This window comes from Camarhynchus parvulus, chromosome 1 (assembly GCF_901933205.1).
Source record: "Camarhynchus parvulus chromosome 1, STF_HiC, whole genome shotgun sequence".
In the NCBI taxonomy this organism is placed as follows: Eukaryota; Metazoa; Chordata; class Aves; order Passeriformes; family Thraupidae; genus Camarhynchus; species Camarhynchus parvulus.
In genome coordinates, this window is record NC_044571.1 from 62,125,817 (window position 1) to 62,197,169 (window position 71,353).

The 71,353-nt window shown below is 40.3% G+C and overlaps 3 protein-coding genes across 3 annotated transcripts; 1 reads left to right on the forward strand and 2 right to left on the reverse strand.

Moving 5' to 3' along the window:
• Positions 1-3,114: 3,114 nt before the first annotated feature.
• SUCLA2 (succinate-CoA ligase ADP-forming beta subunit) lies at positions 3,115-23,277 on the reverse strand. Its single transcript, XM_030952941.1, has 11 exons — positions 23,142-23,277; positions 21,625-21,808; positions 13,226-13,325; positions 12,867-13,029; positions 10,074-10,202; positions 9,515-9,653; positions 8,003-8,164; positions 7,779-7,921; positions 5,361-5,481; positions 4,974-5,062; positions 3,115-3,928 (listed from the first exon to the last, which is right to left on the reverse strand). The coding sequence occupies exons 1-11, from the start codon at positions 23,226-23,228 to the stop codon at positions 3,854-3,856; spliced, it is 1,392 nt and encodes a 463-aa protein (XP_030808801.1). The 5' UTR covers positions 23,229-23,277; the 3' UTR covers positions 3,115-3,853.
• A 7,343-nt stretch (positions 23,278-30,620) lies between these two features.
• On the forward strand, positions 30,621-33,555 carry NUDT15 (nudix hydrolase 15). Its single transcript, XM_030951906.1, has 3 exons — positions 30,621-30,883; positions 30,987-31,177; positions 31,701-33,555. The coding sequence occupies exons 1-3, from the start codon at positions 30,729-30,731 to the stop codon at positions 31,844-31,846; spliced, it is 492 nt and encodes a 163-aa protein (XP_030807766.1). The 5' UTR covers positions 30,621-30,728; the 3' UTR covers positions 31,847-33,555.
• A 1,589-nt stretch (positions 33,556-35,144) lies between these two features.
• Positions 35,145-42,807, reverse strand: MED4 (mediator complex subunit 4). Its single transcript, XM_030949502.1, has 7 exons — positions 42,676-42,807; positions 40,469-40,535; positions 39,948-40,118; positions 39,520-39,577; positions 38,478-38,564; positions 37,516-37,647; positions 35,145-36,372 (listed from the first exon to the last, which is right to left on the reverse strand). Exons 1-7 carry the CDS (start codon positions 42,798-42,800, stop codon positions 36,200-36,202), a joined length of 813 nt encoding a protein of 270 aa, XP_030805362.1. The 5' UTR covers positions 42,801-42,807; the 3' UTR covers positions 35,145-36,199.
• Between the last annotated feature and the right edge of the window lie 28,546 nt (positions 42,808-71,353).

Here is a 71,353-nt window from a genome sequence, read left to right on the forward strand (position 1 = left end):
GCCAGGCAGCTTGCTGGGAAGAACAGTTGCTGTCTCCTCCTCCTCCTCCTCCCCCTTGGCCCCAGCTTCTCTTCACTAGTGAGGTCAAGCTGCACCTTTTTCTCTTCCCTATCTGCCCTCACAAGATAAAAACTGCATGACACATCTTTCTCCAAACAGCAGCCAGTACAGATGATTTGTTACACTGCAGCTTCCCTCAGCTGGGGTACAGCAGTTGAAGACACCACCTGCAGTGAAAGCCTCTGCTAAGCAAAGAGTTTCATCAGGCAGAATGAACTCAGGATTTAGAAGCAAGCCTTGGTAGACTGAGGCACAGGTTCCTCACTACAAAATAGCAGTAATTCACTACCTTCTGTCTGCGGCCTCACACAGCTCAAACTTGAGCTGCTCCTTCATGCATATCCTACACTGACTTTCTCTTTTGCTTCTTTCAGCTTGACATTTGAATTTAGGTATTTACTTTTCAATAGTGTAGTCCTAGCTTGCAATTATGCCTCCATTAAATCCAGGGCTGCTCTTTACTCTGCAAATGGTAAGGAGCCAGCTAGCTACTTGAAGTTTAGCAGTTCCACTTTCATGAAATCAGATTTTTCCTCCTTGCTGCAGGGAGGCTTTTTCAAGGTGTTAATATACAGGTCTTCCCCCACATCAAATACATTAGACCCATTAGTAGTTTGAAACACAGCTTTATTCCCAACACCTCCAGAGCTTCATTTTTTATACTTTTCTTCCCAGCTGTTCCACATTGGAATCTAGCATAAGAATTGTTTTAACCAAATTCAACTACATCCCCCAACAGTCTCTATACTACCACTACTTAAAATCCTATTTTCTGTTTTTCCATGAAAGTCAATTATTTCACCAAAGTATCGCAGTAGAAAGTGGATTAATACATTAAATAGAAATTGGTGGAGTAGACAACACATTAAAAAAAATTATACTTAAGTTTTTAGGAGGTAATTTAATACTTAATATTTCAGAGTCTGAAATAAGCTTGACCCTTAACTTTCACCAGAGCTGTCTTCAAGCACATTGGCCACAAAAGTGTCCTGAGTCTAACACTTGGGGTTGCTGTGGAACATGAGACCAGCTAATTTCTGAATTTCAAGACTGGTAGTGGCTACATTACTCTTACAAAAAGACTTTTTTTTTCATGGTATTTCAAAAACAGTTACAAAAGTCTGCACTGGTAACAACTGTACCAAAAACAGCAAATCATCTAATATAAACTACTGTCATTAAAATTCCTGCTCCTCTGAAGCTCTCCTCTGTAAGAAGTTGTTTACAGATTTTTCATGTTTTGATTACGTTGTTAGGAATTTTGCTTCTGGCTGTACAGACTAATTTCAGCAAGTCTCCATTCCTACACACCTTTTGATTATTGCATTGCAATACAGTGTGGGTAAGGAGGTTGTCTATAAGGCTTTAAATAGATTCTGACACATCTCAGCTTTGGGCCTTTAAATTATCAACTACACACCAAATGAACTAACATTCCTTGGTTGCAACACGCTTTGATTTAGGCAAAACAGTCCGCAGAGCGTTTAAAACATACACATAATTAAAAGGTCCCATAGCACTCTTATACCTTAATTAAAGCAATCTCCATACATTTACTTCAAGATACTTACTACAAATCAGTCAATCCCTAATTCTGTTTATTCACCATGTGAAATAAAAAAGAATGCTTCCAGACCCATCACTGGAAAGCGCCATGCCTGACACCTATACATATACACCATCTATGCTGTCCTAGTCACAGTCCTTCCATATTACTGGTCACACATTTCCCATGTCTCCCATCCTGTAACACCACCTGCAGCCCCTTACCACCAATTCCAAAGGGAAACTCCACTTTTCCCAGTTAGGAAGTATTTGGATTAATTCAAGTATCCCACACCTATTCCACATTCACTGTTACAGGAATACTATGGGCTTTAGAAATAGCCTAATTGCAAAATACTGCTTTGACAAGTCTGCTACCTGTAAATACATTACTGAGAATGTCAGTATTTTACTTTCCTCTCGAAGATGGACATGACTTGGCCTTTCCTCCCTCTCCCCTACTCTAGTACACTTAACAATTCAAACAGGGTATAAGCAAATTCTGGAAGAGCAGGATCTAGTTTTGCCTCCATTCCACTACAGATTCGTGTGAAAAGATAATTTCCATTTAAAATCAGCAGCTCACAAAGATTTCAAAGGAAACAGAAAAAAATGCTAGAAGCAAACACACATGCTAAAAATTAATTATATTCTCTAAATTATTCAATGCTTACCAGATGTATTAAAACTACAGTTTGAATTGTAGTCATCTCTGCAATTCAATTCAAGGCTACTGAATAAAAGCAATTCCAAGCATATCCACAAGCCAAATTCAGCATGCTGGATCAACAACACACAGTATTCAGTGAGAGAACAGCTAGGATCAAAAATAATCCAGTTTAAATTTGGAGAGAGTTTAACTTCTGCTGATTTTCTTTACTACTGCCAAAAAGACTACTGAAATACACCATGCTAGTATAAAGTTTTTTCATTTAATACCCCACTTCTTCATAACAACACGACTGATTTTCCCACATTTCATATAATCCTTTTAAGTCCTTAGCTCGTAACTGTATGATTTCCCATTCTGAATTGCCACCACAGACATAGCTTCATTATTTCCAGATAAAACTACACTATCATTAGCCAAGAAAATAACATTTCAAACAAAGAAGCCTACAAAATACAAACAAAAAGTGAGTGCTCATTTGGAAACTAAACAGTAAATGGACCATCATCCAAGTTCAGTGTAATGTGAAAATGACAAAAATTAACAGTTATTCATTAGTAGATGCAGTATTTTCCCATGAAGCAACAAAATCCTGCATATTTATTTGTGCAGAGATGAGTTACATTTTAGCAAGATATTACACACATGATATCTGTCCAAGCTTTTCAACATAAATTCATGTGGTTTTAATCACACAACGCACTTCAAGGAGGAAAACAATTTAAAAATGTGGCACTACAATTTTACTCCTAGAAAGGTTTTAGTTTGTCTTAAATGACAGCTTAATCCCCGGCTATATGCAATTAATCAAAATGGCAACATATAAAAGAAAGACAGTAAAAGTTTTGGGAGATATTTTATTAATGTACAATTTCATTAGCAATGTACAATAGACATTTTAATTCTCTATTTATCCTGTCTCCTTGAAGCTTGGTAAATGCTTGTTTGTATATAAAACTACACAATGCTTTTTTGTGGGGACCAGAAACTCTGAAAATATAAGTGCTACAGTATATTTTGTAGTGATTTAACACGTTGTCCAGAAGAGTTACCAGCCACTTCAATGAAGGACTTCTAAAAATATTTCTGATCAAGTTCAAATGCATCTGTTCATAAATAATGATTGGTTTGCTCATGTCCATTATACTGCTAAGTACAAATGTCTCCAACATAAAATACCGTTTCAATACATTTTTCCACATGGACAACTAGATAATCCAGTCATATTTACTTTTAAACAAGGCTAATACAAATTTACAATTAAAGTAACTTCAAAATTTATTCAGAATAATTATTTTTTCAACCAGAAGCTTTACTTTGGACAACGCAGAAGTATATCGCAGGTGACATTCTGCAGCAGAAGCTGGAGGCTTGAGAATAACAGCTAAGAAAGACTAAATATCAGCAATACACACTTTTACAAGAATTCTGACCATTCTGAATGTTAACATTAAAGATCAGATGCTTCAGTTTGTGCGCCTGTCAATCATAACCTCCACACAAAAGAAAAATTAAAAATTTCCCACAGAACACAGTATTTCAGAGAACGTGTTAGACACTGGCATGACATTTCCCAGATCAAATTGGCAACTGAAATTTAACATCCACATGAGCTTGTTTTGCTAAGCTTACTATTTCAGACAGCTTCACCACCTGAAAAACAGAAAATAAAAACTTAATTTCAAAACAATCCTAACTTGACTGAGCTGGATCAATGTTTTTAAACAAAATAATACCAGGGAATCATCAGTATCAGAAGGGGTTAGGGGTGGGATTACTATTTAGCTCAGTACTTCTTAATCATTTTTAATTTAATGATAATCAAGTCTTCTAGAAAACATCTCATGGAGTTAAAAAAGTCTGCTTCTCATTTATAACAAAGTATTTTGATAAAATGCTAAGTTTTAAATTTTATGTGCCACCTTGTTATTTTGCAAGGTGCTGAGGTGGCAACTCACAAGAAATTCTATATATCTAGAAGCTATTTCTCCTCTGAGTTTTTGTTGCAAGCACTTCTGGACCTTATTTTGATACCTTAAGGAACCTCATCTTCTCCTGAATAACGACTCTAAATTTCTCTGAATTATTTCCTGCTTAGAATGAAATGTTATAACAGAGCAGGTGGTTCTTTGGGAAAAAAAAATCTGTAAGTTTTCCCATGATACAAAATCCACCAGGTATCTTCTAATTTTTTTGCTATACATTTCTAGTACAACTTTCTTTTCCACAAAGCAAAGCAACACACACATAAATCAGAACATCTGAACATCTGAATATCTAATTATCTTATGAGGCCACATCATGATCAACTATCCTTTTAATCATGCACACTGAAATACAATGGTTCATAAAAGGAACTGTTACACATTACACTGCATTTTTCAGCCACATCAATTCAAGTATTTTCTCCCAATTAATAAAGCTAAGCTCTTAGCCATTCCCCCACCAAGGGGAGTGGCTGACCTGATCATTCATCTGGTTTTGGTTTGAGGGGTTAAATAGCTTCTGACTGCATCATTGTTCCCCTGACAAATTATGCACTTACTAACTTGTAAAATATTTGCTTCAGGCATTGGGAGCAACCGGCACTGGGATTTATCCTAAGCTACCTGAAGTTGATTGAATGGAGTTTTGACTTTCCAGTACTCTGTAACAGATGCTATGTTCTGAAAAGAATATTCATAACCAGCTATCTTACCATTTTTGCAGCTTCATCCAAGTCATCACACGCAAGGATTTTGAGGCCACTAGCTGTTATTAAAGCTTTGGCATCATCAACTCGTGTACCTTCAGAAACAGATAAAATGCCACTCTTATTGAACAGGAGATTACTACTACCTATGAGTCTCATATTTCTAGGAAGCCTGTTCCAGAAGTTAGTGAATAAATCTAGAAAACAACATTAGCAGTTAAAAAGCAGGAAGTCTCTTTTTATTAACTTTCCAATCCTCACCATCTAAATTCAAGGTTTGCTTTATTTCTCCATTGACTTCAACTCACAGGCAGTTTGCTACACAGTATATAAGCTCAATGACATCTGTCAACTACAGAGAAATATATTTAAATACATACGAAGCACACTCACCTTGCAACCGTACCACAATAGGAACTTTGAGCTCCAAATCCTTTACTGCTGTAACGATGCCTTGTGCTATAACATCACATCTCATAATGCCACCAAAAATATTTACCAGAATAGCCAGTACCTACAGAATCAATGACAATATTCACATTAAAAATGGCCAGAGACACATCAGATGAAAACAGCACACAGCCTTCAGTCTAAGGATAATTCAAGCTCTTTCATTGTATTAATGGACTCTACAAAAGACAGAACATTTCTGTTCTACAGAACATCAGCACCCAAAGCACAGTTCTGTAGAGTCACATAGAACATTTACTTCAGAAAACTGTATTTGTCAACTATTTATCTTTCCATTGTTAACAATACGCAATCAGAGGTACCCCCACACCAGTAACTCCACATACTGAAAACAGGAAATTTTAAAAACTCATACACAAGACCCTCTTTACACAGTTTACCTAAAAGCCAGCATGCTTAGAGATAAGCTATTTGAAATACATTTTATTCAGGAGGATTAAGCCAACAATTAAGAGAACTCAAGTAGTAGAAAGGAAGGGTAAAAAGAACCATGGTCAGAGATGAAAGATGAAACAAAGCAGGAATCAAAATGGGTAGACAGCCTTAGATGACAAAACAAACTCAACAAGACAGAACACTCCTGTGCAACTGGCTCATAAGCAGTAACTTCGTTCCCATGATCTTGCACTTAGACTAGCTCATCTGTGTAGCACTGTTCTTCCTCCTAGTAATGGGCAACTCAGACTGGCACCTCAGAAGGCTGTTCCAAACAAACCCTGAACTGAACTCTGAATGCTGTCTGTGACACCAGTGGGCTGCACTGTTCTTTGAGTTTCAGCCACAGGAATCCCAACTATAGTCATTGTTTTTTGATAAAATAGTGAGGAACTCAAAGAAAGCAGAACGGAAAAGCTGTCTTAAGAAGTCTCTTTGGACACCCTCTGTCCACACATCAGCAGAGAATTTGCATTGCAAAAACTCTTCCCAAATCAGCAACCCTCAGATTCTTCCTTGTTTCTTCTCTTCTCTCCTCCCTATAATTCAGGTGCTCTGTGACTGTGTCCCCCATTGTTCCCTCAATTTGCTGGAAAAATGTGAAGAAAGGCTTATGAGGATGGGCTGATGGAGCTGGGGTGTTTAGTCTGGAGAAAAGGAGGCTCAGGGGGGACCTTATCACTCTTTACAACTGCCTGAAAGGATGTAGCAAGGTGAGGTTCTCACTCCTCCAAAGTAACAAGTAGTAAGATAAGAGGAAATAGCTTCAAGTTGCACCAGGGGATTTTTAGATTGGATATTGGGAAAAATTTCTTCCCCACAAGGGTTGTTAATCATTGGTACAGGCTGCCAAGGAAGTGGCTGAGTCACCAACCCTGAAGGTATTTAAGACTTGTAGATGTGGTGCTTAGAGACATGGTTTAAGTGCAGGACTGGGCAGTGTGAGATTTATGGTTGGACTCAATTTTAAATGTCTTTTCCAATCTAAATGATTAAATGATTCTGTAGCACTCTTGGAGCATGTTACAGACCCTGCATTTGATAATAAGTCTTTCCAATAAGAAAGAGACTAACCTCCTCTGAAATATCACTCACTATTTGCTTCTGGCCCTTTCCAAAGATGAGGAAGTACATAAAATTGTGGTGCAAAAGTAGCATATCATTAGCAGGTCTTGCAAGTCATTCCCAACTTTTATAGTTACCCCTTTTAAAATAGTTTTCTTTATTTTTAAAAAGCCCCAGATTGCCAAATTCTCCCTGGGATAAGCATCTCTATGCAGACCATCAATCCAGCCTTCATATTATTTTTGTGGAAAAGCTCTTCCTCCAGTTTCAACCAATGTATTATTTTAATAATATTCAAGCACTTCTGATAAATTTCTAATAGGATAAACATTAAAGCGCTTCCAAGCCTCTTACAAAGTTATCTTATCTTACATTACATATAATCAGCACCTTAGAAATTTGTTTTTGCACAGCACAGCAAATATTCATCTCTAAACTCTATGCAAAACACAGACCCAGCTGCAAAACTGGTCAAAAAGAAAAACAAAACTGGAAATCCAACTGAATACCGCTTTCTGTTTAAGCAGCAGACAGTGAGAGTTTCTGACTCCAAGATTTCTGGAAAGATTCAAATACAGCTGTAACTTCAACGAGAAGACACAAAAATGTCTACCCAGTACCCAGCCAAAACCCCTATCATTTAAAAAGGTAAAACAAATCCATAGATTATTAGGCTTCCTTCATCTGCACCAAGCTGAAGCTAAGATTTCCATCTTCTCTCTTTCTAGTTCTGTGCTTATAAAAACATATTTTCCGGAGAATATGCACTAAGCATTGTCTTCCAAATCACAGCCTGTTTTACCACTGTATAGGACCTTGATATGCCAACTCTTCCCTCACCTTTTTATCAGAGGTAATAAGCTTAAAGGCTTCTGTCACTTGCTGCGCTGTAGCACCACCACCAACATCAAGGAAGTTTGCTGGAGTTCCGCCGTGAAGTTTAATTATATCCATTGTGGCCATAGCTAAACCAGCACCATTGACTACATGAGAATAGAGATAACATTTAGGAATTCAGTTTATAAATCCATTAGGTCATCTAAAATTCATTAAATAGTACATACCTAAGCAGCCTATGTTTCCATCCAACCCTATATAGTTGAGATCTGCTTTTGCAGCATCCTTGTCTCTTTGGTCTTCCTGTGTCCAATCCTGCATATCAAAGATCTTCTTCTGACGATAGGCTGAATTGCTGTCAAAGTTTATCTTTGCATCCATACACATCACTGAAAGGGAAAAAACCCACCATTACTTACCATCATTTAATACTATAGTAACAATTCAAATGCTACATGAATGTGTTAAAGTAAGTTAAGTCAAATACAGCAGCTAGGTCATGCAGCCCAAACACAAAGTTTTGCTAAAAAGACACATGTATCACTGTCAATAAATATAAGATTCTCTCCAGTTTCCCCATATAATCAGTTATGCACAAAAAGGGAAGATAACTATTTCTTGAGACACTCTAAACCCAAAAAAAGCTTACAACAAGTTGTTTGATAAATCTGAGCAAACTATGTTTTCTCTGATCACACTGCAGCCTGGAAAAGAATGGGGGCAGTGCACCACAAGTAATTAGCATAAAAATAATCCTTAAAGAAGGTCTCTGATTTGAGGTTTTTTTAATCCATCTTAGTTTTAGCTTTTAGAATAAACATATATAATGTGTGCATGACAGTAAGCATACAAAACACAATGAGAGAGTGCCTGAGTTGGAAGAGAAAATGTTAGGGAAAAACAGAAGTAAATTTACTTAAGATTTAGCAAGCAGAAAACGTACAGTATTCTTTACATCAGAACTAACATCTTATCAGTTCATTTGTATCCCTCAGTGAAAATGATATAAAAATAACAAGGCACGAGAAACAGATGGAAAAGACTGCTCTAGATCAATCACTGAAGCATTATTTAAAAAAAAAAACCACACAAAAAACCACCCCAGTGACAGTAATAACACACTTTGATGAAAGAGCTACATTCATATTTAAATTTCAAACTGTTGTATCTGAGGTCAAGCACAAATACTCTTTACAGGCTTATTTTTTGTAGAATGGAATTGGCTGTGATTTAACATGAAATAACTATTCTGCAACTGGATATGTTAAAAACCTCATAAACATCAAGATATTACTTAAACCCCTACAGTCTTCCCATACATCACACTCCATCAGTTATTCTAATGCCTAAGTCATAAAGGCAGGAGATTTCTCATAGTTGCTACTATTCTGGTTAACATCATAGTACCAATTTTGGATACATGCAGTGGCTCAAATTTCGATTTATGAATTTTGAAAAGACCTGATTTCCAGAAATGCCTTACCCTGGGTAGATGTGCTCCTTATTTAAAAATTAAAAAAGGAAGTTACTTACACTTAAGCTCATACGTAGCAATTAAGAGCAGATTCCTACTATATTTAGAGTCTCAAATTTATCTGCTTTATTAAATCTTTTTTCAACATACCATGTTAATACTAACTCCTCTTGCTGTATACAGCTGAAGTTTTATCAGTGTGAAGCAACTTAGATTTACAAAAATGTCAAGGTGTTACATGAAGAGTATGAATAAGAAACATTACCAACTCCTGATGCATCTTCCACCATAGGATTTATTTCTATCATGGTAGCATCGTATTTCAGAAAGAGATTATATAATTTGATCATATTTTCAGCTGCTTCATCCACCAGATTAGGAGGAAATCCCATTTTCTGGGCAAGCTGAAAGTAAAAGAATGGTTATTGTTAACTCATGTTAGGTTGTCTCACTTTAGCTATTATTTCAATGTCATTGGAATCTGTAGATGTAGAACCCGCCCTGTCCACTGGGGGGAAAAAACCAAACTCACTCTTTGGTTTGAACAGATTGTTTTCCATATAAAACACTACAGTTATCCTAAAAAAGAGCTAATGAAAACTTATCATGCTATGCCTTTGCACAGCTGTATAAAAGCTAAATAAAGTACGGCCATGCAGTTGAATTTACACTGATTCACCTGAAAACACTTAAGTTTCTAGTTCAAATCTGTTTCAAACAAGGATTTAAGACAACTCAGCAGGCTGAATGCACACACCCTTTATAAAAATTAGAAGCAACTTTCCCATCCTCACTAACGTGTACTTTCCCACATTAACAATTACCCTAACAGCTTGTTCCTTTTTTATGCCTTCTACTATATCGATGGGTTCCTTAATTATCGCCTCAGGATTCTCTGCAGCAACATCTTCAATATTAACACCACCCTGAGAACTGCCTATCAGCACAGGACCCTAGAACAAAAAGGGAAAAAAAAAGCATAAGTAATTTGATGCCACACAATCAAAACTTAGTTCTTCCCATAAGATACTTCACAGCAATAAAACCTTTTTTGTTGAAAAATTCAGTGTATCTACTCAATACCTCCATATAAACCTTTTAATAATACTTTTCAAATGTTAAAGTGCATGTCAGGTCCACTTTCTTTTAATAAGGAAAAATTTCCTCTGTAAAGCAGCAGCAAAACAATTAACACTGACATCCTATTTTTGAATTTTCATAGAAAGATTCAACTTCATAATCACATTCATTTTATCTTTTAGGCATCACCAGAGAAGTGTAACTACCTTCTCACCTCCACCTTCTCCACTCACTCCTACACAAATACAGACTGAATGCCAGGCGCTCATTTTTTCATTCTGCCATGCTCCAACCCAAAGGACAAATGGAGGGCTGCAGAACCTAGCGATAAATTACTGCAAACCATACCTGTTCACTAGGAACACAGTGTTCAGTAACTAAAGCCTTCACTGAAAGTAAGCCATAGCAAAACAAAACAGCACTCAATTATTCATTAATAAAAGAAATTAAGAAACCAAAATTGACAGCATTTGTTGAGTTTATTTTTAAAAAAGCCAAATCTCAACAAAAACATGAGGGACTCACTACATGGAACCTAAAAATCTCTCCTCCAGTTCACAGTAAAGACATACCTTGGTCCCTTCAACCAACCTGGCCTTATCACCACCCATGCATGGATTATGGCCATGGGTGTACTAAGGCAACATCTCCTATCAGCAGAACTCAAAGATTAAACAGCCTTATAACTGTTGACAATTAATTATAGAAAATGTGACCCTGGTTCAGAGAACATGCTTAATAACCACACCACTTCTCTCCCATTACCATCCTTCCAAATGGAAATACATAGCTTGCAAATGATTCTGCATCTAATAGTAAGATTCAACTCAATGAACATTTTTGGATATTCTTATCTTGAACTGTCAGTAAGCTACAAACTGATCATAAAATAACTCATCGTTCTATAGAATTGACCAAAGTGAACAGTTTTGCTTAAAACACAAACCCCTGCTTGCAAATAATATCCAAGTCATAAAGTTCCAGTTTCAGCTGGCTATTTTAATCATTTTTCCCCTCCTTAAAGGAAGAGGTTTACAACAACATCAGGGATAAACAGTGTGCTATTCAACCTTCACACTTCTTCTTTTGAAAGGCATTTCCTCATCCTAAGTATCCTATACAAGTTACAGTAATTACAAAAACATGACTTATAAAGTTAGCAGTAAAAACCAAGCACATCCCTATCAAAAGGCAACAACCCACACAGTATGATCAATATATGCTAGTAAGACTTCTCAAGAAGTCTTCTCAAGAAGACTCTCAAGTAAGACTTCTCAAGACTATACAAGACCAAGAACATGCCATGAAAATATGTTTCCCTTCTTTATCTAATTTGCTACAGTCAGTTACAGTAGATTTTATTTCCATAAGCATCCTTGCTTATTGCTTACACAATTTTAGGAGTCTGAAATCTGTTCATTCACAGCATTTTAATGCCACCTTGTGGTGCATATGGTAACACTTGAATCTCCCTTGCTCTATTCCAGCACACATCTCAATGGAGGTGCCCAAGTCACATAATTCAACACAACTGATACTTTCCCATCAAAAAGAACACTATGAAGGAAAAAAAAAGGAACAAATACTTAATTCCTAATATGGCTATGAAAAAAAAAATTAGAGTAAGACTAGTTTTCTCATTCCTCCACAGAAAATTATTTCATTCATACTTAAGTATTCCCCAGTTACCAAAACCAGTGCCTCTGCAAAGCACCTGAACAGACAAAACTCAGTTTTTCTAAGCTTCAGCAAATAAAGTTCCAAGATCTATTCCAAATCCTGGCTTCATTAAAGTTACTTACCAATTCATGTTCTATGCTCCAAATAGAACACGTCTGTCAGAAAACACTGACACATTTCAGCAACCACATTTGAATTGTAGCCTAAAAAACTACATACCCACACATACAGCCCATACACACAGAAAAGACTGGCTTTCATTTTCCTGAAAAATATGAAGACAGACCTCGAGGCCCAAATCTTCTTACCCATTTCCTGAAAAGCATTAGTATAAGAAAGCTACTAGCACTCTCAAAATCAAGGGACACACCAGTGCACCTCTGGGAACCTTCATACACTGGAGAAAAACAATGTTGGATTTATGCAGGACCATTTGCTCTTCCACAACACTGTCACTTATCTTGTTTCTGACACTTAAAAACAGGGTGTAAATGCACATGCACACATATAGCTGTGTTTTTAAACTAAACTGCATAATTTGGTAGGCAAATGCAAATTAAAACCAAAATGAAAATTACCCCCTTATTCTACCCATCTCCCCTTCGGCCATGTGACTCTGAACTTCAGCTGGGGCTACCAACACTCATTTATTATTCTGTAAATTCAAATTGTAGCATTACATCTTTATAGCATTTAAAAACAAAGTCAAGCATATAATCAGATACACTGGAAAACAAAATTTAGCTTGTATACTTCTGATTTTCAAAAGCAAGTGAACAGTAAACAATTCTGTGGATTTTTTTTTAATTCAGTTGTAACAAGTTAATTAGCTTACTTCTATTTCTAATATTACTCACTTGAAAAGACCTTTCCATTGTTATTGCAAAATAGTATTCTCTCCTGGGATATCTGCGTTCACAGATAAATACTTGATTGCATATCCTGCCCTTCTCTCCTGTCTGCTTGGTAAACAACTTCTTTCCAATCATTTGGGAGGAGACAGCTTTTGCTTCTTCTGGACTAGAATAAAAGAAGCTCAGATTGTGACAAAGAAACTGCTGTAAAAACAGAAGTAGCATTAAAAAAGTCTTATCTATTTTTTGTTACTTTAAGGTTAATAATTAAAACCCTCGTTTTAAAGAAAGCAATAGGTTCAATCCATAATGTGAAACCTTGAAGTTTTTCCACTTGGTTGGATAATTTAGAAAGAACTTACGAAAAAACTATTTTCACTCCTCCTTTGAGGCCACCTTCAAATGTTCCTTTTCCTCTACCACCAGCTAAGACCTGCGCTTTTACCACAATATCCTTTGAACCTAGAACAAAAGAAAACACAAAAAATGTCATCTATGACTATAAAACAAATTGCTTCAAGTAAAATAACAAAGGCTGCTTTAATTTTATCCCCCTTTCTCCATGCCCACCATTCAAAACACCCATGTGAATCAAAAACTATATTGCAATTCACACAGATAGTTCCAAAAATCTCAAATAATCCACAATTTGCAGCTTTAGGCTGTTCTGTGAGCAAACTCTGGTGAGTTAGTACCCAGAAATGCTGGTGTTCTGATCATCTTTAATACACGCTAGAGTCATATATGATTAAGCACCCAGTAAGAAATAGTTAGCACCTCACACATTATTAACAAGATGGAACTGAATCTCTGACACACCATATGCAAGGTTTTCCTCAAACAATTACAAATACCCTGTACCTGTAAACCATTCCCTTCCCAGCAATAATATATAACTATAGCACTTACCTAAGTCAGCTTGCCAGGTGCACTCTGGCTTCCACCCAGCACAGCACTAAGGCATAAGCTTGAGCGCTTTGCAGAAGTCAGAGGCCTAAACAAACCCATTATTCTTCCAAGAGTAGGCAAAGTAAGCCCTTTAGTTGGCTTTAACTGTTTAAAAATCCTTTACAAAATATTCTTTCTAGGAGGGGAAACTGGGTATTTGTGTTTAAAAAGTAACGCATGAGAATACAACAAAAATCAACTGGGATACTCTGAACTGTCACTGAGAGACAAAAAAAGCAAAAAAAAATAGTTTATCAAGTCATTTAAGGTGATAAAAGAAAAAAACTGAAGTTCTGAGTTATTACTCAAGTTTGTTTACACAGAGTACAGACAGCAGCTAGACTGCAAGCTGTTAAGAACTGCCCCACTGACATTTGTTCAGCACATCCCATTTTTTCTCATGCCACCATCAGCTGAGCCAATCTGATCTTTCCAAGCCAAAAAAGAACTTGCTGTTCCTTTGGCTGTTAAAAGAGAACCATGGAAATGCTTAAGAAAAATTACAGTACTCAAGCAAAACCAGCCACTACATAAACTGAGGACGGTTATGACAGGCACAAAAGTTGTATTGGTTCCTATTTTCAACCGTGTCCTGCCCAGACAGGTGAAACTAAACTTAAACTGTATCACAAGCTAGGGTGGCTATAAACAGAAGACTCAAGTCACTCCTCCTAATTAGCTATCTGTTGATTTTACTTCTTGAATGTCTACCTAACAAGAGATCTCTGAATTCACGCATGATTTTAAAGCTCTTTTGCAAAACAGGCATGAAGGTTATAAACACACAAGTATATATCTACTTACAAAGTAAGTATATTATACAAGTATGATTTACTACAGTTTGTGATTCTAATATTTAATTCAGTCCCTGAAGATAACTACTTTTTACAGGCAACTAAGTTAATATACTTTATAGAAGTCACACAAGACAACTTTCATGCAATTAATTTAAGTACAAAGCTTGTTTTCCATTTCCTATACTCAGTCCATAAGATAAAAAGCTGCAAGTACAGAGAAGTTTTCAGAAAAGCCATCAAGTTCACCCACAGGCACCTTCCTTGTAAATTATTCCTCTTAGCAAAAACATCAGAATCTGACAAGTCAAATGAGATCCCAACTAAAGCTCTGGTAAGATCTCAGCTGGAACATAATTAGCTCTGGGCATAAAAGTAGATTCATAACCAAGATGATCACTGAAATGAAGAGATTTCCTTACAAGAAATGAGCTTAGCACATCCTTAAATCTGTCAAAGGAGAAGAAAGCAAGAACAGGATTATGGTCTTCAGCCATACCTGTGATGGAGAGAGCAAGAACACATGACTGACTACATGTACATCATTCATTCTGGTTTCTGCTCTACATCAGCCAAAAACAAAGGCCATCCACCAAGGAAGCCAGTTTTTAAAAAGTGCAAGAAAAAAGACCCTTCTTTATACAAAATATAAGGAAGCCTGCCAGGAGAGATGAAGGAAGAATAGAAGAGTCAAAAGGAACTGGGCAGAGGTATTCTCTCTGATATTCTTCAGACAAAAAATATGAATGCTGAGGGGAAGTGAGGAGTAATGGACTGCAGAAAATAGGGAGGCTAAGAATTGCCCTCAATAGGGCAATGTTCTTTTGTTCCTAGGCAGAGTAGTGGGCTACATGCACCACTACCCTGATTCTGGAAGACATTTCTTAAAAATGTTATTACTATGATGCATTATAATATTTTGTCAACATACAGATATCCAAAAGAACGTGAGAAAAACAACTTTTAATTCTTCACAATCAGTTCTGGCTGTAACATCACTGGACTAATCCTTATGCAACAACTGAGTCATTAAATGAGCAGATTACTAATGATCTGTAAATTGTTTTCCTCCAGCACTGCAAACTAGCTGCTTGATTGCATAAACAAGTTCAAGGTTTATTTGAGCAGCTATGTCTACAAGCAATTAAACTGCACAGATGTACCTGAAACAAACTTAAGACAGTACATCCCAAGAAAACCATAACCCATCATGCAGAAAGTTCACTGTTCAATAAACATTTTTTCCCACAGCTCCTATTTAAAATTACTCTAAAACAAGAGGAAGTGTTTGGTGACACACCTCATCTGCAGTGTTCCAGCAGCAGCACTGTCGCCCAATCTGACACAGCAAAGAACTGCTGATACACAGTAACCCAAGAAAAAAATCTGGAAATCAGCAGCTATCATAGTTTTCTACTCAGTATCAACAGTTGTACCCTTGATTTTTGCTTACGTGGCTTTGAAATACTGCTAGGCTTGTGTTTCAACGAAAAATAGCAGTTTCTGCCCTGGAGCAGATAATCCAGCAAACACATGCCAGCAGATACACCACCACAGAAGTGCCATCCTGCCTCCAGCCCTCAGCTTTTCACTCCAGCCTCGCTTCTTGTGCCAGTAGAAGCACTAGTGCTATCATGCCTTGAAGCACATCAGAACAGTGATTCCCTGAAGGCAAAAGCTCATCCAGCAGACAGACAGGGCTTCTGCAGACTTGTGCACCATGTGACAGGCACACACACAGAGGAACTTCAGTGAGCAGGACTTCAGCTTTCAGCAGCAGTAAAAAATTGTAAAGCATTAACACAGGGCACTAGAACACCAGTACAGCTCATGTGGGCAAGCAAGTTAAAGGCCAATGCATGAATCTCTGAACAAGCATTTGGTAAGCATCACATTTCCATGTTAATGGCAGTCAGCCCTAAAAGCACATATAAGTACAACAGCCTGAAAAAAATAGGAAATGCTTAGAAAATTCAGAGTAGACACCAGCGAGAAGAGGTGTCTGAAATCAGAACACTGACTTAGCGTTAATCTGTTCAGGACAATGAAAATCTATACATTTACTAACACTAGAGTTATCACCTTCAACAATCAGTTATTAACTAGACAGTGAAAGAGTTACACAGCCAGCAAACAAAACCATCTTCACTTCTATCAATACTAATACCTATTTTTTGGAAGGAATAATTTCTGATTCTATAATTTAACCTTTCAAACTGGGAGAAAGATCAATGCATGCAGGCAAGCAGAAAGATATTCATGTAAAATACAATCTTCTAATAAGCTTATTAAGAAGCAAGAAGGGTCATTGTTCCACTGTATCTCTGCAGTTTCCTGTGCCAAGTGGAAAGTCCAATGATTATATCACACAGACCTGATTAAAATGTTCTGCTTTACAAGTTTTCATTCTGACTTTTGTCAAATCACATTAATTGCCACTTCTCTGCCCAATACTATCTGTAGCAGAGGTACTGCTTTCCACATATTACAGACACCTTCAGAACAACCATGCAAGCCTAATCTATTCTGACAAGGCAGACAACAGTAAAGGGCAGTGACAGGTTAGTAACTCAAGTGCCAATCACGTTCTCAACTACCATTCAACTGCAAACTTATCTAGGGAGAGACAGAGACCTGTAACTTTTGCTTCAGTCTGTATTTCAAAGTTCTTGCACCAGAAAAAGTAACCCTCCATTTATAACACAAGCTAATTTTTTCTTGTTGCACAGATACAAAAAAACCTAAATTTAAACAATACAGGTGTATTTACTGGCATTAGGAAAAGATGGGTTTGTAACTAACAATAGGAGTGTCAATATAATATTCTGACCCTAATTCTGTCAACAGAGCAGAGAATCTCTTCAGAGTACACTGCATTTCATTAGTAAGTATAGTTACTGTGAATTTTAACTTCAAAATCATGTTTTTTCAGCATTTGAAACTTTTGGGTATTAGAATACTCATTGCATGCAAATCAAAAGTAAAACTATTGAAATAATTATGTGCCAGGAATCATCATCCTTTCACTGAAAGGACCATACCAGTCAGAAGACTGGACAAGATGCTTTGCTATTACAAAATACCTTCTACACAAATACTTCCTGACATTAATCAACTGCATCAAATTCATTATCAGCTCGCAAGACAGGTTTGGTTTTGTCAACAGCTTAAGTTGAGCAATTAAAACACAGAGGTCAAAATTTGAATGTGCTGGTTATACAAGTCTATTTTAATTAGTGAATTATCATCAACAATATGTTTTGATATTATAACTTCAAAGGAGTGAAGCACTACAGAAGAAAGCAAAGGCTGAAGCAAAATGTAAGATTCAGATGCCAAAGAAAATAACATTTGCCAGAATGTAAGTAAATGTTTGGTTTCCAAACTACTACTGCTGTTTATCTAGAGATTTTGACCAGGAAAGTAGGAACATAATTGCATGACTTTTTTAACACCTGGGGAATTTCTGCTTAAGTTTGCTACCTTAGATCATCATCTATATCCTAGAGCAACTGAATAAACACTCTGGAATTTCAGACAGCCTAAAAGACGTCAGAAACATAGACAGATAATTGACCAACAAGGAAGACTGATAATGGCAACCAAAAAAATACCTGAAATAAAAGTATGACAGACATGAGTTTTCACTGTGAGATAGACTAGAAAACCCCCAAAAACTTAAATCAGCCAAGGTGGGTGTGGCATACACTAAGGAGAAAACCATCCCAGCTTTTTGCACAGTGCCTGGAATATGTTTTTTGAAGAGCTAATAAAGAAAAAGCTAGCACTTTACCTAGAAAATAATTTCACACATTGTACTAAGCTTTGATTTCTGACTAAATCAAGACTGGGATAAAAAATTCTATTTTTAAATCTAGCCAGGTTCACACATTACTTTTTAAAGTTTTTTTAACAGATACAAGTTGTATGTTTAGGCAACAGATGAAAAAATAAATAATACTGAAAAGTACTTAAAAGATGTTAGTAACATTGAAAAAAATCTAGAAGGTCTGAAAAAAGTCATCTATTAATCACGTAACTGTCAGCAGGAATACAGCCAAAGCAATTACTGGAGCTATTCTGTAGAAAGCATACTAAAACAGAACATTCTTTATAAACCACACAGACATGGAGCTGCACTGGACCTCTTAAACTGCAACAACAAAAGTAGCAGACTCAATTCCAGGACCTTTCAGTCTGCTTTCAAGAACTCTGATGTAGAAAGACCACTCTCTCAACACCTCTTATTTTATACAGCTTTATATTTTACTAAAATTTGGCAGTCTGCCATGCACCTAAAGCTGTGGGACTCATTACCTGAAAACCCAACAAAATCACCAGCTTCAAAAGTGGCTTCAAGATATTAATGTCTTACAAAATCTTACTTCTCAAATCATCATGAATCTAAATATATGCTATTAAAAAACCCCAGACAAGCACACAGTATGTCTCTACCTTTCACTCAGCTGTTACCAGAGGAAAGGCATCGGGAAGCATCAAAACTTGAGTTACAACAATACATTGCACCTATGCAAGTGTCTCTTAACAAACAGCAACGTTCATTTTAAACAGGGTGTTCTGCTGAGCTACCTGCCATCACACTGACCAAGCATCTGTTCACTAAACAGTCTTTAGATTCATTAGTCATGTTCTTGGTAACACACACATATCAGCTTCTCAATCAGAACTGGTCACAGTGCTAGCTGGAAAGCACACATGGCTAAGAGCAAGCCATAAACTTCAAGGCAACCAAGTCATGCTGCAGTCTCTTATCAAAGCTGTGGAACAGAACTTATTCAGCTCATTTGTTTTTCAAAATTTAAGTGAGATGATTATGTAACACTGATTTAGCTACAGCCACAGCTAACCTATGATAATCTCTGTTAACGAGAAGTTCGCATTTGCTATACGTTGGGATAAAAATTTACCCATTTTTAAGTGACGTATTTGCAAAAGGGAAGAAATCCAGTGTCAAACTCAACCTTTAGTCAGAAATCTGCTCTGTGTAAATTTACCAGGAATACGTGGATCAGCACTAGGGAAACAGAGCAAAGAGTACTACCGACTGTCTTTGTAACGGTCTATACAAACATTTGATTAAACAGTTTAGCATATAAAAAGAAAAAAAAATTCCCATATACAGGTAACTACTTCCACACAACAATCAACAATGCATGGGTGGACTAAAAAAAGTGAATTTTTTCATTCTGACAGAGTTTGGTTTGTGTTTTGTTGGTTGTTTTTTTAAGTACTAAATGAAAGCAAGCAGCTAAATGCCTACAAAAACAAAGAAATCCAAACACTGGGGCAAAGAATAATGTCACCACTCAGAATGAGTTCTGGACTTTTTGAGCAATGCCTCAAAACCTCAAGCTCCTTCAGTGTGTTCTCCTTTCAGGAAGATTTCCCTTCCTTATCTCAAGTACCAAAGAAAGCCACAGCATCACTACACACCAACTCCAACTAAGTATTTAGCTGACAACCAGAAGCCTGAATTCCTCTATTAAAGGATGCCAACTCCCACACTTCACAACTTCATTCTTTTAATCCCCAAGAAATTGCCCAGAATCCCACACTCCAGATAACAGGCATGCCTATGATGTCACAGGGATGACACAGAGCTATAAAGCAGCAGCCAGATCCATACCCATACTGCTGGAGGAGCCCTCTCTGAGCAGGAACAAAACAAAGGAATCCTGACCTACGAGTTTCCGGGCTGTTGATAAAAGAGCCACAGACAAAAGGTGCTCTCCTTTTTCTCCAGCAATATCTGTGCAAACACTTAAGTAGAGAAAAGGGGTATGGCTGATTTGGGAAGTTTTGATCCTGCTATAAACTCGCCCTTAACAGAAGGTAAGGTTCTGAAGTTTAAATCATTCTCAGAAGTATTTCAGCAACTTCCTTTCATATTAATGAAATTATTATAATTTTGTATCATTTACTCTCTAACAGAAACAAGAAAGAGAAGGTATCTGACAATACCTGAATTTCTGGGACATCATGCCCGAAGGAAAAGCAGCTTTTCAATTCTTTTCTACATTACAAAGAAACATAATTCACTCTAGAAGAAAAATTATTGGTTTTTTCAGATCTCATTTCTCACACTATATCTCCATATGAAACTGAAATGAATCCAACAAAATCTATAACCTCAGGAATCACTATGAATGTATCCCTTTGGAGGTGAACAGAGATTTGAGCATTTGCATAGGAGAAAGGAATCTGACAGCCAACGTCCTTCACTAAAACTTTGTTACAAGCCTAATATGTTTTCCCAGGGAGGAAAAAAAAATCCCAGACTTTAAACGAAGAAAACTCCCCAAACAAACAAATCAATCAACCAAAAAAAACCCTACCTTCTAACGTCTGACACAACAGAAGCTGACTTCCAAATTATATCCAAATTAAACAAGATTTTATGAGGACACATTGTAGTTAAAATGGCAAATTAACAGGCAAAGTCAAGCCCAAAATTAAAGCTCAAGTCTAAATTAAGTATTTGAGCACCCAGCAAATGAGACTGGATACTTTTTCATCAACAAGCCAGGAATTTAGCATACAACTACAAGCCATCAAAGTCCTCCCCTGCTGTGTGAATTAGCTGCATTCTACCAGAAAAGCACACTCACAAAGGAATAGGATTTTACTCTTCTTTTGTAGCCTAAAGAGAAGTATGGTTTGCATCTTCTGTTCTACATGAGATCTTGTCACCACCACTGAAACTCTTCACACAAGACTTCCTCTAACCTTGCTGAAATTAGAAAGAAATCCAGGATTTGCACAAAGTAGAGTCTAATACTCATCTCAAGGAAGTTTAAGTAGTTATATTAGTCTAAGCTAATAGAATTTATACCTGACCTACTCCTTCTTAACAAGAAGGTTGCTTCACAGGGAAGGCTCTCCTAAAGGGAAGCTATATTCAGAACTCCAAGCAACATCTTACCAAGAAAGACAAAAAAAGTAGGTACGCCTTGTTTCAATCCCATGCCTATTAGTATATGTCGTCTTTAATATTATACCTATTTCTTTTGCTATTTTGTAAGCTTCATCTGGCGTATTGGCAACCACTCCATGTGGAACAGAGATGCCAGCCTCCTTCAACAGTCCCATGCTCAGGTATTCATGGAGTGATAGCCTCCTCTGTTGCTGTTGTTGCACTTGAAACCCATGATTGTTGAGTATTCCCGGACTTCCAGCAAGCACCTGAAGGAAAAGAATAAAAAGAAAAAAAAAAAGAAAACAAAAAGAAGAACGTGACTGTTGTGAAAGAGAACACCTACCCTCTTTGTTTAGGTTAAAAAACCAGTCTACATATTAAACAAGTATCCTTTGGTGTTCCAGTGCAAACACCTGAACATTTAATCCTATCCTTCTACATTAGTCATTCATATCAGGTCTGGTATTTGATTTTGTGAAGTTTTATTGGCCAGGGGAAAGAGCTGGTGAAACTACTAGCACTGACAAGGACTGTAACATAAAGATCAACAACAACAAATGCAAAAAACGTTTGCTGCATTTTTGTATTTCATTATATGGAAATAAGACCTTAATGTTATACACAAAAAAAGCAAGAAAGCTACTAAAATCATCTAGTCCATGAACACAGATGATCACCAAAAGACTCAAGGTAAAAGGATTACATACAAAACTTACGTACAAAACAAACTTTTGCTTTTAGTTTTTAGTATGCACCACTGGCAAAAGTACCGTAAAAATCAGCCTGAACTAGAAAATTTCTAACAAGCTAGATTTTTTAGGCTCCATTTCACTTCAAATAAAGGAAACAAGTAGACGACACATGAGCTTTACTACAGCATTCCAAGCTAGCGAACCGACAGGGCCTACGTAGCCTCCAAAGGGTTCCTTCTCCAAGCAGGACGTCCTCTCCTTGGCACGACCCCAAGGGAGAGGCGGCCCGGGAGGCTGCGTGTAACTCGAGAGGGGCACGCAGGGCGACCTTTCCCAGACGTGGCAGGAGGAGAAAGCGGCAGCGAGCGTCACAAACCGTGTCACAAACCGTGTCACACACTGCAGCCTCCCAAGCTCCTTCGTGTCACCGCTTCCCACGGGTGCTGCAGCCAAAAACAAGCCCGCACCCCTGAATGGCATCCACGAGAGCCAAGAGCAGAGGCTGGGAGGTGCGAGCTACAAGAAGAGTTTAAGGGGCACAGCCCTGACCCCTCGTAGGGGCAAAGTGACGGCGGAGATGGAAACACGGGGATTTCCACCAAGATAAGGGACGGGGGCGCTGAAAAAGGAAGGGAAAAGGAGCCACGCAGGGAAGACTTGCCACAAGCAAGAACAGCAGCTGCTGGGGCCCGTACGCCAAAGGTGGGCGCCGGGCTGTCAGCCCCGCCGCAGGGCAGGGCAGGGCAGGGCAGGGCAGGGCAGGGCAGGGCAGGGCAGGAGGGAGCGCGCCGAGACGGACGCTCCTCTCGCCGGCGCTCCGCACGGAGCGACCTCGACCGCGACCCCAGCCGGCGCGACCCCGCTTCAGCCCCGGCCCAGCCCACCCCCGCTCCCGAGCTGCCGCTACCTTCCCCGCGGTGGAACCCAGCGAGGCGCGGAGGCCGCTGCCCCTCAGCCCGGCCGCCACCCGGCTGCAGATCATGGAGGCCGCCATGGCCGAGCCCCTTCGCCCTCGGGTGCCCCCGGCAGCGCGCACGCGCCGCTCGCGGGCCGGGGCGGGGCCAGGAAGCGCCTCGAGCGGCCCCGCCCCCGCAGTGACGCCCGCCCGGCGCCGGGGAGGAGCGGCCCTGAGGGGCGTTTCCCGGCGTCTCGTTCTTTCCACCGTTCTGGTTTTAATAATGGTTATTTTTGCTTAGCAAGGATCCTAAATGGGTTGTAATCCACCCACAACCTTCCGACTACGTCGGTCTCGGTTGGCACCGCCTGTGTTAAAAGGGAGGAAGGAAGCACAGCTCCCTTATGCCACGCCCACGCTCCCTCCCGCTTCAGCTTCCCAATTGAAGAACTTCCAGGGTTTTCACTGCAGAGGATTACTTTTTTTGGTTTCGTATTTCAGGGCGTTTCCGTGCAGCAACGTAAACACAACCATTCTTGCTTAAGACAAGGAGGAATGATTTTAAAGTGAAAGAGGGCAGGTTTAGATTAGATGTAAGGAAGGAATTCTCTGCTGTGAGGGTGGGAGGCAGTGGAACAGGTTTCTCAGAGAAGCTGTGCATGCCCCATCCCTGAAAATGTTCCAGGCCAGGCTGGATGGGGCTTTGAGCAACCTGGTCTAGTGGAAGGTGTCCCTGCCCATTGGAGGTGGGTTGGAATTAGATACTCTTTAAGGTCCTTCCCAACCCAAACCATTCAGTGGTTCTAGTATTTCTAGATATTTTGCAGCCCCTTCCCCATGCCACAGCCCCCATTTCTGCCTCACACAGCTCCATGCTGGGCCTCCCCCTCTGCAATTCAGTGTCTGTACTTTTACTTGGGTGGCCTCGACTCAAGTCACTAAAGTACTGAAGCAGGGGACAGGTGTCCCTGCAGAAACTAGTGACCAGAACTTGTGACTCATCAGCAGGCAATGCTTTTTCCTTTAAAACAAAATGGTAATTAGGCAAATAGCATTGGCCTGGGAAAATGGAACAAGAATGCCCTCTACCAATAATAAGGAAAAATGCAGTTACTTCCATACATTGTGAACATCAAAGCAAGATCTGATGTGAAAGAAAGTCGTGTCTGAGCTGTGATTCTTCTTGAGTTTTGTAACTTGAATTATCCAATAAATAACTGGATGAGTTGCCTCTTTTTATTCTGAAACTGAAAATGCATTTTCATAACTTCTTCTTGGGCGAGTATTGCAAAAGATGGAGCCGTTCTGGTTCAGTTCTTTTGCTCCTGGTCCTCTGCTGACCTGGAGTTATTGTCACCTGTTAGCACTGCAGTGAGCTCTGCAGAGCACTTAGCTCTGCACCTCTGTGTGCAGACACACAAGGTACGAGTATGTGTCACTGAACCTGTAAGCTGCTGCAAAATTTTGATAGACCATCCAAGATTTCCACCACAGCTGATAAAATGTTTCTTCTGGCCAAGGGGAAGGGAAGAAAAAGCACTTGAACTCTGTGCTCTTTCTGCCCTCTGTACACACAGACCTGCTGCAGTTCTGTACTGCACAGGACAGTACACGGATGCCATTTCCACCTACAAAGACATCTCCTAACTCCAGGAGACTCCCCAAAATTACCTCCACGCTGGAAAGGATTTGCAACAACTTTTACAAGAGGATGTAATAGATCTTGGCAAAACTTTAACTTTAAAAGCCCAAAGCTACTGTTCAGAGATAAGTACTGGCTGCAGGTCAGGAAACCAGACTTATATCCTGACTCAGTTGCTTGCTACTGGAAGGAAATTGGACAATTCTCTTTGTTGTATAATTAATTAATTTAATTAATTATAATTAATTAATTATAATTAATTCTTGCCCTAGCAAATGACTGTAAGACATTCAGATTACAACTACTACTGTATCTTCTCACTAGGAGTGACTTATCCTTCCAGTTTCAAAATGAAGGTGGTTTTTACCTTATACATCAAAAGAAGAAATGTCACATGGTTGAAGGGCTTGTAGAAAGACTGAGGCAGCTGCTGCCACTATTTGGAGTCTGATACACAGCTGTATGGAGAACTTTAATTATCTGAATGTTTTATTGTCTGATCTCCTCTTGGCTGTGAAAACTTGTCTAACTGGGGTGGACTGTAAACATGCCTGGATTTCTGTCTGATCACCTGTGCCACCCCCTGGCTCTGACTGTCAGCACAAGGTGGTTGTAAACCCAACTCAAAATCTTAAAAACAATACTTCTTGGAAATGACACATGCACCTTTTCTTTATTTTGTTAGACACACAAGAAAAGATAACACTTGGCTACAACCAGACAAATTCCTAGTGAGCCCAATATAAACTCAGGTTTGTATAGGCTCAGCCTCATTCAATATCTGACTTACAATTGAAGAGACTGCACAAGGAATGCACTGTAGGATTCCAGCAGATATCCAGAGGTTTTGCTAAATCTCCAGAAACAGATTCCATCCTATTCAAAGTTTAAAATTAGGAGATTTCTTGCTAAAATCAGAATAAGATTTTTAACATAGGATCAAGGCCCTCTCTGAAAATCTGTATTTAAAACTATAAAGAAGCAGGGAAAAGGTGCATAACAAATGAGATAAAAGGAGCCAAGAAGTTTTCACAGATAAGCAGGACAAATAAATAATCCTGTTTGAGGCCAAATATAGCATCCTGGAAGACTCAGGCATTATGAATAGACATGAATTTGCTTTATTATAAATTTATCACATCCACACAGTGACAATTGTACAATCTGATTTATTTCCCAGACCTTGTAAGCTCCACTGGTTGATACTTTGTAGTTGAAAAACATCAGGAGAGATGGTCTTGCCAAGAACATCAGAGTAAGAAAGTCAAAGCCTCTGCCAAGGCCATGAGTTCAGAGGGTGGGAAATTTCCAAGGCGAAATTTATCAGGGGCTTAAAAAGCATCCCAGTACCTGTGGAGAAAATCACCCTGAGCTTTCCAGAACACTTTTAGTTGAAGACAGGAGGGAAGAGCCCACTTTTTTTTTTTGTATGGTAGATGAGTAAACAGGTTTAGCTGATGAACCAGAGCAAAAAACCTGACTTTGGTCAGAACAAAAAAACTGACTTTGAAGCAGAGTGAGGATAATCCTTCAGTGGTGTCTACACTGCCTTACATTTCATATCTTAGAGAGGGTGAATCCTCTCTGCACCACTTGTCTGCAGGAGTACCATCCTGGCTGTCTCTTGACAAACTACAGGTTGCTAAGGGGACCCTCAGGCTTATCTAACAACATGAAACTATTCACTGCACCCATCTGCAATATTAACCGGTTATTCCATCTCCTCCCAGTCATACAGAAAAGACAATCCAGGGTCCTTCCCTGAAGGTGCTCTGGTGTATTTCCTGCAAGGATTCTGACATCTGTCCTAGCAAACAGGCATTTGATGTGTGCACTCTCAGGTCTGGATAGGTGCAAGTTTTCTATAGAATACAGTATGAACATTAAACACTAATGCATCATCTCTTCCCAACCAGTGAAGGCTGGTAGATGAAAGGCTCAATGAAAGCAAAAGGATTTGGTTTGCAAAAAATGATCTTTCACATAGCTAAGCTATGGAGCACCTTGCCACAGATGCTGCAAATAATGAAAATTTATATGGGCTCAAAAGGAGTTTTGGTAGGTTAAAGAAGAGAAACAAGAAGAGGGTTAGTTAGTAAATACATGGAAGCCACCTCTGCCTTGAGAAGTCACTGAGCTACAGATGGCTGTAGAATAGTAGTCAAAAACCCTATCATGATTTATTGCCTACTGTATTCAAGACATCCATTCTGGACCTCCAGGTACTATCCTAGATGGATAAGGAACAGACACTTTCATATTCTTCTGATTCAGGGTCCCCCGGGATTGAGCACACACAGAAGTTTCATCAAAGCACAATCCATCTTCACCCACCTATGAGTTGCCCAAGGTCACTTAAAGTGTTAATGACAAAGCTACAAATAAAGCAGAATTGTCTCAGCACCTTCACTCATTCCAATGACTCAGTCCTGTCTGGACACAGAAAAGAAATAATTAACAAGCAATGAAGACAGCACACCTGTAGTACAGCTCTAATTTGTCCTATTGCTCTTGCACACACCATTATTCTCTCCGTATGTAAATGTGATCAGAAGTTATTTACATTTCAGCATAAAAACTACGTATCACACTTTGCCTAATTTCCACTAATAATATTTATGAAGCCATAATATTACAGCAAGCAGTAATTTATGGCAAAAGACAGCCATTTCATGGAAACATGTGGTGCCGTGGAAATAATTCTGCTAAAATAAAAGTGAGGAAACAGTTAACAATGTTACATTTTCAATATCAGGGTTCCGGATAACAACCAGCTGCTTGAATGCAAGAGAAGAAAAATCTTTCAAGTTCAAGTTTCAGCCAGGTTGCTGGCAGGACTTTGGTGTCATGCACTGCTGTCACATTCCACCCAGCTTCTGAATGCCAGCTTTGCAATGTAAAATATTTAAATATAATCCTTATATCTCCTAGTTCATACTTCTGCTAAGAAAATGCAAATATATAGTAAATTCCACAGCCAGGGAGCCATGTGTATGAAATTCTCAGAAAGATGGATGTTTTCTGCTTGTGTAGCTGCTTTTCAATAAGCTGTTGTACACTGTGTGCTTTTCTAACCTGCTTTCCCTATGTGTGCTCTTCTTAGGGAACAGCTGTGTAGTCATTTTAATCTGACATAAATCTGGCCTGTCTCTAATATGGTTAGTCCCACCATTCCTGTTCCCAGCTGCTCTGACTCACTGCCTCCCTCACTTATGTACCTGAGCTGTAAATTGCATCAGGGATCACATCCTGCTAAAAATGTAATCTCTCTCCCAGTTTGCTGAGTCAGGTTTAGCTTTGTGCTATGTTTAATCTGATTGAACTCTGTCCTGTCCCCTCCCTGTGCCACCCACAGCATGCTAGAAAACAGATTAATTGTTTAAAAAATAGGATTTTTTGATCCAGATCACCTCAGACATACAGTTAATTCAATAACATTTCAATCAATGAAAGTATTAGCATAAAGAACAAGGGATTGGGCCTGAAAAATATCTGCCTCTTTTCCAGTAGCTGCTGGACACATGCTGGTTCAAATACACTGTTTTGGCTCACAGAAGTACTTTCTCAGATGAAATATTAATAACCAAATTTACAAGTATATATAAATCATAATCTTTCAAGCTTTTCAAATTGTGGCAGAGGATTTTGCTACTTTCTCATTCTTGGTTTATTCCCATATCTTTCTTCAGTGGATGTCTGTTCACCATCAGACTCAGAAAACCAGCCTGTATTTACTTCATGATCTGCAACACCTGGCTGCATAGGTATGTCCTAAATAAATCCTAGAATGAAACCAATTAGAACAGATTCAATCAACAAAATGCTTCTTTTCATACAGTATTCTTTATATTAATGATCACAAATGTAAGGTGAAAAAATTGAAACAAGTCTGAACATCTGTATACAATGAGATTTCAAAACCTTAACAAAAACTTAGCCATTTTAAAATTTTGTAAAAGGGTAATACTTCACATCTTTGTTGTGATCAAGAAGATGGTAGAGAGGAAGGGAAAATCTTAGCGTACTGACAAATAAAAGTATATTGCTTGTAAAACCATACTTTTTACATAATCATCATATAACATTTCTACATAATCATCTTCATATAACATTTTCATTTAATTGTATCTTGCTAATATAGTAAATAAGCATAATGACCATATGGACTTTTTTTTTAATTTAAAAATAAATCAGTGGGTCACCCTCAAGACTTGTCACTAAATGCTGTTTGGTAAAAGGTACAGGAAAATGGTGTACATAGAAAGTAGAATGTTTTCACTGTTCAGGTAAAAAACTTTGTGGTGTTTCAATGTATTGGACCAAAATGAGCTTTGCAGGTGAGGAGGAATCTTTGATATGGCTTTTGTAAGATTGTTGTCTTAAAATGTAAATACAGACGTGATATAACTGATATGTCTGGTGTTTCATCTGGAGATTAGGATACTCCTAATGGATATCCTCATGGATACTTAGGATACTCAGCTGTACTGGGGTGACAGATACAAATGAATGTGCTTGGTTTACAAAAAGTCTTGCTAGCTTGGCAATTTGCTCGAGATTATTTATTATTATTGCTGTTATTTACCAATGTCAGTAATTCAGGGTATTATCACTGAAGGGGTATCAGGGAGAGCCAAAGGTGATACAGAGACTCCATCATCAGAAGGCATGAAAAGGCACTTTATTATTAGAAATCCACAGCTCTTATAGAAACAATGGGGGACCTAAGACCTGATTGGCCTTTAGGAATCTTCTCTCACCTATTGGTCAAGAAGGGACAACTCCTTGTAAACATCTTTGACAAACAGAGATTGCCTGCCAGGTGCAGAGGTTGAGATAATAATTTTTATTCTTTCTCTGAGCTTTCTCACAGCTTCCCAGGAAAATCCTGGGAGAGCTGTGTCTCTCTCTGTTCAGAGGATATGTGATTACCACAGGATATGGGCTGACATCACAGTTAAGCAGCAGGGCCAAATACTGCCAAAGGGCAGCCTTGCTTCTAGCACACCCAGACATTTGCTCCTGACATGCCCTTTATGCCAACAGTGGGACACATCTGATGCTGCATTGAGCCACTTCGGGCAGTTAAATCCCAGAAAACTAATCCCAGAAAATGTGATTAAGCTTCAGCCAGTTTGGCCCTGTGACTTTCATATATAAATAAAAACATCTGTACATAAATATTTTAGAACCTTACAAAAAAAATCCCCAAACCCAAACAAACAAAAACCCCAAACCACTTTGAAAGGTCTGCAAATAAAAAACCTCTTTCTCTGTTGTGATCAATAGGCTGAAGAAGGAGAAACTCTGACAAACTTTGCAGTTGTTTATTAAGAAAATGAAAGCTTGTATCTTGTATTCTACATATCTCTGTAATTTATAAAAATGTGAGAATGAAGGTAAGTATTTGCCAGCAGAAACTTTAATTTCTTATCAGTCAGGAACTTTTATTCTGCCTGTGGAGCTCTGCTCAGCTAAGTTTGTAGCTTCCTTTTTAAATAATTCCAATGTGACATTTCAGAGTCAGACTCTTCACAGACCAGAAACAGTGGGCTAACCAAAGAAGGGCCACTTTTTAAATCCTGAACAAATCTGCAGTCAGAGACCGACTGGCTCCTTGACCTTCAAAACCGAGTCGCATCTTGCTTGCTTTCAGCTGCCCCTCATTTGCACAAACGCCTTTTCTATTCCCGGTGAGCTCACAAGTCCCTGCGGGCTGAGAGGCAAGGACCCTAGGCAAACAAACAGCAGGACAGGCAGGGCACCTCTCCCTGGCGACCCAGCCTTGGAACCTCGCCACCTTCCTCACCAGCGACGTCACCACCAGGCGCACTCGCGCTCTCCGGACACACCCCCGCCCGGGGCCTGCCAAAACCCGGGATCCCGAGCCCCGATTGGCGGATCCGCCCCTGCGTGCCCGCGGCGGGACCGAGCCTCGCCGAGCGCCCCGGGCTGCCATGGGCGAGCAGGCGGCTCAGCCGCGGCGGCCGGGGGTCGGCGTGGGGGTGGTGGTCACCAGCGCCGCGCACCCCGGCTGCGTCCTCCTGGGCAAGCGGAAAGGCGCGCTGGGCGCCGGCACCTACCAGCTCCCCGGAGGCCACCTGGAGTTCGGGTAGGAGCCGCGCGTCCTCCCTCCCCGCCCTGCCCTTCCCTTGCCCGCCGTGCCTTGAGGCGGCCGTGCCGTGCCGTGCCTTCCCTTGCCTGCCCGTCCGCAGGGAGAGCCTGGCGGAGTGCGCGGCGCGGGAGACGCTGGAGGAGGCGGCGCTGCCGCTGCGCCACGTGCGGTTCGCGTCGGCCGTGAACGCGGCGTGCCCGTCGCAGCGCTACCACTATGTCACCGTGCTCATGAAGGGCGAGGCCGAGCCGGGCGCCGAGCCGCGCAACCAGGAGCCCGACAAGAACGAGGGTGAGTAAGCATGTAGTTCCAGGCGCCGCGCCGCGGGCAGGGACACCTCCCACTAGGTCAGGTGGCTCCCAGATTCATCCAGCCTGGCCTTGAACGCTCCCAGGGATGCGGCATCCACAGCTTCTCTGGGAAATGAAAAAGCTGCTCAGGCAAAACGACTCTGTCACTTATCTTTGTATTGGTAGTTTCTATATGATCCATCTATACTTGAAGAGGAAGAATTGTTATATCACAGAAACAAAGAATATCCTGAGTTGGAAGGGACCCCCAAGCATCATTAAATCCCATTCCTGGCCCTGCACGGGGCAACCTCAGCAATCCCGCCTTGTGCCTGAGTTGTCCAAACACTCCTTGAGCTCTGTCAGGCTGCACTATGGGGCCTATTCCAGTGCCCCACCACCTTTTCCTAACATCCAGCCTAAACATCTCCTGCCATAGCTTCATGCTGTTTCCTTAGGTTCTGTCTTAATTCTTTACTCAGATTTTTATTCCTTTTTCTTTTTTTATTTTTTTTACCCTACAGGCTGGGAATGGGTCAAATGGGATGAATTTCCTCCAGCAGATCAACTTTTCTGGGCCTTACGCTGTTTAAGAGAGCAAGGTTACAATCCTTTCACAGAAGAGCTCGATCATCTAAAGGGGTACACGGGAAGTCACCAATTAGAGTAAAAACAAATTGTATGTTATGTAACAAACTAAAGGACAGACCTGCTTTTTTGGTGTAAAAGAAAAAAATACAAAGTGCTCACCCTGCCCATGTGAAAATATTATCTTTCCCAAAGAAGAACATGCCAACTGTTTCAGTGCTTTTCCCATATTTCACATGACAGTTGTCTCTCATTCCAGACCCATTTCTAGGTTTAGTAGTTAATAATTAACTTTTTCTTTTACAGAAAGCTCAGTGTTTTATCTAGTTAGTCTTTACATTGATGACCAGCCATTTGGAAATCAGAACTAGCTGGGGAAGCTTACTCACTTAAAAGCAGTTGCAGCAAAACTTACTCATTTAAACTTGCTTTCCTGTAATTATTGGACCAATTTTAAAACTTGGCCTTGTCTCTTAGCTTCACTTATGAAGCTACTGTCATGAGCAAAAGTTACATTTAATAGACAATGCTTTTTTTCCCTGCAGACAGCAGTATACACTTGAAAATCAAAAGAGTATTATAAATGTGAAAAGATTGTCATGACTTATTGCAGGGAATGAAAATTCCCTGACCCTTCTTGCCAGTTGTTATCAGAGTTCTGTTTAGAGCCTCAATTACATTGAATTTATCTGCATAAATGTCTCAGATCTCTGCAACTGATCTGAATTTGCTACTGAACTCTTGGAATGGAGAGGTGCCTACTCTACTAGGCTGACACAAATCTCATTTATAAGTGTAGCTCCATGGCAAAAATCATACTTAGTGGCTAAAAAGAGTTGTCAGTATTAAACTGCACACATGGGTGTAGTTCTGTATGGCTGGCTACTGAGATTTGGTAAAATTGTGAATTTTCAGTTTGACTGATTAAATGACTAGGTTGTTAGTGAATGAAATTACAGTACTCATCAGTACATACAAAACCAAGAAGTTAATATTTTTAATTTTTCTAGAATCTGTTAACTAATTTTGATTCTTTTCCAGCTGTTGTCACTAAGATAGCAGCGATTAATTTTAAGATATAACCTTCAAATCACTAGTTGGCTCATTTTTTTTCTTGTCAGGGTTCTTTTATAGCATACCTCTTGTCTATTCCCTTTAGATATACTCATTGTACAAAAATGTTGTAAGATATTTTTAATTGCTTTTAAATAAAATACAGGCACAATACTGAGAGATTAAAATTGCCTGGAATTATGAATTGACTTCTCAGTTCTTAAAAGAAATCAGCTTGAGGGATTTAAGGCTCTTCCTTACTTTGAACATACATTTTTTAAAATGGAGATGGCTCTTCTTGCTGAGAAACAGACAGAGTGATGAGGCATAAGGATGCTACTGCCCCTGGCAATCCTCCTGCTTAGAGTTTGAAGTATTAATTATGTGCAACTTCCCTCAGGACAGACACCCGTTCTCTGAAGTGAAGAAAGAAGTAACGTTACACAGCCGTCTTGAAATGGGAAATTTCACCAAAAATTCCTTTGCTACTGTAACTTTGTAAAAATCTTATTTTTCTATTCAAAAGTGGAGATTTGCTTCCTGCAAGCAACCTTATGTACACTGAAAATTATTCCATTCAGCTGTCAACAAAGAAGCTGTAGGAAGAGTTGACAGATGTCCTGCCCATCTGTCACAAAGAATAATGAAGAAAAAAAAATTAAATTATTTAGTACAATTTTTAATTTTAGAAAACATCTAGGTCGTGATGAGAGAACAGGGACCACTGTAAAATGGTCTGTCATGCAATAAATACTTTCTTGGCATATTTTGTTAATGGTTATATACATTCTATTTCTTGTCAATACACAAGTAGACACTAAAATGAGGACACAACAGTATCTCCATATGTCAGCATTTCTGTATCTTTTCAAAATTGACAGATTAAAAGACTACAGTGCATTACTGCAACCAGCTGTCAGCATTCCCCAACTTAAATAACTTTGTATGTATCACACATTTATAGTTCCCTCCCCTTGAAAATGTGGTTCCCAGTCGATTTTAGCTGCCAAGACTCAGTCCTTTCAACTAAGTCTTTACTTTGATTTTTGGTACTTTTGCTAAATAGGAAAATCTATTATGTACATATCTAAGCCACTGAATAACAGAACACTCACTTATCATATCATGGTTCACTGAACTGCTTGTAACTGACAGAATTCACCTAAAATGGCATTATAGTTAGCCAGCACTGAGAAGCATACTCCTGAACTGCACATAGTTTGAAGCACTGATGCCAAGAAACTGATTAGGATCAAACCCAGAGTTTGATTTTATGCTAAGTGAACAGTGGGCAGAGCTGTTGCCTTACCTGTTTATTAGATGTAATATATTGGTTCCATTTAATCCCATAACAGAGTAACTAACAAGCCAGAAAAAGAAGTGGTCATTGCTTCAGTTCCCTCTTATGTCTGAAAACAATCACCCACCTCCACAATATTTCAGTTGGTGAATTACATAGATACAGCCATAGAAGAGTTTTGAGTAGACTGTAACACTACACTTCCCATAAGTTTTAATTACATGTGTTTGTATTTTGTTTCAAGAATGTCCTTGTAAGTCAGATGATGAAAGAGGCTGGTGGACTATGTCTGTGTGCTGTTAAGAAAGGGGCATTTAGAAAGAAAATACTAATCCCATTATACAAAGCATTAAGAAACTTTATAATATTGTGTATGATTCTGATCACTAATGTGAGCTAGAAAAGGGGTAGGCAAGGTTAACTAGAATGACTGAGACAGGGCACATTAATCCATGTATTTGGATTAATGTGAATTAAAGAGGAAAGATATTGGAGATAAGCACCCAAGAGGAGAACATGATACTGAATAAAGGTTACAGTATGTATGTATATTAATAACTTTAAGCTGTGAAAGAGGTGACAGTTTAATAACTCTGAAAATACTTCTAAAAGGAACAGCTGAGACAAAACCAAAATTCCCCATTTCCCTGAAAACAAAACCCACTGCCCCGTATTATGTGATTGAATGTGACTTAAGTCCTTCTTACTACAGCCTGATGGGATTTGTACAGATTGGTCACAGGTGGCAGCAATGTTTGAAAGATTACTTGAGCAAAGGAGGAATTACCTGATTCATCAGATACTTCCTGTGAGGAATCTACAAAATGGAAAAGGGAAGAGAATTCTGATCTATGCTGCAGGAAGCTGCGCTGCAGGACAGAAACCTTTACCTGCCAGGAGCAACAGTTCACATGAGATTTGAAATTCTATCAGAGGGTTACATAAGAGAAAAGCAGCTGTCATAAAATGACTCCTTAAGCAAAACAGAAGAAGGAAAGGAAAGCCAAGGGAAGTGCCTTTGGAAAGACAACATTGCAGCTGATGCAGGAAATGTAGTTGTGAAAGTAAACAAATTAGCAGGTTCAAAGAACTGAAAAAATTATAGATGACAAGGACAAAAAAATCCTTGAGCACTTTGATCTGAAAGGAGCTAAACCTGCACCATGCCCCACAGTGTGTCATCTCCAGGGTCCCAGGACACTTAACCAAGTATTTGGGACAGCCTTGAGGGTGGGCACTCACTGCTTCAGGGTCTGCCCAGCTTTGTGTGCACCTGGAAGGGCTCACCTGAAAAGGAAGGACAGGCTTTCCACTTCTGACTCCTCCTCAGCTGCTTCTAATGCTGACTGGGCATTTTGCATAGGAGAAAATGGAGTATAAACTTCTGAAACTCAGTCAGAATTCAACCACATACTGGGATAAAATGTGCTGAGTACTGAAGTTAATGGCAACTCATCTAAGATTCAAGTTTGGAAAATTGAAGTTAGATCAAAGCTGAGTTTATTTATGACAAATCATTCATTATATATTACAATAATTACAAACTCTTTTATTACACCTTATTGCCATATTTTGTCCTTGATACACAGATGATCAAGAACACAGATTTAGGCAGTAACAAAAAAAAGATACATTACAAACTTCATGTTTCATTTCTGTGGCATAGAAAAGGCTATCATCAAAAAAGTAAAGTTACTAACAAACATACAAGGGGATTCCCCTTACACATTTTTTCCCAGGAACTTATGTCATCTAATGTATAGTAAATACATATATATAAATATATATTTACACATCTCTTGCAAACATACATTTACACAATCACTGAAAATCTGACATCTCTTCCCCAGCAGACAGCTCCCAGACATTTCTCCCAGCTCCCAGAACATCTAACAGGAAAAAAACAAGTCTGTAGTCCATAGTTTTAAATTAGTCACCCTATTTCTGAGACAGCTGTTATCTTCTCCCTACACAGGGCTGCTGGTGTAACAAAAGGATATTGCAGTTTGTGACAAACAGCATCTAACCTACCTTCACCACAGGAAAGGTCTACTAGGGATACTGTCCCCCCCCATACTGTACCTAGTCTGAGTCACTGCTGCTGCTTGAGGAGTCTGTTGACATAACTTCTACATCATCTTCATTCTCTTTATTGTGTCCTGGAGGCTCCAGCATGAAGTCATTACTATGGTTAGGAGGTAGCATGTTCATTGACATATCACTTGACTGCCAAGGATACTGAGGAGCAAGCACATCTGGAAAAAAAGAGGCATCATCAAGAAAACTTTCAGTTTTGTATATTGACAAATTCAACATGACAGCTCAACCAGAACTTCAATATAAAATCAAAACAAATCTTGAAATCCTTTCTAAATTTTGGACAGATTAAACCCTCCAGAAACAGCCGGAAAACATCTCATGATGGAGCAATTCTATAATTGTAAAAGTCTGCTCTGCCAGAGAGGCCCATTTATGTACGTGGCTCTTGATAACTCATACTCAATACTGAGCTTTTCATCTTCAAAGCACAGTTTGAACTGATTCAGCATTCACAACTACTGGGAGTAATGAAAATTATCACAGTCTGTCAGTATGCAAAAATAGATTAAAATATTAGATAAAAAAATTCAGGCAGAACATAAAAATTCAGAGAAAAACGCTTTATCCAAATATGCCTGGAAAGCAGTTCAGAATGGAAGCTAGTGTTTTACATTGTGTGGCCATGCTTCAATGCTAGAACCAGCCTGCTGTTTAACCAGGCTGAATGTGTGTGCTAAGCAGCCTCAAAGTTAGGAGGCTACTGAGCAGTCCAGAAACTGGCCTGCACATTCACTAAGGACTCAGTAACTGGATATCTCTGCAGGAGTCTCCAAAAGGACTAGATCCCATAATTAGCATTCTCAGGACATGCCTCCACACACCAACAGATTCAGCATCCCTACACAAAATGCCCAGGCAGCTTCAACTTTCTTGTAAATCAATGTTTCCCTCTTACCTTGACAGTCTGTGTGAGTGTTTAACCTGACAGAGGAGCCCAAGACTCAATTAAGAATTTTACTGGAGGAGTTTAAATCCTACATTTTCCAGTTTCTCAAGGAAAATTCCTAAAATTCCTGGAAATCCCTTTCAGTTCTTATAGAGACAGCGCTCAAAAGTAAATGGATCAAGTCTGCATCCTCTAAGGCAAAGGAGCCAGCCAGAATGGGCTCTACTAAAACATACACAAAAAATATGCAACTCCTAATTACCTTCCTTTACTAGGTATTCACTGCTAGAGAACAATATTAACCACAATTTTCGTTGCTTTACCTCTGATTTGCCTTTGCTAAGGGAAATGTATAACTGCTGTGAATCTATAAGCAATAAAGAAGAACATAACAAAACTGAGTTTCACTTACCTGGCAGTCTGCCTGCTGCAAGTGCATCCCCTGGTAAGTGTCCATTGACTCCATTGGTGGGTGGGTTGTTCATCTGACCCAAGAGACCACTTCTCATTTCCAGATCTGTAGGATATGGCCTACGTGGGTCCCCTTTAAGAAAAAAAAGAAAAATAATGCTTTGAAATATTTAACAATTGTCTTGCAGACATTATCTTAAGCTTCAGAGCCTAGTTTAATGACTAAAAAAACCCATACTCTGGTTGTTTGGATGAGTAATGAGCATCCAAACCCTAACCCTAACCTGTTTTATTAAAATCCAAGTCTGTCTTTCACTCAGACCTTGTTTGTTCACTCAAACTTGGCAGAAAAAGCATAATAAAAAGCCGCCAAACAACCCAAAGCAACTCAAACAAAAAAAAAAAAACCAAAAAACCAAAAAAGAAACCCATCATGTTTAAAAGATATCTTTGCTCACCCTGCTACTTCACAGCTAAACAGCAAGGACAGGAATTGGATCAAACACATTTTCATTTTGGACAAAGAAGGTAGTACCCAAAATTGAAACATGTCATAGTAAAAGTTCTGCTTCTGCCTCCACTGTTTACTAATATTCTCTGAAAGAATATTGTAAGGGGCAAGAAGAAACACAACCAAACACATAGAAAAGCCTTTAGCATACTTGGCTTTGACTTATAATCAGGGTAAACATTCAGGGGAAAAAGGCAAACAAAGAAGAACAGAGGAGGCAGTCTGTTAATGAAAGCAGACAGTTTCATAACCTTTTGGAGATGTATGTGAAGTCCACAGGATTTTGGATATCCATTTTAGATAAAACCAAATATTTAGAATTAAATATTAGATATTAGATAACAGCTGAAAACAATGTTATTCTAATAAACCAACCCTGGTGTTTAAGAGCAGATATTAGCCATGACTTACTATAAAAAAAAAAAAACTACTGTCATAAATACAACAGTTACCTGGTACCCACGTCAGAGGGGCACAAACAGCATTGCTAGCACTGATCCTATGGGCATATTTAATTATTTCTTCAGAGGAAATGGCACCTGGAAGAATGGAAAAAAATGTTGCTGCATTCTCAAGAGATTTAATTATTTCAGAATATTCACCACCAATATCTAAAAGACTGGAAATGTGATTTTGTCAAATATTAAGAGCCTGGTTCAAAAGCAATGACTGTTTAGAAGATTCTCAATCTATGCAAAGATGAGCTTTGCAGTGAACTGATTTTACACACACAAGTACAAAACACCTTCAATGTCAATTGTTCTCCAACTTTGTGAAAACCACAAACAATCTCTTAAATAAGTGTTCTTGACAAGCACAAAAAAATGTCTAAAACTTCAGCTCCTGCTTTACTATAAAATTTTCTGTAGCAAGAAGTTGTATTTGTTCGTTTAGTAACTATAGACTGTACCCAGAAGAGTCCTTCCAAATATGTGCTTGTATTAGATTAATAGAAACTTTATTAAATTCCTTGATTTTCTAGATGAAAGAGGCATAACAAAATGATAGAAGACACTGTAAAAAAAAAAACAAAACTACCTGAAGAAGATGCCTTTCCCCCTCCAAAAAAAGTTAGTTTAGTTTGGTGAGTGCCACAGAATGGCAGGAATTGCTACAATTACAATCTAGTACCACCAGCTAGTCAGTCTTTCAAAATACACGGCGTAAACACACAAACATTCTCTTCCTTTCCTTAGCAAACCTCCTGAGGCAATTTGGTAAGACACTTAGGTAATCAGATATACCATTATCAGTCCAAGAAGACTGCTGAGACACTTTCATATTAAAATATGTTTGCCACAAAAAAAAATTCAATGCTGTCTTTATTCTGAGGAAATAGTTACAGTTTCATAACTAAATGGAAATTTGTTTACACACAAAGCATCTGAAATCTGTGATAGCAGAATTTTAAAAAATAAAAAAGACCCAATTTGAGCTCACTTACAACTTTCTTTAGAATTGCATTTACGCGTATGTACAATTATGGATACTCACCTTTTCGTGCTTTTTCAATTGATTTCAGTTTTTCCTTTGCTTGATAAACAGCTGTTGCCTAGTTGTAAAAAATAAAAACCCACAAAGGAAACCAAACCTTCAATGCATCTTTAATTTATAAACATCTACATAAAGTCAGCTTTGTGAATAATCCCTTTAATTTAATTGCATTTTAGAAGAGAAACTCCTGTGAACATTTTCAAAATACACTGAAATAAAGTAGATTTAGAAGCAAATTAGCATTATAAAAAAAACTTAATACCATGATAACTAAACAGTTTTTGACTACTGAGAAAAAACCCAAACTAGTAAGCTCTTATGAAGTTTTAAATATTTAAATCTTCACAAACTAACACAACACCACTTTGCCCAGAACTGCCTTTTCTACAAGAAGATGCTCAAAAGCAAACACATCATTATGAACTTACCAGTATGTGCTCTGCTTCTTTAAGCTGTTTCTGCAGCTGCTGAATATCATTATCCCGCTTTTCTACTACCTTTTCTAAGAGCTGCATTTCATGATGGATTTTTCCCTGATCAACTGCCAACTTCATTAGCTCTTGAAACTCTCCATCTCTCTGAATCAGCAGTTCCAGGATCTATTGAACAACAGTTTTGTAGAACTTTTAATTTGGCTAGAGTAACAACACACCCTCAGTCATGCTACAAAGAAGAGCAAATGGCATGCATAGGAGTATTTTTGTTTGAATGAAAAACGAAACAAAATTTCTTCCTGTTTGCAGAAACAGCCTATGAAGCACATAAAAATGAATAAAAACAGGGAAACCAATAATGCCTTTGCAGCAGGGCCAAAGCCCCATCGTGACCATTAACTCAAATATAGGCATGGACAAAAGGGAGAAAGTAAGAACAAGCAGAAGAATGGAAAAAAGTTAGAAGTAAAGCATTATGCTTACCCAAAGAAACACAATTCAGAAAGGCAGCTTACCTGGCTCTCCTCTCCTGGTTGTGGAAGCTTTTGGTTTCTTGAAATTGCCAAAATTTCAATTAGTTCCCTGAAAGGAGAACACAGTTTGAACAATTTTCTAAGGCATTCTCACATCAAGTCATCCCAAAATTACCCAGAGTACTGGCATCATTACAAAAGTATTCATGGATCTGAGTATTTTATATTTTATAGTACAGTGTGGGCAGGGATTTTTCAACCAAGAAAGCACACTTTTTTCTTTGTTATTTGAGCTCATGAAGCCCCCATGTATTTGAACTCAAGAAATGTGCTAAGTTCCTGTTAAACCATAAAAGACATAAACAGTAACTAAGAGAAGAAACAGCATAATGGAGTGCCCTCAGACCCTTCTTCTACTACCTTTATTTGTTGCAAGAGGGTTGTCACTGTTTTACTTCTCTACTTTTCTCAGTTTTTTCCCCAATATACTTGTAATTTAGAGCGATTAAGTCTACACTTTCAAATACCAACAGAGTCTGTTATGGAACTACTTTTACAACAAGTTTTTCCACAATGGTATATTAGCTGTGCACACAAAAAATATAAAAGAACCCTAGTAATTTTCTGGTGCTAAAAGTGCTTCTCAAACAGACCTCTTGATCACTCTTCCAGATATCCAGACACTGTGACACTGTTCTGAAAAACCAGCAAGAACCTCTGTGTACCATGATGCAAAAAGGCATTTTCTGTACATTCAGCAAAGTTATTTGGCTTCTAAGGCTCTGAATGGCAGTTCAACCCTAAGCATGAGTATCTGTCTATCTGGAAACACTGCCCTTGGAAGTACTGATTATTTGCTTGGTCCAGTGTAAGCAGCTCAGTGGGGTGTGTGAGTAATACAGCAGTGGAGCCAGAAATGTCTCAAAAAAAACCCCAGTAAAGCTCTGATCTTGGTCTATGTCTCTTGGTCACTCCTGAACACTACTATGATTTTAAACAATTAGAGAATAAAGACACTTGTCACTGTTACTAAAGCTTTATTCCATCTGACCAACACTGAGCAACAGCAAATCCATTTTAAGTAGATCAGGTACCACCATCAAGGGTGATGTCACAGGGTGCTGTAATTCTGCCCTACGTCAGCCAGATAATGCACAGATGTAGATTCAAAACTACAGAAAGGGTACAGATTAGACATGTGGCTTAATTTTTGCCCCTACCATCAAACCAGTACTGTGACAGAGAAAGGCCAGGGTGCTGCAACACTTTGCTGATCAACAGGAATATTCACTAAATGCTGCTGAGCATTGCTGTGGCTCCACTGTGGTAAAGTGGTAGTCCCAGCGCTCCAAAAAAAATTAGTAATTTAGATAAGGAACAAGTTTGTTTTCATTTTTCCATAAACACATGCTCTCCAGCAACCCTTATGTCACAATAAAATCTGTGACTGAGGATAAAGCTTAACCAGACACAAGGAGAGCAACTCACCAATAGCTTATCCTCCTCTTGGTAATCACTGAGCGACCGAGCCACATGGACAGCACAGGTTATTCCCTCTGAAAATGCTTTCCTAAGCTCCTGCTCTCCCCGAGGTGTGGAAAATAATTAGGAACTACCTGAACTTCACTGCCAGCTGTGCCTCCACGACATGGTTGACAACTTGGGTGGGGATTACCAGCCAGGACTCAAGACCCTGGATTATGTATCTGAGCATTTCTGTCACTCTGAAGAGAAGCTCTGCAGCCTACTTGGAATGAATGTAGCACTAATATAGGCAGTGACCAGAACAGCAGATGTCATGCAACACCATCTACGTATTTCTGACTTAAGCATATTTTTCAGTGACTAATAAAATGCCTAAAATGTGTAAGTGCGCACTTCACAGAAAAGGCAGGTCTCAACCAAGTGACAAAGGCAAGCGGGAGAAAAAGGGAGCTGCTCCTTCTCTCTGCAAACCACCGATGCTTTCCCACTGGGACGAGCACCGGGAAGCGCTGCGCAGGGCCGGGCCGAGCCTCGGCGCAGCACCAGCCCCTCACCCGCAGAGCCGGCCTGCGGACAGCCAGAGAGCAGGAAAACGCGAACCCGAGCGGCTCGGGCCAGCGCTGGCAGCAGTCGCGCCGGGCCCCTCCCATCCCACCCTCAGGGGCTGCCGCTCCGCCCGCCGCGCACGCACCGCGCCGGGAGCCCTCACCCCGCCCCCGGTGCCCCGCCGCCACCCGGGGCCGACGGGGGCCCGAGCGCGGTACCTGGCCAAGAGCTCGAGATCCTCCAGCGCCGCCAGGAGCCGGTCCCGGGTGCTGCTCCGCTCGCCGCCTCCCCCGCTCGCCGCTGCCCCAGCCCCGGCTCCTGCCGCCGCCGCCGCCATCGCCATCCGGGCGCGGACCCGAGCGGGAACCGCCCCCGGCCGGCGCGGGCAGGCGCGGCAGCGCCCCCGGCGGCGGAGGGACGGGCTGCAGTCGCGAGGCGGCGCGCGCATGCGCGGGGCGGAGGGGCGGATCCCTTCGCGCGGGGCTCGTCCCGGGGACCGGGGCGTGAGGGGAAAGGAGGCGCTTCTGCCTCGTCGCGGCCAGATGTGTGTCTGTCACTGCCCTGTCTTGAGGCCGGGTCGCTGTGCGAGCATCTGCGCTTGCTGCTCTTTGAATCTCAGGATCATTTAGGTTGGAAAAGAGCTCTGAGATCAGGGAGTCTGAACAGCATCATGTCAACCAGGCCACGTCCAGTCTTTCCTTAAGCACCTCCAGGTGTTTCCTTTAACCACCCTTTCTGTGAGGAAAATCTTCCTGATGTGCAACTTAAACCTTGCCTGGTGCAGCTGAAGACTTGACTGTGACCTCTCGTTGTCCTATTGGTAGTCATTGGGGAGGAGAGGTCAGCCCCCACCTGGCTGCAACCATTCCAACTGGAATGCATTTGTGGAGTCCCCAGGTCCCCACAAAAAGCCTCCAGATGACACTGATATATGCTAAAGGCACAGGCTGCAGGTGAAGTGTGTGCAATTGAATTACATCTTCAGGGGTTTAACTCAATTTTTGAGAGTCTTGGTGTCCAAAAATGCCTCAGGTGCCTTTGATCAGATGGAGGATGAAATCACAGAGTCGCAGAAAGGGTCAGGCTGGGACCACAGGGGGTCATCTGGCCCAACCTCCCTGCTCAAGCAGGGTTGTCCTAGAGCACACTGCACAGGATTGCATCCAGAGGGTTCTTGATATCTCCAGTGAGGGAGACTCCACAACCTCTCTAGGCAATTTGTTCTACTACACGGTCACCCACACAGTAAAGAAGTTCTTCCCCATGTTCAGGTGCATCAGTTTCTGCCCGTTGCCTCTTGTCCTATTGCTTGACACCACTGAGAAGCCCCAGGCTCCATCCTGACACGTGTCCTTTAGACATTCATATATCTGGTGTTTTACCGACGATCAAAGGTTAAATACCTGATAGTGAAAGCACAACAAAAACCTGAGCTTTAAATCAAACCAAGACCAGGGTTTTACCTGGGCTGGCTGTCCCATACATGACACTGCCCATTCACACCTGTGTGCCCATGAAGGCAGCTCGGTGTCCATCACGAACCTCTGCACACAATGGTTGGGGGAGGTAATAGGCACAAATCCTGCCCCCAGCCCTGCCAGCAATTAAGAATTAGAATTAAATTAAGAGTTAGAATTAAAAAGTACTGCTGTGTTGTGGGGGCTTTCTAATTATAGCTGCTCTATATGGGCTGGTGAAACAGGCTGCTCCTTCAGGTGGAGTCGCAGTGAAGCCAGTGGAATTTTTTTTTATTCATGAAGGTTTCCGTAATGTGGAAAGACCCTGAGAGGGCAGGGTGGAGGGAAGACGAGGGAGTACAGAGTGAGGACTAACCTGGGGCCAGGGTTTACTAACCAGGTCAAGCATTGCCACAGAACAGCAGGGAGCCCCAGACCCCGTCTCCTGCTGTCAGCCGGCAGCTGCCTGTAAATAGCAATTTTCTTCTCTCCTGATTAGAGAAAGGCCTGAAAGGCCTACATGAACAATACTACCCTACATGAACAATAACATCTCTGACTGCTCTGGTATTTACTCTGATTATCTGTTATCTTCTGCAATAAGTGTGTTCCTGAGAAACTTACATTTATTTAAAGAAGAAAAAAAAAGGCAAGAAACTCATTAGTCAGTAATTCTTTGGTTTGTGATTTAAATAAGCAATTCAACATTATGAGATTTGTGATAAAGCAATGAGATTTGGCAACTCTGAGAAAAAAACTTTGCCAACAGGAGTTATTTAAAATTCCTTCGCAATGCCCAACAACCCTCAACATTCTGATTGTAAATCGTTTGGGAATTCTGTTTAAACTGCATAGCAGATAAAATCTCATCAAATAGTTCTGCCTTTTAAATAAGTTTTGCTTGGGTTTTTTTTTCCCTCCTCTATTTCCTTGCTTTTGTTCAGGGAAAGATGTAATCAGTGATGGTGTCTGCTTGTGCATCCAGTTCACTGATTTGTTAGTGTCTGTATGGGTGCATAAATAGAAAGAAATAGCGACATCAAAAACAAAGCAGTCCTTCCACTAAATCATTTTCTTCCTCATACTCATTTTGACATCTGAATTATTTAGACTTGAAGCACTTGTGCTATATTTCAGGGCAATAATGCTGCTTTCACTTGAGCTAAAAGCTTGCAGCATTAACAGGACCCCCAAAGTTGACAGGTGTGAATATCTGTTATAGGCGATTTCTGTAGCCTGATCTTTCATTCTCCTTGTGCCTGGGAGCTTGTTCCCTCCCTTCCTCTTCACAGCAGCGCTACTCCCATCCATCCAGGCCAATACCACCCATCTTTCCCTGGAGCAGCCACCCTTCTCTCCCTACTTCTCAAATTTCTGTCCCTCTTCCAGGCAACATGGACAACTGCCTGCTTTCTGCTGCCCAGTGCTTTCCTTCTCCTTGCCCTGGCCATGCAGCCATGGCCAGAGAGTGCAGTGGAATAGGCAGAGACTTTATTGTGCTCTGTGTGGGAGGACAGGGTGAGACCAGAGGTATCAGGGAATGCCTGCCTGTGCCAAGACACAGAAAGTCATTCAGACCATGCCAGAGGAGTCATCTCCTTCAGGACAAAGGGAAAGGCTGGGTGAAGTGGGCTTATGCCCTAAACTTGTCCCATGGGCTGATTACTTTAAGACTGAGTGAATAATTTGCTGAATAGACTTCTGAAACATTTGCCTTTAAAAACAACAGAGCCTCTGTTTCCCCAGTGTTGGTCCCTCTGTTACCTCAGTTCTTCAGTGCTTTTCTCCTACTTTCCCCTGGGTAAACTTTTTTCATAGTTGTGTTGGTTTTGAGCCAGACCTGCTTCTTTAAAGAGCATGCCCCTCCTGAATAACTAAGCATTGTTCCCAAATTTTTCCAGTAGTCTGAGAACATTTTATTTTCTGTGGCCATACATGGATCTTTGCATAGTGAGTTTATTAGACATTTCAGAGCTCTTTCATTTCAGATTGTCTATTCAATGGCATGCTGAATGTATTGTTAAGAACCTGCTTGCATAAGCAAAAATAGCTTATTTTATCTTGTTCAGTTGAGTCTTTTCTCTTCCAGAATGGGCCTTGAAGTGGTGATCTGCAGAGCAAACTGATTCCTCTAGACAGGTCTAGGAGCAGCTGATCTGATCTAATAGTTCACCAAGGGCAAGAAGCTGAGATGTTGCTAACTCCTTATGTCCCCAACTGCAGATTTTCACCCACCCTTAACTCCTCCTTGGTGTTTGCCATATGGTCTATGAGCCACTTCAACTCAATAACCAGACTGAAGAATATTTAATTTGGGAGAGGGTGTTCATTTCCTTCTATTTTAGAGAGTGAACTCTAACCTCATCATATGGAGCCATGCCTTCAGAGCGTGGCTTTAGTTACAACTAATTTCATGGGACTATGGGCTACTGCTGAAAAGTGATGTTTTCCCCTTCTCTTATTCATAATTCAGTGCAATTCAGACCTAGGATTCCTCTATTGCAAAGCCTTTTCTTCCAACATAATACTGTGATTTCTTAACTTCAGGTATTCCTACTTTTTTTTTTTCGTGAACTAGAGAATCACTTTAGAACATGGAAGCTGAGCTGTAGAGAATGTCACCTAAGAAGCCCAAAGCAAGTCTGTGCTTCAGTTAAAATCGGGGTTTTTTCTGGGCTACAGTGTTTTTCAGCTGTCTTCTAATTTATACTTTCCAGACACTAGACATCAAGTGTTCAGTTGGCAACAGCTGGGTTTACCACACCTTAAAATAATAAGGAAAAATACTGACTACAGAAGATACATAACTCCTGATGGCTCTCATGACCATGTGTAATAAAGCATTGCAATCACTAGAAATAAAAGGGCAGGAGGATAAGCAAGGAGAGCAAGAAGGAAAAAGGACAGAACAAATACTCATTCCCACTTCCCCTAAATAATGTAAAAATAAAATCCTTTCTGTCAAATATCAACTAAAATAGAAATCAAACATCTTGAGCACTGTTTGGAAGGATTTCACAGCTGTACTTTGGTCTGGGAAGATGAGACTAATCGTCCCTTATTTGTCAAGATGTCTTTACACCATTAATATTTTGAAATGTGTCTGATAAATCATGCATTTCTTATTTCTATTTAGAAAGAAATCTATGTTTTCCTGCTCACTTATGTTGGATAGGAATTTTAGACCAATGAGATAAGACAGGAAATGACAAAGGTGGCTTTGCTTAACTGGTGTAATTTTAGAATAGGTTATAGATGAGACAAAAATAGATAATACTATGAGCCAAAACTTATTTTTTGGGGGGAAGGAGTGTGAAACACTAGTACATATGGCCAAAACCAGAGTTTGGTATGCCGTTCCAGACTGTTTCAGCACAGAATTAGCTCTGCTTTGAGCTATATTAAACTTGAGTTACACTGATTTCTTCTGGTGTAAATTTGGGCACAGAGCCCCTCAAGACAGGAAGTCACCCAGGCAGAAAGCAGTCCTTGCTTTCAGTCTGCTGGAGGGCTTGTGGGGACCAGTGCTGCCTATGAAGTAGGAGGTGTTGAGTGGGAAAGAGAACCAAAATTGGCTCTGGATAGTGAGGGGAGGGAAAATAAATAAAGAAAGAAAGAAAAAAGAATGTCCTTTGAAAAGGAAAAGCTTGTTTGACAGCTTGGCCACTAGGGATATTTACAATCCTGCCAAGTCTTCCCAGGAATAAAGGAAAATTTTGAGGCAATTAAATATGAGATTTTTTCCTCACCAAGCTAAAAGTTAATGCTGACTACTTCATGAAATAAAACATCCAATTAGAGATAATGAGACTCCTGGGGTAACCCCCCAACACATACTAATTTTGAGCCTTCATTAAGTTAAACTTGTTTATTTGGAAAAAAAAATCTCATTTTCCTGGTGGCTCCTGCTGTAAACTGTTTACCAAAAACTACTGGGACACCCACACAAGCTTCTGTAGAAGCCAGGCTGAATTTTAGAGTTGTTTACTTCCCCTCACAAAAAATCCAAGGGCAATGATGACAGCTGCAGTCCCTGCTCTCCCACATGCTGAATTCCAGCTAGGCTGATAGGAGTTGTAATTTACTTAGAATGAATCTCTTCCCACATCTCCCTCATCCTTTTATTGTGCCCCATTGCCTGCTAAAGATAAAGCTGTCATCTCTTCACATTTAGACTAGGTCACCTGTCTTTTAACTGGGTGAGTTCATCTTCTAATCTCCAAGATGCTACTCAGATTTTCACCTGCTTAAGGCAACTTCCAGACAGGTTTTCAAATACCTGCAGCTGACATCAGCATCAGCTTCTGTCCTGAGATTCAGAAAGAGCGGAACACCCACCAGAAATAGAGATACCTGGCTTAAATTAGTTGTGAGGACAGAGTTCTAGGGTAAAGATAAAATGGAAGATTTATTTAGAAACATACATGAGCAAAAAATAAAAAAGTTGTTTTTCTCCAAGCAGTTGGAGATGGACAGAGGTAAAATGCCTTATGAAAGAAAATTCTTGGGAGAACTGAGGAAAGTTTTTGCTGGCAGCTGAGTAAACGGTATGATGCACTATTCCAAAAGCAATTACAGAATTACTTATGCTCAGCAGCCAAATAAGATCCCACGGGACATTCTGAAATCTAACAAACTACTAACAGTGCTGGTTCCATGTGAATTGAGGGGAGAGTTCACAGCTATTAAGCCTGGGAAAGAATACAATCAGTAGTGGTCTGTCCTTTGTGAATCAGGCCTTGCATGGATCTCTATTTCAGGGCTCTGCCATTTATTTGGATATTAACATATCATGCAGAAAGAAACTGCTGTCATTTAAGTGCTGGAAGAGTAACTGGGTCTGTAGATGAGTAGTTCAAGGGTTAGTGGTAGGCCAAGTTTCTGTATAAAAAAAAAAATCAAGTTTCTGTAGTTTTGATCATCCACAAGGATAGGTACTGAAAGCCCATTGAGAAGGCATTCCTCAGTAGTGACTCATGTGGATGCTTTCAGGTAGCCAACAGAGCTCTTTAGAGAGTTGCCTTATCTGCTTCCAAAAGGGATGAAGCCACTCAACAGCATTGTCATTGAAGAACCAGAGACCGTGTCTCAAAGGCCAGGTTGGGTGGGGCCCTGAGCCACCTGATCCAGTTGAAGGTGTACCTGCCCATGGCAGGGGGCTGGAACTGGATGGTGTCTAGGGTCCTCACCAGCTCAAACCATTCTGATTTCTGAGGTGATTTCTATGTTAAATTCACACCAAAGTCCCCTCCAGTGGGAAAACTTTAACTACAGTTCATATCATGTCTCCTTTTTATATCATGTCTCCTTTTAACTCAAACTGCAACATAGTACTGACATAAGATCATCAAAAGCTACGCAGTCTTACCATGCCACCTTATTCTAGATAGGTGGCAGTCAGTGAAAGTAGTCTGACAAGAGTTCATGATTTAGATAAATGTATCCCTGATATCCAGGGTATTTTGAAATGATTCTGGGGTTTTTACCTGTTTAATATAAACTTCTTGTGCTAGAACTTGTTTCTTGGGCCTTGTAAAGGCACAGAACCTTGCTCAGCTCCACGCTGCCTGTCAAAATTTCATATGTTATGCAAATGCCAATGCCAGCATTGGCTTTGCTTCGTTGAAAGCCGCTCTGTAGGCATGAACTTGAGCACATAAGGCATATATGCTAAATGCACATTGGAATGCAGAATATGAAAAGCAACCAGTACAATCTGTCGCATCTTTACAGACCTCACAAAGTGTCATGACAGGAGAATAATTTACATGTTTTCATTTCTCTTAACCTCACCAAATTCATTTCATAATGCCTGCCTTGCCCTGCCCCCATCCCAGGAAGAGCTGCGTAGTCACTACAGGAGGAGGGAATGTGGCCAGGCTGGGATCGCATGTATTTCTTGTCCCCAGGTGCTTCGTAAATGACACTTAGGTTATCTGGTAATAAAGGTGGCAATGAAAAGAATGCCATAGGAGTGAGTTATAAGCATTTGCAGGTAGTGTGGCAAGGAATTCACCTCAGGGAACCCTCTTACTCAGTCACTCGCTTCTTCCCCCACAGTATCCCTTGTGCTTCTAATTCTCACTTGTCTCTGATTTTGTTCTGGTTACTCAGGGCCTGAGTCATACACCTTGAAATAACAGTCACCCTCATTTCCAAATTCAAGGCTCAAAGGCATATGAACAATTATGGTACTTCAAGAAATTAAGGTCCAATTTTGCTAAGGGTTAACTTTGTGAAGTGCTGGAAGTTCTTTCCCTCAGTTCAATAGCATGGCTCTCCCTATGTTCAGCTTTGGGCTTTGGGCTTGCTGCTTGCAATTAAAAACATATTTAAGCTGTTTGGTACATTATGGCCTGAGTATACAGAACCTGGCAGATTCCTCTGTCTTGCAGGACAGAGTACCCGAGAACACATTTGCGCGAGGAATGCTCAAATACATTTCTTCTAGATGCTGATAACTCTGCCAAGTGCTTCTGCCTTCCAAGCTGTGACATTTTGTCCTTTAAAAACACAGTGTAGTTCTACGGTTCTTTGAGTATTTTCACAAGAATGGAAGCGCATTCAGCATGGATGGAGGCAGGATGTTTATAGAATTGTAGGCAGTTGTATGCACTATTTGGGTTGCTTCTGGTATGACCATTCCACTGGCACTGTAGGGTGTCCTTCCGCAGTCACCCAACAGCTCCAACTCCCTACCTGGCCAGTGTAGGTGACAAGTTAGTGCTGGAGAGGGCACTGTGCTGTGCTTTTCCTCACAGCACTAGCTGTACCTTTCTGTTACGTGCCAGCAAAATCAAGCAATCTCACGGAGTAAACACCGGAACGCAGGAGTGCCTCTGCAGCAGTCCCAAGTGCAAACACATATCTGGTATGTCAGGGTGAGCCTTGGGTGTGCACCAGTCTGTCCTTCTGCCTCACCCGCTTCTTTGCAACGTTGATTCGTGGGAAATATACTCAGGCCAAAAGACAACCATGACACATTCCTCCAGACCCCCAAGAAAACAACATAATGTTAGTGTTCCAGACATGCATTCTGCATGTAGTCACGTGTCTTGTGTTGGTTTAGGGACATTAGGTCTTCTTTGTTAACTCACAGTACCTCTCTTTATATATTTTATAAATATATATAATACAAGTTTTAAAATGCATTTTTTCAGGAAACGTATTTCATAAACAGGCTTGCTTTTGTCTCTGTGAAAAGGCTATCCTATCTCTATGGGATTTCTACTTCTCTCAGACTATCAGATGCCTGCAAAATTGTCCCCTGCCTATGAGAGACCCACACAAAGCTCCTGGCTTGTGAATTCACATTTACTATTGGTTCTGTCATCTTCCTAGACAAAAAGTTGCCTCTCTCTCACCAAACCAGGTACCAAAGTGCAGCCTCAAAACAAAAGACCATGCCAGACTCTGCAGAGATAAAATCCTAAATCCATAATCCTCCATCAATAATCCTCCCTTCTCACCAAGTTCCTCTTCCTGACCTGAACACAGGTGCCGAGAAAAAAAAAGAAATGACAAATTAAATCGTGCCTACAGAACTTTAATATACATTAAATAATGCTACAGAACTTTGTGAACAAGAGGAGGACTCAACACAGATTTTTAAAATTGTTTATGCAAGGAAATGATACTGAAATTCTGTTCTGACACAAGCAGTGAGAAAAGGTTTCAGAGTTTGATAAATTCTGCCATTAAAACTTAGAAATCTTAAACCTTAAATTTCTCACAGAGACTGTAGTTTTGCCCTTTTTAAACTATGATTTTAGTGTCTCTTTGTTGCAGTCCTTATTACAAGTGTTTGCTGTTAATCTCATGTGCCTGATTACCTCAAGGCTTGTTTTTATGAAAAAAAAAATGCTGTGGTTTGTTTCGACATCTGAACACCAGCAGTAGGTTAGCTGGAGAAGCCTTGCAATGTCCCTAGTTTCAGACTGACCTCTGTCAATCCTACCTCCTGCTGGAACAACCTCATGTGTTCACTTCCAAACACCTGATTTTCCAAAAGTAACAGTATGTAGGAAGGGAATCTAACTCTCAGTCACACCCCATTTCCTCTATCTTCTGAAGAGATGACAAGCTTCCATTAAGAGAAGAAGAATTGAAACAAGTCCTTTCCAATTTGAAATTTCACACATGTAGAAAAATATGCTAACCAAAGTTTTCTGAAAATAAAATGGAAAGTGATGCGGAAGCTGAAGTAACTGCACGTGCTATATTCAAAGCCAGACTGTGAATGGATTTCTTGAAATATCAAATTGTAACTGTAGAAAAGCTGTCAGAATGCATCACATATGAACATAGAAAGACATTACAGTCTGTAGACAGATGAATATCTGTGATGAGAAAAATAACCCAACTGGCATGTAGAGAAATGCTTGAAGATTCCTTTGTTATGACTACAGTAAAAATACACATCCATTTTCCTAGAATAACATAGCATTCATTCTCTCTCCTGCTTGGAGCTGTTGGGCATTTGCAGCATGTTATTAACAACTGTACAAATGCCTTCTGCTTTAAAAAATCAAATAATTTAGTAAGTTAGGAGAATTAATACCTTGCCTGTAGCCCTGCCCTTGGAACTGTGTGTTTTGCTTTAAGGAGTCAGTGGATTAAAAAACTGTAATCTATGCTGAAAGCAAGGACTGGTACCAAAGATCTCTATTTCTCAGGGGAGCACCTCTATAATTAAGGTACAGAGTTGGGCTCCCTACTATTGCTTGTGCTTTTCCCGGCTTTGTGATTCTTCATTGTTTTGTTTTTGTTTTTGTTTTTTTGTCCAGAAGTCTCTGCTGTAGGTGGGGATGGTCATGCACCTTAGCCTCCTGGCTCTGGCTTAAGGTCTCCTTTTGGGAAGGGAACTGCAGGTTTGAGGAAAACCCTCTTTTTTCTTTGGTTTATTGGGTCTGACTGAGATAGAGTTCATGTTTTCCTTAGCAGCCCTCACAGTGCTGTGCCTTGCATTGGTAGGTGGCCAGGTGTTGATACCTCACCAGTGTTTTGGCCACTGCTGAGCTGTGCTCTCCCTCTAACATTCCTTCCCTGATCAAGGGGCTGGGAGTGGGACAGATCCTGGGAGGGGACACAACCAGGCCAGCTGACCCAAATTAACCAAAGGAATATTCCACACCATATGGCAGCAACTCAGATAAAAAAACTAAGGGAGAGAGGAAGAAGTGGGTCCATTTGTTATTTCAGAATGTTTGCCTTCCAGAAAAACGACTATATGTGCTGAAGCAAAAACTTTCACTTGTTTGGTTTTCCTTTGCTTTAGTAAATTGCCTTATTTACTAAATACTTATTTACTCTCAACCTACGAGATGTTTTCCATCCTTTTCTGTCATTTGTCTCACTAGGAAGGGGAGTGATAGAGCAGTTTCATGGGTACCTGCCACCCAGCCAAGACCTAAACACTACATCATTATATTTCCTTTCCTGTCTATTCCTTTACCTTCATATCTTGATGTCTAATTTGACTTCCTTTCCTTTTCCTTTTTTTCATGAAAGGAAATGAAATCTTAAGGTTTCAGTGAAAATCATGTAATGAAGTTTCCACTCATTTCAATGCACTTCTTTTATTTCAATACCTTTTAATTAGTTTTGCTTCCTTTTTTCCATTCCTTTTCATTTGTTTAACTGCATTTCAGAATTTTTGGTTTTTCCAGTTTCATTTCATGTCATTTTACTTCCTTCCTTGTCCTTCCATTACACTTTCTTTCTTGATTTCTCATTTAATTTCTTTGCATGAAATGAAGAATTTCATTTCATGCAAGGAAATTAAATCTTGAAATCAGAGAAGAAAGTGAAACAAACAAGCTAGAAAGGCTATATGATGAAATCAAAAGCAAGTGTAAAAAAGAAGAAACTGAGTGAATACAACAGATGGGTTGGGAATGAAATGAGGGGCAGTGAAAAGGACAGAACCTTGCCAAAGTTATACACACTAAACTCTTGAAGTCAGAGGACAAAGTGAAATAAAGAGACTGGAAAAGAAATTGATGAAATGCTAAAAAAAAAAACTTCTGAACTAAAGTGAAAACATTTAAACTGACAGGGATGACATTAACTGCAATGAAATTGTCCCAAACTTGCTGAATTGATCCTCATTGAAATCGTGATACGTTATTTCGCGTCATGAATGAATGAAGAATTTCATGTCATGAAGGGAAATGAAATCTTGAAATCAGAGAATGGAGTGAAATGGAAATACGGGGAAGGAAATATAACAACATTAAGTGAAGTTGGAAAACCAGAAAATCCTGAAATTAAGTGAAACCAATGAAAAGCACTGGAAAGACAGGAAGTGCATCAAAATGAGCAAAAACTTTACGACATGGTTTTCAATGAAATCTCAAGATATCATTTCATGAAAGAAAATGAAAAATCAAGGAATGAATGGAAATGAGAAGACAGGAAAGGTAATATGATGACAAGAAATGAAATTGGAAAACATGGAAGTTCTGAATGGAAATGAAATCTCGAGGTTTCTTTGACAATCATTTCTTAAAGTTTCAGCTCAATTCAATTGTCTTCCATTCTCTTCAATTTCATTTTGTTGTTTTGACTTCAAAATTTCCCATGTTTGACATTTCATTTAATGTCATTTGTATTGGTTTTGCATGACACGGTTTTTGGTATTGAGGGGCAACATTGGTGGCTTTGTGAGAAGCTGCTAGAAGCTCTAATCATGTCCTGCAGAGCCAATCCCTGCTGGCTCCAAAGATGTGTTCAAATGTGGGCCAATTAGAAATGGAGGTAACACCTCTGTGATAACAGAGGATAAGAAGAAATCTAAACAAAGATCATTGCACAGTTTTGGTTGTGACTAGAGAAGAGTGGAGTAAGAACATGTGAGAGGACAACTCTGCAGACACCAACATCAGTGAGGGAGAGGGAGGAGATTCTCCAGGTGCCAGTGGAGATTCCCCTGGAGCCCCTGGTGCAGCCCATGGTGAGGCAGCTGTGTCCCTTAGCCCTTGGAGGATCCATGGGGGGATGCAGAGATCCTCCCACAGCCTGTGGAGGAGGCCACACTGGAGCGGATGGATGCCTGGGAGGAGGCTGTGGTCCAGTGGGAGACCTAGTGGGGAGAGACACCCAGATCCCATGCTGCAGCAGCCTGTCCTTGGAGGACTGCGCTCCCTGGAAGAGTGACCCATGCCACAGCAGTTTGAGGGGGACTGGTGCCTGTGGGAAGGACTCAGATTGCAGCAGGTCACAGGGAGCTGCTGCTGGTGAGATGGAGTCATGTCAGAGAAGTTCACGGGGAACTGTCTCCTGTGGGAGGGACCCCACGATGCAGCAGGGGAGCAACTCCTCTCCCTGTGAGGTGAGAGAAAAACCACAGGTGATGAACTGACCAAACCTCCATTCCCTATCTCCCTGCACAGTTGGTGGGAAAGAGGGAGGGATTGGGGCAGCTAAGGTGTTTTTTACCTGTCATTATCCTGCTCTGATTTTATTAGTAACAAATTTTCCTTACACCTCTAAGTCAAGCATGTTTATAGCCTGTTTACCTTATATCTCTAAGTCAAGCCTGTTTTGCCCTTGACGGTGTTTGATGAGTGACCTCTCATGGTCCTTAACTCATGAACCCTTGGTTAAATTTTCCCCCCTCCATCCAGCTGCAGAGGGCAGTATGTGAACAGCATCCAGCCAGTGTCAACCCACAAAAACTGGATATTTAAGCCATTGCCTATTTTTCCTTGGAGGCCACTTTTCAGCAGGACACATTTATTTCCCAGGACAGAGCTAGTTACCTAAAACTAGAAACAAATGAAAGGAAGGAGAGATCAAAAAATGTTCCAATCTTACAGAGAATTCTAAATATGAGAAGAAGAATCTCAGCTCTTCACTGCCTTGTCTTTCCCTCTAGCTGGTTTTAAAAGATGCTGCTCTCCCCCATTCAGAGGTTTTGTTGGTAGATAAAGGATGCATTACTACCTAACTTCCTCAGTTCCTGGAAGGGGAGAGAGATCTAAATCACTCTCATGAACTAAAGTCTTTGAGATTAAATATTCCATCTTTAGTCCTTGAGAATCTTCCCTGTTTGTTCTTAGTGCCTAAGTTTGAAAACTCACCTACCCTGCATGTTAAAAAACTAACAGGCTGTTAAAAATACAAAATAGCTTTCTTCCTTTGTTTACACCATCAGCTAAATGCTTGTACCCTATCCCTTTAATGAGATGGACTTGTACAGTGGTCTGATTCAGAAAACAGATTCCCAAGGGAAAAACTCTCAGGACAGGTTTAGATTTTAGGTCAGATCGCTGAGCATAGTTTGTCTTCTGGTTCTACTGGCACCAATGCTATGGAAAACATAAGACCAAAACATGTAGGAAAAGAAGAAATGCGTGAGTAAGAAGGGAGGGGAATCAGGCAGCAGTATGCCAAATTTAGAGCAGCTTCTGCTGTGCTGGAATCATACTCAAAAGTACAGTTTGGCCTGTTATCTGCCCAGTGGGTTGCCATCATCCATACCTCCTGTAAAATAAATCTGTGTGAAATGCACACTGAGTCCCAAAATAAATTAGGTATCACCCACTGTAGGGTTTTGGAATTAGAAAAAAAAAAGGACTTGGCAATGAGCAAGGCCCAAAGGTGGGGGTTCATGTGATGCTGAATGCAATGTAACAGTTTGCTGCTGCTGGAAGGGGGCTGCTCCTCTTTTTTTGTCCTGTATTTCCTCCCACACAGGCACATGCCATTAACACTTGCCTTGCACAAATGCCAGCATTTGTCCAGCACCCAGTTTTAAGAGTGGGTCAGTTTATCTCACTATTCACAGCAGAAAACAAAGCCAGCAAAAGAGTGAGTTGTCTCCTGAGCTTAGGAGCTGAGTCAGCTTTCTTGGTCACCTGGCATGTTCAGCTGAGTTCCACACCCAGCAATTCCATGGAAGATGCAGGAGGCTCTGATGGGAGCAGAAGGGTGAGGGGGAAGATGGGAATAGGATCACAGCCTGTTGGCAGCACCAATCTGTTAAGTTGGTCCAGTTTTCTGCCAAATTGCAGCCCAGATCTTCTTGGGCTCTGCTATCCAAAACATATTATTAAATACATACAAGTCCTATGACAGAGCCTTGCCAGACTTTCACTGCTATGCACTCTGGGCCAGCTGAGTTTGCAGATCCTTGTGGATTCAAGAACCAGCCACCTCCTTGGCTCTTGCTGGCAGCCTGGGCAAGTCGTGGAACAGTGCTGCAATGTGCTTCCCCTCCAGGAAATTCTGCTTACTAAGGGAGCAATCTAATTATGTGCTTGAAACTTCTGGAGGAGTATCACCAGCCCCTGGAGGGGAGCAGCAGGAATCCAAATGCTAGGCAACAATAGTAGGAAATGCTGCGCTGAAGCCTGCATTCAGTAGGGTAGAGTGTCACTTAAATGACAAAATACCTACTTGAGAACTTCCTCTCTTTGAGCAGCAGTCTAGTGATTCCTTTGTTAAGAGGACTTGACATTTTGTTCACAGTCAGGTCACAGGTTTTACAGGCAGCTGTCATAAAGGGCCAGCCTCTCTGTGCTGGGATTTACAAACCAAGAGATTCGCAGATCTGTTTCATAGGTCACAGCTCTGGCCTTTTCCTGTTCCCCAAACCAAAGGGATTTCAGTTGGCCAATAGTCAAGCAGAGGAGAGAGGAGCACCAGTTTGAGTAATTATAATCTCCAAAGTCATACACATTCTTTTGAGAGAAAAACAACTAATTCTCTCCCTGAACCCCAGACACCCAGTTAATAGTATTCACTCAGAGCAGCTGAGACCCACTGGGACTTTGTGGAAGCTGTGGTGGAGACATAGGAACCTTTCCTCTCCTCCCACACATGAGCTTTCCAACATCTTTCACAGCAAAGGCGATTCTCTCCAGTGAAAATTCCTGTGTGCAGTACATACATCGAGTTCCTACCAGCAGCATCTGTTGCTGAGCTATTGTGGAGTGTGTAACGGAGCCATAGGAAGCTGAGACACCAGATTATTCCTCATAGAATCATTTGATTTATGTTGCCAAGATCTTAAAAGAGGATGTGTGCACTTTCTGACAGAATTTGGAAAGTGCAGGTATTTCAGTAACATGGCCAGGGATTTCTGAAGAGGACGTGTCCTGAATTTCTTGGCAGGGGTGAAAGAAGCAGGTCTGAGTCACCGGTGGTGCAGCAGAGCTTCCATATTTTCATTTGTGAGGGCGGTTTTATTTTCTTCTTCCCACACTTATGCCGCAGTGTGCATGGTCTTTTACACCGTGCTTCAGGATCTAGATGTGCAAAGGAAGATGATTTGTTGTGGCTGCATTCAATGCCTGGTGTGGAGCCTACTTTCTGAGAACACGCTTGCCTTAGGCTTGCAGCATGAGTCTTCAGATATGCTTAGCATTAAAATGTGGTTATCTTGGTTTCTAGCCCAGCTGAACTTTGACAATTAAGAAAGACATTATGCAGCAAAATCAGACTGCTGTGTTTATTTCTTTTTAGCTCCTATGGAAATCATGATGATGCAGTCTTGCTCTGAGCATATGTGTGCTCTTGTGTGTCTGTCTGTCCTCTCTCTGCAAACAACTTCTGGCCACTCTGAGCCCAACTTTATTCGGGAACAGCAGTTTCAAACATACTGGGTCCATAGATCTATCAGGAAAACAGTTGAAGATAGCAGAGAGAAAGCCTACTGCCTTATATGGAAGAAAAGTATGCCATCAACCCATGCCATCTTAGATAAAAGGAGTCTACACAGGAGAGCAATATTACATATCCCAACCTCATAAAGAGTTTTAATCAGAGGTCACATCATTATCAGATGGTGGAAGATCCACCACAGATGAAAATTAGTTAGAAACCCAGTTTCAATTGCTGCATGGCATATGGAAATACTTGATTACTTAGGTGAGTAAAAAATAAATACTAATTTTGTCTTCCACTCTTTCCTGCTCTGTTGCTTTGCTTCTTTGCTGCAGGCCTGTAATCTAGAACCAGATCCTTTGTGACCAGGAAGTGGAGGTTGATAACTATGCACATAAGGTTTATTTTAAGAGAGTGTTCATGAAGCTTATAAATTTGAACATGGAATATTTTACTTCCCATGGTCTTGTACATCTCACCTTTCATCCTGTATTGGTTAGGTCTGAGCAAGTCACTGCGTGTTTGGTGTGTCCTTTGCCGAAACTATAAAATATATTATCCACGTATTATTTCCTATGGGTGAATCCAAAGACTCTGTTGAAGAATAACACAATAAAACTCTGCTAGCTTTGAAATTCTGGTAGGATTCTAACTAATTTCAACTATTGATACATCTCCTGTCTTGTGGTGAGGGCCTTACCTTCCCCAAATCATTTACAATACCAATTTTCTGAATTAGAACATAGTGAAGAACTAACAGAAGTGTGGTATAGATTTCAGTTGCCAAAAGAAATAAACTGAACATTGTAAAGTGTGTCCACAGTGGGTTTTACTGTCTCTGTCTCGACCACAGTGTGTCAAACCCTGAAGTATGCAAGTAACTCTGGGCATATAAATTGCCACCAGATCTTCAGAGGTCTGTGGCTTCACAGAATAAATGCATATGATAATTCCTAATCATATTGTAGTTTTACATCAATGGTACAACATACTAGATCTATGCCTCTCAGTATGAGTTATTCTGATGACTTCAGCACATTTATTCATGTTAGTAGCCAAATGCACTGCTCTCCCTGTAGTGGTGAAGGAGATAGTAAATGTCCCTTGGAACTAGAATTTGAGCATCCAGACTATTAAGCTGGAAGAGGGATCCCAGAAAGAGCTGCTGTGAGAAGGCTCTCCTGACACTTGTGCCTGGATGTGCAGCCCTTCCCCAGGCAGCCCCTGGATGCTGTGTGGCAATCAGTCACGGACCATTCCGTTTGGATGCAGCCACCCTGTTTGGGGAGATAAGAGACTTTAACACAATGGGTAGGCACAGTGGCCCTCAGTGGGATCATAAGCATATTTAATTTGCTAGCATAGGCATAGCCTTAACATCCTTCAATTGATAAAATGGATACAGCTAATGTAAATTAGTGAGTACAGAAAGAAGCTCTTTTAAAGCCTGGCTATTTGCTACCCTTGCCTATTCATTTTGTTCTTTGAAAGATGATTTTGGCATCAGCTTCTTCTTCACCTTTGAGGCCCAGCTGTCAGCATTTCCCATTTCTACAGCTCACCCTTAAATTAAGGTAGACTCCTTATGCTCACCTAAGCAGCAGTGGTGTCAGCAAGTACTGCAGAAGCAATGCAGAGCCAGAAAGAGAGTTCTCATCTTTGGCAGATTTAAAAGCCTGTCATCCTTCAGTGAAAGAACAAGCCTCTGTAAGTGAGGATTATCTCAGAATGCATTTTACATTAAAATTCAAAGAGTGTCATAGAAGGAATATGCTTTTCTTCTTTTTTTTTTTCTGAAAGGAACACATTCTAGTGCATATTTTGATTGCTGTTCATTCTGCCTCTGATAAAAATCTGTGGAGAAAGACTCAAAATAACAAAATACTGTTTAAATGGAGCAAAACTTGGGTAATTTAGAAGTAAAAAGATGCTTTCTATTAGCCAAGGATGTATTAATCAACAGTTTTAAACATACTAAAACCTGCTGCTTAGTCCTCAGTTGTTTTTCACTCCCTTTCCTTGTTGCTTTTGTTATATTGTCAAAGCCTAGAGGCCCAGTCCTGACTGAGGACTAGGGTCCTCATTGGGCTCACACATGGAACTTATGGTCAATAGGTTTATCTTTCTTTCAAAATGTTTGCTCAATTATGGTTATTACTCAAATGATGCAAAACTATGACTACATACTTAGGATTATCCTGGACAGATGGTCTTGAATCAGTTCACTGTGTTTTGTTGTTTTAATAAATTACATGTTTTAATTAACTAAAATGTCACACAGAGGTTTCCCTATCAATTTTCCATAGGCTTCCTTTGCGTTTTTAATTGTAACAGCAGCCATTTCACATTCAGACATCCAGAATATATATATTAACAGCATTTTTCATGAATAATTTTGAGGCCACATGCAAATCAAGTGCTAATAGACAAATAATTATTCTCCTGGTGCACTTATCTGATTATGGAAATAAAGCTGACTTTGGCAGCATTTCTTGCTTTGCTGTAAAATATTATTACTGTTTTAGAGTGGAAGGCAGTAAGAAACACAGTTTAATTTTTGAAATCTGATGTCAGGCAACTTGTGCCTTCCAGGTGTGTCTAAAACTGTGGGACCAGATACATCAGTTGCCAAAATGTATCCTTGCCACATTTTAAATACATATGAGGATAAGGTTCAGATGTACAATTTTCTCCCCCTTTCTGCATCCTGTTTTTCACTGGAAGAAAATTCACGTGTATGGAAAAAGAAGGCACTACATTGTGCTCCAGTTGGTCTCCATCTGAACAGCACAAGATCACAACAGCAGCAAGGACAGGGATGGGAAAGACAGAGGAGGGACACACTCTGAAACCCTGCATATTGCCTCTTACTAGTGACAATAGATATCCAGAGTGAAAAACTTCTATTAGCACTGGGGCCTAGATAAAGGAATTTGCTGGCAAGTACGGGACTAGGGAATTTTTCTATTTTTATTCAGGGTTATGGTCTTACTCCAGCATCATTCTTTGCCTCATTACTGTTTGATTGCTGCTACAGAACCACGCTGGATACTATGATACTACATATTTATATTACAGTTGCAAAAAAGTACTCTGTGTACTTTCAACTTTCATTTTTAGAAAGCACCTTATGATAGATATTAAATGTGACAAACCAACAAATTTCCTTCCTATGATCAGTTCATCTGTAACCTCTCTCTACAGCCATATTTTCACTGTACCTGATAGTCACCTATAGATTACCTTTTTTTCAGATTGTATTTTCATTATTAATCTTCCTTTCTGAGAAATATTTCAGTTTCTCTGCAGCAGACTGGAATTTTTTCTGGGATGTTTCAAGGGAAGCTAATTTACATCAGGAAATTGCTTCAAGGTGATCTATCTAGGACAGTCAAAAAGTCTTCATACTCTGTATTTGCTTTGTAGACATGTTTTCTACTTTAACTCATCACCTCTGGCTCACAAGCATCTCACCTCCACGACCAGTCTTTGCCTTTTTCCTTGAAAGTGGGCAATAAATTTGTGATTGCCAATTGTGGCATCCAAGAAAACTGGGAGGGAAAAGCCTGTGCAAACAACAGCTGGAGACTAAAGGGGACTGCCATGGGCCAAGGCTGGCTTACAGCTCTGAAGGAAGAAGTGCTAAGGGACAAAACCAGGTTCTTTCTTTGCCTGCAGATACTGCAAAAGGACTGCTCAGAATGTCCTTCTTTCCTGAACAAGGTCAGTCTTTTACTAAATAGTAAACCTGTTTATTATCTGCCATGTCCCAAGCTGGACATGCAAAATACTTCATTTACCACAGAGGCACTCAGCATCAAGTCAAGGGGCAAAACCATGCAAAACTTGAAGTGGATTGAACAAAAGCAGCTCCAGCAAGGAATTTACTGACACATCCTACTGAGACATCCTACTTTGTTGACTGACACTCAGATCCAGAGCTACATATGTGCCTGGTCACAAGACAGGCAAAACACTGCATTTCTGCAAAAGTCCACTTCTCCCTTGCCATCCAGCCTTGATCTCAGGCAGAGATTTAGAAAACAGGATTGCATAAAAGTGGGGAGTAGCATGTGCTTGAAATGCTCTCACATTTCCACTCAGCCTATGGCATGGCTCTCAGTACACAGTAGATGTGGCTTTTCTTCTTTCTCTTTCATCTCTCTTCCCTCTATCCAATGACTTTTTGATCATTTGGACAGATTAGGCCAACAAACAGGCAGTTCAAGTGTTCTACACAGCCATGTCAAACACATGCACTGAATCTGCTAATGCTGTAGCTCAGTTAAAGATCTCCAAATTTCCTTCCCCCACATCTCTCTCAGAGGAAGACTTTCCATAAACATCAGTAAGCTTGTCATTTTACACTGTCCCTCAAGTACTTCATTACACTCCTCAAAACTATCCTTTTTGGAGAAGAGCTGACAACAGTGAAGAGCTGCCATGCAGGTCTGTTGGGATGCCTGAGTTGTTATCCTGTCTTGATTTGTCTGTTTTGGTCTGTTGTCTTTGATTTTAAACCTAATTGCTGGGTCCTGCCACAGACCTTGTGTCCTGTGTCTGTACACCACACAGCACTTCGGTGTCCTGTGTCCATTGTTTCAAGTTTCTAAAAATGGATGCACTGATTGATGCTAATTGCTCTTCTCCATTTCTAATGGTTTATCATATTTTGTGTAATCCTACTCTCCCTGCTTGAGTATGAAATTATACTCAGAGCAGCAAAATCAGCAGGGATGGAAAACAAAAAACTATTTCCTTCACTTCTCATTAATTTTTGGGAATAGAGTGTGTTTCCTCAAGGGCTCCTACAGAGGTCTTTGGTGCCCTAGGTCTCTGAAAGTGCTATACTCACATTGTAACAGGCCACTCAAACTAACCATTCCCAAGGATTTCTGCTGCTTCACCCCAAAATGGGCAGCCTCTGTCTGTAGCACATACTGGCAGGAGAAGTTCCCAGCCAGGTCTGCCTTTCCTGTACCTGTTCCCAAACACAAGATAGACAGCTTGGGATGATACTGCGAGCATAGTCTTACTCCAGTGCTGGTGCTTCCCAAGGCAGACAGGAACCTGTCAGATGAAGTCAGCTGCAACCACAGTGTTAAAAAAAGTTCCTGTGCTGCTATTTGGTAGCAGCTTTGTGGTGGAGAGAAAGCTGTCTGAAGCTGTGCAGTTCCGGATGTGTTTTAGTAAGAATGCAAGTATATACTCAAACTGAAAGTGTCAGATTAGAAAAAAAAAGCAAACTGTTATGTAACAATAATTCAAAAGAATCTTGGAAAGATACTAATGCCTCTATATTTCCAGAGAGAGAAAAATGGGACATACATGGGGAATGGGTGGACAGGCCATATGTGCAGAGTCACAGTTTTGTGGAGAAATGAGAAATTGCTCCCTGTAAACTGTCTCTTCAGCACCTGTTCATTCTGTTGTTGCATGAAGGCACTCCCAAAGTGCTGGACAGACTGAACACAACTTGCCATTATTCATTAAAAAATTGCTGTCCAGGCCATGAGGATGCGCTGCTCTAGCAGAGTGTATCCTTGGTCACCCTGCTCCAAAGTGACACATGGCTCCCTGGAGGAGATGGACAGCCAGGAGGCAAGTATACATTTGTGGTGGCTGTAGAAGTGTCAAGGGTTAACATTCTCACATGAGAGCCTGCCTGGCAGCTCTTTCCACCCCAGTGGCTGAAAAGTCCTTTGAGGACAGCAGGTTCCTGTCTCCAGTCTCCTTAAGGCAATGTGGGGGAATTTATGCAAAGGGACTCCAGAAGAACCGATTCCTGAACACCCAGCTTGACTTGAATCCTCATTTGTCTTGCCTCACTCTGTGAATCTTTTTCCCTTTTAAAGTCACCTTTCTTACTATATACAAATCACTCCCCTGTATGACGCCTCCTGCTTCAGGGCTCCCTCAAGCCTCTGTTTCATACCTAAAGCACCATGTGGTCAATATTTTACTTCCCAGTGGCTCAGTGTCCCTCTTCACCTGCTCCCCACTGAAAAGATCCTGTAAACACTCCCACCTTGAGACACGCACCAGTGTACCCCAAATTTTCTGCCAGGATCTCAATTCTTTTCACATGCCAAATGCTCTCTGCCCATGTAATTTTTCCTGGCCACCAACCCTCCTACCCAGTGCAAGGATTTTGTCTTCCTCTCATTTGTCCTACTCTTAGTTTAGTTCGCCCCAATTTCCTTATGCTAAAGACTTTATGTATCTGTACAATGGTTTTGATGCTGTTTTTTGCTTAACAGTTCAGGCTCCCTCCACTCCCTTCCCTCCCTAGTTCCATGGCTGGGTTCACACTCATTCCCCCACTACCGTTATGAGATTTTATTTCTGAGAGAGAAATTATTCAAAGTGTGGATGTGTCCCAGCTGCGTGGACAGAACAAACAAAGAGGATGGATGGGCACTGTTATCTAGGAAGGTATTAATGGATTTTTGTTTCACTATACATTTAGAAAAATGCCTGGGACTGTAGTTCTGATAAACATAAGGAAAAGGTCTTACTTCCTCTTAATTTTTTGTTCCTCCTTCATTATTAAATATTTACTAAAAGCAAGAGAGTTCTGCCCACTTGTGCCAGGGACACACCTTGAAACTTGAGAAATAAGTAGAAACTGTGTTCAAAAGTTGTTGCTTTAGAGAAGACACACGTACCTCACTGACTTGAATGTAGTGCTCTCAACTCAGCCTGTGACTTGTACAAAGCAGAGGAGAAAACATAGTCTAGCAAATATGATAATGTGACTTATTCAAAGCTGTTTTCACACTGAAAGACATCTCTTTAGGTCTCCTAAACTAAAACAAGCTGATAGCCCCCGTACATACTGAAAAAAGAATTATATACCAAAACATGCCTACACAATTTTTTTATAAAATACTTATCAGCTTCTTCTTAATTTGGGTTTAAAACTAGCATGAAAATTGTCTTAATCTCCACACTCCCAGTCTCATTAAACTGTCTCTTCCTCTTGCTCTTTTTTCTCTGCACATTTATTTTTGGCTCTTCTGTCATTCCTGGTTCATATTTAGTGGTGTTTTTTCTTATTTTTCAAACATAAGACCTGCTTCTATTGTCTTTACTCAGGCAGTTATTTGCTGAAAACAAATGGCAATCTTACTGGGGAAAAGGCAATGGAAATGACCCATGGTTTTCATATTAGGATTGTTGTGGCTTCTCTGACGAGCTGCATGATGATAGGAATATTCACAAATATTCACCAATACAAGTAGTCTCAGCTTTCACCACAAAGGACTGCTTAAATATTATGTTTCCATGAATAATCTATTTAAAGAATCTATTGTTCATAAAATATACTACTTTTAACCTATTTTTAAATGCTTTCTATTCAGAAGGGGCCGTATTATTTAGGAATATGATTCTTGTGCTATGAATCATTGAAGACTGAAGGAAAACTGAATTGCTAGCAAGGTACATATGTTTTTACAGATTTTACATATTTTTGTGTAAAAACTTTGATGATGTCTTCTTGTCAATCATTTGAGTGATGCAATTTCTGCAAAAAACTGTATTATTCATTGTTGCTTCCAGAAATGGCCAGATGTTTCTTGGTATATACATTTTATTAATCCTGAAAGGGGATTGTAAACTCCTTTTTTAGCAGAGTGAAGATGGATGATTTACCTCTAAGGCAGTCAAGACTCATAATTGCACATCTTCAGTTAATGGGAATATTGCTCTTGACTTCAATAACTACAGAACAAAGTCATAGGCAGGAACACAGATTTTTTTTTTTTTTTTTTTTTGGGTGTCTAAGCCTCCCCAGAGGACATAGTTGAGAATTCTTAGATTGAGACTACAGTTTTCTCTTTGAATCTTCATTTTTCCTTACAAATTACTATTACTTTTATCTTTCCTGCACAATTTATCTCCCCAGGGCAGAGTCTGAGTCACCCTGCACAGGTCGGTAGTCACCTCACCACAGCTTGTTCTAGCCTGTGCTGGTGCCATCAGTGCTGTGTTATGGCAGATAGAGGAGATTTTCCTGAGAAACTAAGAAATATCTCTTTCATTTCTTTCAGTTCTCATCCTTGTAATCATATCATTATCCCTCTAATCAGTCTCAAAAATATAAAGGAAACTTGATTTGTTAGCTCTATAGTTTTAAATAATCCTGCAAAGTGTTGGACAGAGATTGCATGTTATTTAATTTTTGTCTCTACAATAAGGCAAACATTGAGGCTTTCTGGGGAGTAAACATATTTTCTCAAATCCTTTCAGGATTTGAGAAGGTGGTCCCTTATGAAATTTTCCTGAATGCAATTTTAAAACAGGTTTAAATTATTGACAGATATCTCTCTTTGGCCCAGGGACAATTCTTAGCAAGCAGTATGCTGTAGCCTACTCCAAATCCTGCTGTCATTATAACCCATGGTTTTAAATTTCTCTCCTCTCCTCTCCTCTCCTCTCCTCTCCTCTCCTCTCCTCTCCTCTCCTCTCCTCTCCTTTTTTTCTCTTCTTGAAATTGTGAGCAGTACTGAAAAGTCTGGGCTGCATGATATGAGTGAGTCGTAGTCTGGGGATGTATGCTTACTGCTCTGCTTTTCCAGATTTCAAGTATCATAAAGGAAACCTCCCTCATGCTGAGCATACCTGGGGAAATCTTTCCTTGGTCATATTAAGCCAAGTGACCTTATCGAACTTACAGTTGCTTTAAAAAGATATATAAAATGGGGTGGAGTATTTTACAAGTTCAGGAACTCAGTAGAAAGTCTTAAAACTTAACACATTTGCACTAAAAAGTCTTAAAACATCTTAAAAACTTATCGCAAATGTAGAAGTAAAGACGCCTGTGATTACTGCCACAGGACAAGTGGTGAATCCCATCCTCTGTTAAGAGTATTCTCTTGCAGCTTCTCATAATTCATGTTGCTGCTCCTTCTGTCTTGCCAGAAGAAACAAAAACAAACCCCCCAAACTGCTGTACACAGAGACCCCAGCATCAGGGCCATTTTTGCATGCGCGCACACACACACACACACACACACACACCCAGCAGCTTCATTGCCAGACTGAGGACGTCAGTTGCAATAAGAATGAGGTTTTGTATTACATCCAAAGTGAAGTGACTGTTGCCTGCCAGAAGCCTTTCCACTGCTCCTTCCCCTTCCACCCCCACCAGCCACCTCTGGCTGCTTCCCTGGAGGCAACTCCAGGGATGGTGCAGCTGAGCAGTGAGAGCCTCAGAGCTGATCCTGTGAGAGCTAATCCACCAATAATAATAATAAATTAGTAATAAAAAATAGTAATAAAAAAGCAGAATTTTGCTCTTGAATCCAGTTTATCTCTGATCACACCAGGGCCTAACTCATTGGAAGAAACAGGGCTGTCACTGTAGCAGATAGATGGAGTTGTCCAAAATTCAGTGTAACATGAGGATATCAGGTGATGTTTTAAGCAGGCACATCTGGGTGCAGCCTATGACTCCTGCTATTTGGGAAGGTTTGTCTGAGATGTAGCAGAGCAGCCAGCAGAGAAATTAAACCTCTGACACAAGTCACAGTTTACTGTTCTCTGAGCAGCATCCAGAGCCAACATATCAAAACCTGTTTAAACAGGACAGAACCTTTCATGCTTTGCAATGTGCAACTTGTGCAGCTTTGCAGAAGTTTATCCTAAAAACCACCAGTTGCAAGGTAGAATTAGTCTTATATCATCAGGCTGGAAAAGTCAGTTCTTCCCTTCTTTGCAGAATGCTGGCAAACACAGAAGAGATTTAAAAATCATCAAGGCAAACAAAAGCTGGAGGGGAAAAAAAACCCCAACCCAAATCAAAAAAGAACAACAAAACCCCAAAACCAATTAAAAAAAGACCTTGGCTAATAGAAATTTTGACAAAATTGGTAAATGAGATTTTTTTTCCAACCCCACACATTCCAGCCCCCTGCTTACTTCAAATGAATAGCAAGGATGCTATCAGAATGGTTTGTACTACAGGAGTGCCCAGGGCGAGTTAACTGGTGTCAAAAAGCACTGTGTGCATGCTCATGCTTCCACAGGGTCTATGAAAAGACAACCACAGGTCCAGAAAAGCCAAGGGAACATAGTGATACACAGCAAATGTGGAGAAAGGGATGAAAGCAAGAGTGCAGAGCAATGATAGGATCGGGTCAGGTCAATGAGTAGTCAGGTGAGCAGCCTATCACTTCACCTCAGCAGGGCTATTATTTCACCTGCACATCCGTGCACAGGAGGCTGTCTCCTGACTCCTGGGACTGCACAGGAACAGTAGCAGTAGGGTCTCACAGTGTGTGAGTCCATCCAGCAGACTTGAGGCTTCAGGTGTAGCTTCATGTTCTCTCCTGTAAAGCCACTGTTTGCCCAAAGGAGAAGAATGCTACATTGCATTAAATGCAAGCCTGTGAGATCCTGGTGATCTGTCTGGGAAGCATGAGATAAGGGCAACTTTACAAATCTGTGGTGACCCAGCTGCCACAGAGTGGCTCTTCCATTGGGCTCTGAACACATAGTTTTAGCAGTGCTGTGGGCTTTGATGGACAGGACAACTCCTGCCTTGTATGGGTGAGCCAAGGTCAAAGAAAAGAAAGGTTTGCACCAGTAGTGCAGTGTAGGACCTGTCACAAGAACTAACAGCCAATATGGACAGGGCCACGTGCCAGCCAGGGAAGGCCTGGAAGGCCAAGTGAGGAAGTTTGCATTTGATGCAGCAGAAAAGGAGACAAAAAGACAGGTACAAAAAAATCCCCAAGGCTTAAATAGAAATTTGAGACTATGACATTGTCTTCTAGGATATACTGTAAATGGACCAAGCTGGATTTGTCTTTCATTTCCTAAAGCTGCTGTCCTAGGGTAAATTAGTGATGTGCACCCAACAGTTCTGGAAGTCTTGGGTGCTAATGGACAAAGTGAAAAGGATCAATAGGATCAGCTCAATAAAACCTAAAAGACAAAAGATATTTGCAGCATGTATTTAATGTATTAAAAGGGGGAAAATAGCATTGCTGGGCTGGTAAGGAGAAGGAAGCAACTGCTAGAATACTAGAGGACAAGGGCTTGCACACAATTTTAATTTCTGTGAACAGAAATGCGAGAAGGAAAAGAGCTTAAGGGAAACGAGAGTGAAGCCTTCAAAATTATTTCATGACCTTAGTTTCCCTGAGAATGTTTTCTTTCTGTATCTGATTTAGATTATAAAGTCCCTAGGGCAGCAGTGGTCTTTAATTTGAGTCTTCTTCAGTACTGGCTAAATCATGATGCTTAATGAGCAAATAAAGTGTTGATAAATTCATATAAAGGTTTCTTGTCTGCAGTCTGGCATTTAATAGATTACACCAGTTAAGACTGACAGGATCAGCTTCAAGGGAAGAGCATGAGAGCCCTTCCACTGCCTTCAAACAAGGGAGGTTCTGGTTCATGTTGCAAACAATTCTTTGAAATTAAGAGCATGCAATTGGGTACTGTACACACAGGGACATTTCTGCATATTGCATATGGCAATTTCACACCAGACAAACTGCAGACACAGTCAGGCAAGCTGCTGCATCTTGGTGGACCCCAGGGCTCCAAGTGGGTGCAGAAGCTGGCCATGCAAAGCAGCTTGCTGGATTAAGGCATAATTCATTGCTGTGGTACAGCTTACTCACTCTAAAGGGCTTTATTCACAGCAGGGATGATTGAGGTGCCGGGAGGCACAAGCCAAGTTGAAATAGATTTGTCAGGCTTATTTCATGCTTTGTTGTGGTGGCTGCATTTTAGATAGATTGTGAAAATTATGTTATTTCTAAGGTTCAGATTAGAGTATTGCCTAGAGATTAATAAAAATTGGACATTTGGTTGTAAATGTTGGGTCCAAAATTCTGTGAAAACACCAACAGTCTGCAATCCCAATCATCTGCAAGCTAAAGAATGGCAAAGATTTATGCGGCATTTGGTTTGCCAACTTCAGCAGGCTCTGGCATATTTAGAAGAATATAGAAACTGAGTAACAGACTTGCTCATGTGGCTTTTGGTATGTTCTCTTTCTTATCCTATTCTGTTTAAAATAGTAAGTGCCATCTTTTCCTTTCTGCTTTAGCCTTCAGGAATTTAGATTGTTCTTTTTGTTTTGAGTTGTTAAAGAAAAGGTAGACTTGTGGGTGGTAGCAGATTTACCTCGTGACAAAGCTAAAAAAATGCTGGCATGGCCATATTCCCCCATCTAACAAAAAAAAAACAATCTGGAAAAGAATTCCCATATCAACACATTAAGAAATGAAAAAAGACTCCTAATTTTGCTGATAAAAACCACATTCCTATTTTGCCATTGGAATTATACAAATAAAACTAGTAGTCTTACCTATGTTCTAATGTATCTAGGATTAAGTACAAGTTCTTGTGAATTAATTCAGGGATTGCACAAAAGGAACACTGTGACAGCAGGATTGTTGTGGGCCATTTGGGTAAGTATCTGGTAGATGAGACTTCTCTCAGATGAAGCTGAGGGGGCTGTGCAGAGAAGATTGGGAGGTGGAAGGGAGAATAAGGCAGACAGGAAGAGCCAGCCGCGGTGTGAAAAGCCTTGAAACAGTGCAAATGGATTTGAACTTCTGGCTAAGAAAGAAATCTGAATAAATGTCTGTCACAGGACCAACTTCTGCTTGTCTCATCCCTCCCCCAAGAAATGAGAATGATATGCATATTTAGACAGAGATAGATAAATGGATATATAGAGAGAGAGACATAAAATTGGGAAGAGTAGTTGAGGGAAAAGTAAGACACACTGTATCACAATGTTATGCATTTAACAAGAAACAAGGAGTAGCAGAAACAATTAAAAAATACCATGACATGATATGGA

Bases quoted from the DNA above. Each gene is read 5' to 3' on its own strand.
- SUCLA2 (XM_030952941.1), bottom strand. From the start codon at position 23,228: ATGGCGGCCTCCATGATCTGCAGCCGGGTGGCGGCCGGGCTGAGGGGC. The intron at 13,326-21,624 runs GTATAATATTAA...CTTTTGTTCTAG, and splicing joins CAAAATAGCAAAAGAAATAG to GTTCAAAGGATATTGTGGTA. The intron at 10,203-12,866 runs GTGAGTAATATT...TTTTTGTTCTAG, and splicing joins CAATGGAAAGGTCTTTTCAA to GGTCCTGTGCTGATAGGCAG.
- NUDT15 (XM_030951906.1), top strand. From the start codon at position 30,729: ATGGGCGAGCAGGCGGCTCAGCCGCGGCGGCCGGGGGTCGGCGTGGGG. The intron at 30,884-30,986 runs GTAGGAGCCGCG...GCCCGTCCGCAG, and splicing joins GGAGGCCACCTGGAGTTCGG to GGAGAGCCTGGCGGAGTGCG. The intron at 31,178-31,700 runs GTGAGTAAGCAT...TTTACCCTACAG, and splicing joins GGAGCCCGACAAGAACGAGG to GCTGGGAATGGGTCAAATGG.
- MED4 (XM_030949502.1), bottom strand. From the start codon at position 42,800: ATGGCGATGGCGGCGGCGGCGGCAGGAGCCGGGGCTGGGGCAGCGGCG. The intron at 40,536-42,675 runs GTACCGCGCTCG...TTCTCCTTTCAG, and splicing joins GATCTCGAGCTCTTGGCCAG to GGAACTAATTGAAATTTTGG. The intron at 40,119-40,468 runs GTAAGCTGCCTT...GTTGTTCAATAG, and splicing joins AACCAGGAGAGGAGAGCCAG to ATCCTGGAACTGCTGATTCA.